General features: G+C 32.8%; 2 protein-coding genes and 3 long non-coding RNA genes across 8 annotated transcripts; 4 read left to right on the top strand and 1 right to left on the bottom strand.

The window, feature by feature from the left end:
* The first annotated feature begins 16,417 nt into the window (after nucleotides 1-16,417).
* On the top strand, nucleotides 16,418-24,412 carry LOC112737970 (3-deoxy-manno-octulosonate cytidylyltransferase, mitochondrial). Of its 4 annotated transcripts, none has more exons than XM_025788155.3 (9): nucleotides 16,418-16,758; nucleotides 18,064-18,369; nucleotides 19,285-19,330; nucleotides 20,812-20,898; nucleotides 21,026-21,150; nucleotides 21,597-21,736; nucleotides 21,846-21,897; nucleotides 22,012-22,122; nucleotides 24,026-24,412. In XM_025788155.3, exons 2-9 carry the CDS (start codon nucleotides 18,094-18,096, stop codon nucleotides 24,116-24,118), a joined length of 930 nt encoding a protein of 309 aa, XP_025643940.1. In that variant the 5' UTR covers nucleotides 16,418-16,758; nucleotides 18,064-18,093; the 3' UTR covers nucleotides 24,119-24,412. The 4 variants fall into 4 exon arrangements, with proteins under 4 accessions (XP_025643940.1, XP_072069284.1, XP_025643942.1 ...); XM_072213183.1 differs by having other exon boundaries at nucleotides 16,447-16,758; nucleotides 18,064-18,352; XM_025788157.3 differs by having other exon boundaries at nucleotides 16,450-16,758; nucleotides 18,032-18,352.
* A 3,182-nt stretch (nucleotides 24,413-27,594) lies between these two features.
* LOC112735865 (uncharacterized) lies at nucleotides 27,595-28,287 on the top strand. The gene is made up of 2 exons (XR_003168585.2): nucleotides 27,595-27,713; nucleotides 27,831-28,287. It is a non-coding gene; the product is annotated as an uncharacterized lncRNA (long non-coding RNA).
* Nucleotides 28,288-28,864: 577 nt separating this feature from the next.
* LOC112737969 (pentatricopeptide repeat-containing protein At4g21705, mitochondrial) lies at nucleotides 28,865-33,649 on the bottom strand. Its single transcript, XM_029291541.2, has 4 exons — nucleotides 33,249-33,649; nucleotides 31,171-32,311; nucleotides 29,563-29,787; nucleotides 28,865-29,475 (listed from the first exon to the last, which is right to left on the bottom strand). The coding sequence occupies exons 1-4, from the start codon at nucleotides 33,513-33,515 to the stop codon at nucleotides 29,432-29,434; spliced, it is 1,677 nt and encodes a 558-aa protein (XP_029147374.1). The 5' UTR covers nucleotides 33,516-33,649; the 3' UTR covers nucleotides 28,865-29,431.
* On the top strand, nucleotides 29,343-31,094 carry LOC140177915 (uncharacterized). Its single transcript, XR_011869556.1, has 2 exons — nucleotides 29,343-29,487; nucleotides 29,614-31,094. It is a non-coding gene; the product is annotated as an uncharacterized lncRNA (long non-coding RNA).
* A 14,143-nt stretch (nucleotides 33,650-47,792) lies between the features above and the next one.
* LOC112735862 (uncharacterized) lies at nucleotides 47,793-48,637 on the top strand. The gene is made up of 2 exons (XR_003168583.3): nucleotides 47,793-47,909; nucleotides 48,329-48,637. It is a non-coding gene; the product is annotated as an uncharacterized lncRNA (long non-coding RNA).
* Nucleotides 48,638-66,514: the final 17,877 nt, after the last annotated feature.

The raw sequence follows: 66,514 nt of genomic DNA, 5'->3' as shown, positions 1-66,514 counted from the left end.
ATTTAAGGTGTTGGAGCTTACCTAGGGAGATTAAATGTGTTGGCAATGTTATGTCGGATTATTGACATGGTGTGTACCCGAAAAAATTGGGTATGATCCTTTTAGATACATTAGTTGAGTCATGTTAAAGGATTATACTGGTGTGTAGTAGATGGTGGACTTTGGTATGTAGTTAGAGTTATGGTCTGTAGAGAAATAATGGTAGGAGTTTCTTAGTTAGTCAGCAAATAAATGTAATTTTCTTAATTATTTACAATTATTTTTTTTTTTATAAACTTAATTGAAGAGTTAGTTTATTTGTTTATTCAGCACATAACCTTTTATTAATTGCTAGGCTGAGAAGGTTAAGAATAGCTGCATGTGATTTTAATGGCATCAAGTTATTTACTATCCATCCGGTCACCACTTTAAAAGAGAAAGTGTTAGTTTTTTTCTCTCTAAATTTCAATTCCAATTGGTTGGTTAATGTGCTTTATCGGTCTTCTGGTCTATTTGTTAATGGAAAATAGAATTGTCTTGTTTTACATTTGTTATGGATTTGGCTACATCTCTATTTCTGAAGCCTTCATGCCAGTCTAGTTTTTTAAACTTACAAGATATTTTGGTTTCACAATCACTATCAGTGAAGTTGAAGCACTTTTTGACCTATTTAAGTGCATAAGCGATTGGGTTGTTCATAAAGGACTAATAAGCAATGAGAATATAGCAAATTTGTTTTCCTCCTAGTGTCAAACGTAGTTGTATTTATGACATTTATTTTGTCATCTTCATTTTATTAAGATATATTAGGTGTGCTTTTTTATTTGTTGATATGAATGATCAAGGTGGGGTAGATGTTTGTATAGGGTGGGTTTTCCCGATGATGATGTAGTGAGGGTAAATTATTCCTGGAAGCATTGAAATTGGAGTAAAAGCTCACCGTTTCCTATGTTAACATGTTACAATAAGTTGCTTTGTTAACAATGTTGCATCAATTGGGCAAGTTGTGACGGCGAGACTGGATATTATTGTTGGCTATGCAATTGTTGAACTTCTGAGGAACCACAAGTGAGGGGATCCTCTAGAAGAAGCAGCTACTGCCTATTAGGAAACAGATGAACAACATAAATCACACGCCGATATCGACATCAACCAATCATGAATCGACGATGCCAGACCCAGAAGACGGGCTTTTGAATGAGGTATATGATAGGGGAGAAATTGCAGATTCTGATTATATTAATTTTTTGTCATTCTGAAGATGAATAGTATAAGTTAATGTAAAAGTGGGTGATCGTACCATTGTTAATTGCTGCAGGAGACACTTTTTGACATGAGCATCTTAGGGGACGAACCAGGATTTCCGAATATGACGCAGACAGACATAGAGCCTCAAGCTGCTCAGGTACCAAGTCATGTTAGCGTTGAAGATGTGCTGAAGATGGAGTTCTTCACCCCTAGGGAAGCAAGAGAATTCTACACGAGTTATAGTAGGCTAAAAGGTTTTGCAATAAGGAGTAAGAGGGTAAAAAATGCCAAAGGAGAGATTGTTAGTTACACTTTTGTTTGCAACAGACAAGGGTTTAGGCACAAGAAGTGGTTAGATAAGCTGGATAGGAAAAGAGAGCACAAGCCTATAACGCGATGCGGGTGTGTAGCAGAGATGAGGATAAAAAAGAATCATAGTAATGGAAAATGGTTTGTTTCACAGTTTGTGGATGATCATAACCGCACCCTACTCTCTGAAAGGTTTATTGGATATCTGCCTTCACACAGGAATATGTCTGATGTAGAAATTGCTCAAATGAATAGCATGAGGGAAGTTGGGATAAGCATTCCAAAGATATACCAGTCATTTGCGATGCAGGTTGGCGGCTTTAACTTAGTAAGATTTACTAAGCAAGATATGCACAAGGAGGTTCAAAAGCAACGTGCTTTGCAGAACGGAGATATAAATGCCGCACTGCGTTTTTTTGAAGGTGCTGCCAGAAACGATGAGAAACTGTTTTAGAGGTATGAGGTAGCGGCTGGTTCTCGTTTGTGTGACATTATATGGAGTGATGGTCGAAGCCAGGAAGATTATGAGGCGTTCGGTGATGTCCTTGCCTTTGATACGACCTATGGGAGGAACAAGTATAACCTTCCTATCATTGTTTTGTCCGGGGTTAATCACCATAATCAAACATGCGTGTTTGCAGCAGCAATGGTTTAATGTGAGTCACAAGATTCGTACAAATGGGTGTTGAGACAGTTTTTGGAATGCATGCAGGGAAAGGCCCCGAAGGCAGTCATAACTGATGGGATCCTTCTATGAGGCTAGCTATTATGCATGTATTTCCAGATGCTCATCACAGACTTTGCACGTGGCATCTACTAAGAAATGCCACTGCTCATGTCTCACAACCACGTTTCCCCTAATTATTCAAACAGTGCATGCTGGCTGACATAGAGGTTGATGAATTTGAAATGTAGTGGGAGGCGATGGTTGATGAGTGTGGTGTTTGAGAGGTTGAATGGGTGATGGACCTCTATAGAAAGAAGTTGTCATGGGCCACCGCATACATACGGGGCAGATTCTTTGCAAGTTTAAGGACAACCTCTCTGTGCGAGTTGTTGCATGCTAAGTTGGGTGGGTTTGTGGAGAGTAGATATAGGATATTGGACTTTGTTACAAACTTTCAAAGATGTGTTGATTTCCTTAGAAACAAGGAGGAGGAGCTTGACTTTCGTTCCTTTTATGGTACCCCGATGCTTCAAACACAGTTCCCAGAGATTGAGAGGTCGGCGGCAACCCTGTATACTTGGGAACTTTTTTATAGGTTTTGAGAGTCCCTAAAGCGGGCCGTAAGATTTTACATTGCCGACCGCCAGGATTATGAAAATGGATGTTGCTATGTGATACAGAAGTATCGCCGACCGGAGTCAACCTGGGAAGTCTTGCACCAGCCGCAAAATGGAACCTTTCAATGTAATTGCCGCAGGATGGAGTCATATGGGATCCCTTGTGTTCATATAATTGTAGTTCTGGTTGGTAATGATATCAGTTCTTTGCTAGAGACTCTGGTCTTGAAGAGGTGGTGCAAAAATGCCAAGAACCATGTGACTTCCGTTAGACAAGTTACTAAAACGGGTGATGCTGCATCCCGGTACCGTAGCAGACTTGGTGCATTTCTTGACCAATGTAAGCATTTTGCCAAGCTGGCTTGTCTAAGGGACGAGGACTACAAGGTCTTCAGTGAAAAAATGGCACGGGATGCTATCATGTTGGAGGTCAAGAATGGGTTGCGTGTGGCCCCAGATGTGAATCCACACCTTAACGGTGAAGGGGTGGTGGGATACATGATTCGGCCCGCGTCCGGACAAAAGGCACCGGCAGAGGAAACATTTCTCAGGTATCAAAGGGCCCAAAGAAGAGAAAATGCAGCGCCTGCAAGAAACTGGGTCATCGCAGAACTCGTTGCCCCAGTGCGCCTATATTTCCAAGCTAATAGTTTTCTGGGTACACTATATTTACAAAATTTCTGAAACCCCAAAACACTTAAGGGTCATTACCAACATACTAAAACATAATTTCCACTTGAGTCCTTCACACCTCTTCGTATGCATCACGTGGAGCAAATTTCTATCACACTGACTCCAGCCTACTGTTGCAGCAGCGCATTAAATGCTACGATTTGCCCCTTCAGGAGGGGCTTGGTGAATGTCATTCCTTCACCAAATGGAGTGATACAATGACGTGCTGAGGTTTTCTTTGGGAATTACTAACTGTCAACCATTCATCATTGCCACTGCCACGGGTGGTATACAGCTGACAAGTGAGTCTAGCCTACGACACGATGGTGACGGTAGTAATCCAAGTGCATTAATTAATTGTGCTCTCCCACTCAAGCTACTAACCAAGCTCTTTATGCATCAAACTTGGGCGAACTTGAAGAAACACTTCAGTTCCATACTAAAATCATGAGCATCTCACTAACCATCATTTAAATTACTCTGAAAGGGTCACCATTGATTAATGATTACTATATGGAACTTGCGGGCTTTTTGTTTATTTTTTATAATCTACTTTCACTTCATTTAGAGTTTAATATTTGTTAAAATTCGTGAATTGAAATTTAGATTATTTTGTATAAAATAAATGAGTTGATATGTAACATTGAGGAGCGAAATATTTCCTTTTTTTTAATTATTTATTATACTTGAATTGAATTTTTCCTACTTGACACTTTTAGAAATTAGTTTTAAAGGCATATAATTTAATTTCATAGTAAAATAAGATAATATGAAAAATATATGTACTTTTTACAAGTATTTTGAACAACACAAAATAAAGAAATAAAAGCCAGATAATCAACAAAATTAGTGGCATAGCAGTCAGAGATATGAAAATACCAATAAATGCATAATCAATCAAAGAAATAGACAAAATTTAAATATGATAAAACAAGTAACGCTATTTTTCTCGGGGCAAATAAGGAGAAATTTTTTCCTGAAAATAGACCTCATGCACGCTATATTACAAAAGTATGGAATAACATATTAAGTAAGTAGGTTTACAAATATTACGAATGATTTTTATTCTTTTATGTGTTAATCTTGTCTTGTTATGTAATTTAATTTTATAAAATAAAAATATTATTTTTTTCGTTCTACCCAACAAGATTTAGAAGTATTTTTTATATATACTTTTTTTAAAAAAAAATTACATATTAAATATCTTTTTATTATAGAAATCTAATAAATTAACACATTAAAATAGTATTTTCTAAAATGTCAATTCAAACTAAGTCTATAATAATTCTTATTAACAATAAATTCTGTGCGACATACCCATAATTTACATAAATGAGATGTGTCATTTATTTCAACTAATTGATTCGATTTAGTTATTTTTTTTTAACAACAAATTCATTTACATATATTATATCCAATTGTGTTATCCTATAGTATCTAAGCATGAAACTTAGTAGTTGACACAATTAGGACATCATAAATTATTTTAATTTTAGCAACTCCAACGTCTATAATGAATCAGGCATATTAGACATGCATTTGGATTATTACTTACAAATAAGACTATTTATTTAATTGATTTAACAGAACTCAAATTTGATAAAAAGTCAATTAGTGTTAAAGTTATTTATGTTTTATAAACGGTATAAAAATAAATTATAATGAAATGAATGTTGTTCGAATTACAATATTTACAATTATATTAAAATTTATTATTAAAAAAGGACATAAATTTATATCATTCAAAACTATGCTATTCTAACACTCTTTGATTACAAGTTCTTTTGAAAAGAATTTAAATTTATTTGTTGAAATTTAGTATTCTTTAAGTTATAATTTTTTAGTACTCTTTTTTAGTACTCTTTCTGTATTTAAATATATCTTTCGTAATAAATTTTAAATTAAAAAAATAACATTTTATAAAAACATAGATATTAATAATAGAAGATTAAAACATTTATATAAATAAGAAACATTAAAAAATATATCTAAATAAGTCCAGTAATACACGAGTGAATATTGAAAAAATAAAAACTCTAATTTATTATTTATGGTGAATGAGAGTTTAAATCTGACCCTAATCTACGCATTTAAAGAAAAATAGTCAACGAGACAAAAACAAAAAACTATGCCGTTCAAAAAAATTAACTGTGTTCTATATTCTTTTAACGCATTTGTCAAAAACGTCCTGATTCTACTTTTTCCAAACAATTTCACTCATCATTCAACTAACTTTTTTTAAAACCTCAACAAATAACTTTAAATTAAATAAAAATCTAAATTCACTCAACTCTAGAATCTTTCGTGTGAAAGTCTCTTCACATCATGGCGTGACCCTCAATAAACTTATCCTTCAGAAGCATCATCACATCTCTCACACACTCACCCAAACAACAACAAAGCACTCCATGCCCTTGTTCATTTAGACCAATCTCCTCCTAAACAACATCAGAACAACCAATCTGCTCGGGACCTAGACCGTAAATCACCTTGCCGAACCGCCAACAATCATGGAGGATGAATTGAGAAAATTCACCTACTTCGTCGTCACCAAAGGATGGAACACCGGACTCTTCACTTCCTTCGACAAGGCCAGTGCTCAGGTCGTGGACTATTCAAACAGCGAATACCAGGCCTTCAACTGTCAGGCCCTAGCCGTTGGTTCCTACAAGGCGCGATTAAAGGCAATCGAGAAAGAGAAGGAGGCGCTTGATGAGATGACGCAGCAAATGGGCCAACCGGATGAGTCGCCCCTAAAAAGCCCTCCGACCTTCGTCACGAAAAATAGCCGTTGGGCCCGTCTTTGTCGGTGTAAGTCTTTCTTCAACTCAATACATACCAGTCTGCTGAATTAACACCCTTTGCTAAGACATGCCTAACGGCTAAATTTTCAACTTTCACGTAGGGATTAACTGCATCCCATCTAACGAGGTTGCCTCCGGTGCCTATGCCGTCAACCTCAGCATGGAAGAATTGCTGCACAAGGTTTGCTACGGCGCCTCCTTGCCATCTCCTTCCTACTTCCGTACTGAGCTGGGTGTCCATGACACAGGCGTCGTGTATGCTTTCTCCGTCGTGTATGCTTTCTCCGTCGTTCTCCGTTGGAAGGTACAGCCCTCTCGAGACGGATGCTAAGGAAGATGCTGCTTACAACATGCTTCAAAAGGTCCTCCACACCACGGATCAAGAAATACGGGACTTCAACTACTTGAAAGCAAAGATGCTAGAGAGGGCCAACAATGCACTTTCTGCAGAGGTTCAACGCCTTGAGGAGAAGTGTCGTCTCCACTGCTACGACAGCAGTCTGGACAATGTATCGCCATATTACTCTTCCCCTCCTTTATCTAATTCAGCTGCATTGTACAGAACAATCGTGACATCATTAGGAAGCCTTTTAATTAGTTCTGTTACAGAAAATATATTTCTATATTGCATACTCATGTCACTAATTGTTATGCTAAGCTTCCATGATCAATCCAACTTGTGTAATCCACTTTATTATGAATAAATTCTATTATGATCCAAACACTAATTTGCTCAACACTCAAAATCAAGTTATAAAAATTTCACCCCATATGATACACCAATAATGACCCACGCCGAAGTTCATGTCTCAAAACGCCACACAACCACAAACTTTTATTTACAATTCCCACTTTCAATACCTTCTGTTTTCGGCTATCACCTGTAATTTCGACCACTAAATGTCGTGTTCTCTTTTACTATAATTTTACAACTATTTTTATTATGAAATTGGCACAACCCCACACCATGAATAAAAAACTGAGGTAAAAAATTAACACAAAAACGTCTATTCATTAATTTGAAAAATATTACTTTGCATTTTCTCAAAGTACCTTAAAGTTCAATTAACAACGAAAAAGTCACAACAGGAATTCAAAAAGAACCAATTTGTGTCAAACTTTTTCTTTTTTCGGAAACAATTACTAAAAAGACTGTTAACAAGATTTAATTATTAAAAAGGATGTTTTTTTTTTTTACCAAAGATATGAGACTCAAACCCGCAACCTCTTAATTGAATATGGGAAGACTATGCCATTTGAGCTATTACTCATTGGCATTAAAAAGGATGTTTAATACTAAAATTATTAACGAGTAAATCTTTTTATAATATCTATAATATTTAAGAAAAAGGGCCAGCTCTTTTTATGAAGAGACAAATATATCTATAATTATTTTTTTATTATCTCTATTTTCTTTATTTCTTGTAAAATTTTAATAATTTTGATTAATTATCTATGACTTATTTATTTTTAATTTCTGTGATCTTTTATCTTTTTTTTTTGTCAATGGATAAACATCACAGAAATAAAATAAAAAAAATAGAATTCAATAGATAATAACAAATTTACTAAAATTTTAGGAAAATTATAAATTATCAACATCAAAATTATAAAACATAATTAATGATATATTTATCTTTTTATAAAAAATTTGTTTTTTTTTAAATATTACAAAAAAAATTTGTGTTTATTAATAATTTTGATATTAATTAAATCTCCTTTTTAACAATTAAATCATTTTAATGGTCTTTTTGAAAAAAAAATTTGGTCATACATCAAACTTTATTTAAATATATTGACCCACAATAACGGAAATAACACTCTAGTTGAGTTTTTCTATATGTACTTACTCTTCTTTTAATTAGCGTTTTAAATAAATTGTCAGTTCACCTCATCAACTACACAAAATAAATTATAACCACCCAAGCCAAACTGAATCATTTAAAAGGCCATACACACTTTAATCCAAAACTTGGATGAACTAAATTTCATTCATGGACATAACTTTTGTTTTTCGTTTTCATTCAATCAAAAAAAATTCTTTTTCCCATACCCATGGACATAATTAATTAGTCAATTTCCCATGATTTCAACCCAAAACTATACACATGGCCCATTACATCGACTTGGCTTCCCCTCTCTTCATTCAACTCCGCTCAAAGTCATTGTGTTTGTGCTGTGTTCCCGTCTTTTTCCAATGTTACCTACAATGGGTATTTTCACATACTTTACTCCGCAACGTTCTAGCCGGTGAAAAGTGCAACATACATCTTCATACCTTAATATTCACAACAATCACCTTACCTAAGATCTAAACCATTCAAATATTTAACAATAAATCCGAATGCTGAAAAAAATTGGAGAACTAAAATGCCATTAAAGGTAACAAGCGTACCTGAAACGTTTATATCAAACTTCCTAATATAAATGACTGACTCAAGAAAAGTGTCCCATTAACACAATGTCTCATCAACAAGGTCATTAAAACAATATTGTTGTATAATTTTGCTAGGTACTCAATGGAAATTATAAACTATAAATTTTAAATAATTAATAAATAAATAATTAATAAATTAATTATTATTTAAAAAAAGTTAAAAATTAAATTTTATAATTTAAAAAAATAAAAATATTTAAAATATTAATTTTAATATTAATTTTTTTTTGCAATTGTCACCGGTTCCTTTTCTTTATATTTTTCTGAAACTCTCTTTATTTTTTTTGTTTTCGTTGCAGAGACTTTTCTCATTCACTATATCCCTTTTCTATTTCACACAGACTAGCATTCATCAACCTATTTTTTATTACTTCTTCAAAGCTTGGAGAGTACATAGGACCAAAAAAAGAATTAACTCAAATTAAACTCACAAATGGACTTGTATTAATAATTTGAAGATCTTTCAAGCAAATTTCAAAATTTTATAAGAAATTATTTTTTTCATGATTTTGAAATATAAATTACAATGAAATTTAATCTATTCAAAAAAGAGAGACTACAAACTTCTATTTTATTATGGTTCGGCATAATTTTTTTTATCTATATTTAAAATTTTTTCACCAAAGTAATAGAGATTTTTCATGATATATCAAGTTTTAGTAGGTGCTTGATAAACTCATACAACAATGAACACTCGATTGAATCTTTTAAATACCATATATCACCTTATGTAACAAGCCTCAATTTTAGAGACTCTAGTTCTACGAAAATTTTTAAGCAATTTTAATTTAACTTTAAAACGGTAAAAAAAAGTTATAATTTTTTTTACAAAATAATATATGAAGGACCATAATCTTAATTTCTAAAAAGAGTGTGATTATAAATAAAATTTTATGAATAAATGTAAATTTATCTCTCAAATTATGATCACCATTAAAACTCTCAAGAATTGGAATCAAATTTGATAGAATAAATTTATGTCAATCAATCAATATATCTCTTTGAATCAAGACTTTAAATACTTTAGTTTCTAGAGTCCTAAATTCTTATAGATGTTAGGAATGATTGAGGTATGATTTAAGAAGTCAGAAAAGGTAATTCACATAATTAAACCAACATTCATCTAATATTACGCATATCACTCAAAATAAAAATATAACATAAATTACCTTAATTAGATCTCTATGCAAATCGAAACGGATAGAGTAGATTTAGGTCTCTACACAAATCAAAATAGAGTTGTTCGATTTATATGTGATCCTAGTAAATCTAATGAAACTGTTTCGATTTATATATGCATGCAACGTATCCTAGTAAATTTAATTAGACCGTTTCGATTTATTCTTCGCAATATATCCTAGTAAATCTATGTCCACCATTTCGATTTACACCCGGTTTCGTACCCATTTTAATTCGAATGAGCCTAATTAGATTTACTATGAGGATCCTATACATAGAGTTCGAATTGGAGTCATTCGAGCCACGTTCCCTAACGCTGCCCCACCAAATCCTCAATCCAAATACTCCAATATTTAAAAAAAATAACGTGATGGGGGATAATCCGGACCGTTTATATCGTTTAGACGGAGTTGCCCATATTGCTGGTGTCATCAATGAAGAGGTTAGTGTATACGTTTTTTTTCAAAAATAGTATTAAATATTTTACGTTAATATTCTTTTGTTTATTTTAATGATTGTCGTTATTACAATTATTAAACTAGATAGAATGGTTAAATTAGTGACTTAATAATCTATAGAGGTTTAATCGAGCAAGTTCTAATTTGGATGATGGTTACAAATAAGTAAAAAATATGAGTAGTGAAGATAATGTGTACTAAAACTTAGTTCGAGTAAGTCTAATAATAGGAATCGATGTCGTGAATTGGACGGTAAGAAAAAATGTTTTATTATTATTAAAATTATTTTTATTAGGCTCAGTTTGATGAATATATAAATTTATTTTGTGTTCGTACTCGTTACATTATCTGGTTGCCTTTGTGGCATTATTTTAATTAAAATATGCATTAGTTGATATTGTTATGTAGATATATTTTAATGTAGTCGTAAGAGACAATTTGTTATGTTGTTTATGCAGCCCCACCGATCTATCGATAGCATGAGACGACAGCAGGGTATGCGACTAGATGAGAGGATCGTTCTGTACTTGCAGATGGTCGGTTTATACCATCTTGCGAGGCTGAACGAGGCTTGATTTAGGTTGGACGAGCCGTTGGTGAGTGCATTCATGGAAAGATGGCGTCCGAAGACGCACATGTTTCATATGCATTCGAAGAGTGTACCATTACACTGTAGGGTGTAGCGTACCAGTTAGGACTCCCATCGATGGACAGTACGTCAGTGGATGCCTGACGGAGTTTGAGCGATACATCCAGGGCAGTCGCCCAGCTTGGGTGTGGTTCCAGGAGCTGCTGGGTGTATTGCCTCCTGGCCTCCTGCGAACTGCATTGACAAGTTTACGATGAGATGCAGTTGGATGCAGGACACATTCGGAGAGATTCCTGATGGCGCCGATGACACCACTGTTAGAAGGTATGCTCGGGCCTATATCATAATGCTTTGGTGAAAATAGGCATGCAACTAATCCACTTGCCCACCCACTCGCACAGGACTCGTCCTTAGCACTGCAACAGTACCCGACATTGTCATCTGGACACCTAGTACCCATTGTGATAACTCGTTGTATGAATCATCCCAATTTCTATAAATCTGTGCCACAGCCTTCTGCTTAGCCAACGCACCCTTCTGTAAGTCGGTCTAAAACCGAAATGTGCCTCTGTCGCATTCAGGAGTACTTTGATACACACGGCAGCATCAGCTCTAACCATTGGCAGTGTGAATGCCGAGATCACATGATAATCAAGACTTCAGTGATCACTCAATATCGACGTGGCTAGACAAGTATGAGGTCCATTATACCGCTGCACCGCCTAAATACCTCTGCGCTAGCGGAGACTGATCCGAATCAACCATGCACACCCGTTGCTAAATTTCTTACACTTCCCATAGTACTTGCGATAATCAGACTCCACCACTTTGTACTAAACCCCACGTCGGATGCTATAGGTCTTCAAACTTAACATGACCTCCTCTTTATTCTGAAACTGCTGACCAACCTAAAACTCCGTTGGTCCTCCAGCATTCTGTGTGTCTCTGGCACCGAATCCAACACCTTCTCGAAGAACCTCCTGCTGTCTCTTGGCATCCAAGTCTAAATTTGAAAAGTGTGGTGGATACTGCTGAGTCCCTGAACTAGATGCTCTACTACCCCCAACTAGATTACTCCCTGCTATGTCATTACCACTGTCATCGATAATGATGTCCGGCTCCACATCCTCGTCCTCATCATCATCCTGTAGTACATGGTCTATACCATCCAGTGCTCTACCCTATAGTGAAACCGGTGCCGTATCAGTAATACCTACTACTCCGTCACCACTGCAGTTCAGATCAGTTGCGAAGGACGGGGAGGCAGCGTACATTGCTTCAGGCTCAATCATAGGCACGGATGAGGAGGTACCACTAGGCCTCAAACTAGAACAGGCTGCAATCGCTGGAGCTTGGGGATTCTGATTCGAACCGCCTGAGCAGGATACCACATCTACAAGCTTGGCCAACAGCTCAGGAGTCTTCACCTCGGGAAACTGCCGACGACAATGGAATAGAACTTCCAAATCTTTGTCACTACCTATGACAAACGAATCGTACTTCACGCCATCCCGAAAAACTGAGATCGGAATTCTATAGAATAATTTCTCAACCCATTTCACGCCTTGCAACCCCAATTTTTAGATTATAGAATTCAGGAACTCATTGAAACTCGTTGAAGGTTTCAAAGAAATACTAAGAGGATCCTTATCAGTAAACTTAATTCCAGAATGTGTTATTTTCTTAATCGACCCTTTATAGTGCACTAGTACTAGAAAACTATCCTCACTAGCCATTGTGTTTTACTCTCATACAAAATTAACGTTCATATCATATTTATATAGGTTGGCCTCACAGTAAATCTAATCAGCCCCATTCGAATTATGTAATGATGTAAATCGAAACAAGCTGTTTCAAATTACTTTGGGCTATCCATAGAATAAATCGAAACGGTCTAATTGTAATTAATTTACTAGGATACATTGCATGCATATATAAATCGAAACAACTTCATTAGATTTACTAGGATCGCATATGAATCGAACAACCCTGTTTCGATTTATGTAAAGACCTAAATCTACTCTATCTGTTTCGATCTGCATAGAGATCCGATTAGGGTGATTCGAGTTACGTTTTTCATTTTGGGTGATATACGTAATATTGGATGAATGTTGATTTAATTATGTGAATTACCCTAAAAAATATATATTTTTTAAATAAATTTAAAAAAAAGTTAATGGATAAAAACGTATAAAAAAATTTAGAATAGATAAAATTACACACTAAAAATTTGTAAATATTAAAATACATATCAAAGATTTTTTAATGGACAAAAATGTTATGCTGTTAGTAAAATTTTATTTACAAATTATTAGTTTGTGTTTTTGTTCATCGAAAGCAATGTATAAAGTGTACTTTAATATTTAAGAATCTTGGTTTGTATTTTTATTCATCTCAATTTTTTTTTATGTAAACTTGTGCTCATTTACTCTTAAAAGAAGTTAGTTTTTCGAAGTTTGACAAATTGAAATTCATTTAATTCAAACTTATCAATCTTAATCTTTAAAAAAACAAATCCAAAAACGTTATTTCAAATTCTAAATGAGTTTTATTTAAAATTTATAATTTAAATTTAAAATTTTAATTTCAGAGATAAAATTAATTTTATTCTTAATAGAATTCCAAAGTCCAAAAATTAATTTTATTAAATATTGGACTTTGATCCTATCATATTGATTGCTTGCATCATAAATTTTTTGACCAAATAAAATCTTTAATTTTTAATGTAATTCTTTCTATTATAATTTCTTCTTTTTTTTTACAAAATTTAATAATAATAAATATTAAAATTGATCATAAAAAAATTTAAATTGAATTTTTTAAAACAAATTTTTATTCTCTAAGTTTTTGAAAATTATTTTCTTTAAATAAGTTAGTCCTTTTATTGTTTTAAATGAAACTAATTTATCTTATAGTAATATTTTTGAGAATTTAATTATCTTATAACAAATTTGTTAAAAATTTATTTGTCCATATTAAAAATTTGATTAACAACAATATAAGGACCAACCTATTTGACTTGAGTAATTCTCAAAAACTTTTAAATATTTGTTAGGAATCAAAGTCTCTTTTCTAAATTATTTAGAGAACTAATTTGGGTCTTTAGCCATTTAATAATAGATTAAGCACGATTTTAATACGGTTCTTATGATTTAGGATAAAAATTAAAATTGTTCCTAAGGCTTAATTTTATTTTAAAATTATCCTTGACAATTATAATTTTTTCAAAGATAGATTACCTCTTTGGTATATGAAAACTTTTACAAAAAAGACAATAGATCCTTAACCTTTTGATCCGTAAACATTTAAAGTTTTGAAAATTTGAAAATACATTTAAGTTCTTGACATTTTCAAAACCTAGATATAGAAGACTTAACCTTAGTTTTTCTTCTCAAGTTCAAAAATGATAATGATATATTTTTGTGAGGAAACAAGATTATTATTTATATATATTTTAAAAAATTCATAACTAATACTAATAAATATAAAGATATTTTTGTCTAAAAAATAATTTTAAAACAAAATTGAACGCCGCTACAAATAATTTTAAATACAGGAAAGTTTTAGGAATAATTTTAATTTTCAGCTCAAATTACAAGACTAAAGTCGTAATTAAATTTTTAATAATTGTTCTGAATACGACTATATCGTCTCTTAGGTAGCGTTTGTTTTGAGGTATTGAGACAGAGACGGGAAGACTGAGACTCAGTATTATGTTTGTTGGTTCAGAGACTGGTACTAAAATTTCTGTCTCTGTTCTCAAAATTTTAGTATTTCAGTACCTCCAAAAAGTAAGGACACAGGGGACTAAAATTTTTAGAAATGGATTCTGAAACTTTAATAATATTTTATACCTAAAATACCTTCATTTTAATTAATTAATTCTAATTTTACTTTTTGTACAAATTAAATTAGAATTTCATTCTTGTTTCAATTTATGTCTCTCACTTTGCACCAAACAGAATACTGAAATTTATTTCAATCTCTGTCTCTTAATCTCAGTCTCTCAGTCTCAGTCTTTCTGTCTCTATCTCTCTACCAAACGCTTCCTTAAATTAGTCTGCGATTATGAATGTAATTATGTTTTTTGTAAATATAAATAAAGAGTAAAGTGACAAATAAACTTTTGATGATTTACATTTTGAAATAATCTAAGAAAAATACCAATAAAATTTTTTTAGATAACAAACATAGATAAGCTAATTTAAATTAAAATTTTTTATCCTAATCATATGGACTAATTTAAAGGTAGTGTATTCACATATGCTATTTTTATGAGTACTTTTTTTTAAGAGATTAATTTATTCGAAGTATAAATGCTCATGAATTTATTTGTCATCTTACTCAAATAAAAGAGAAATACTAGAAGGTCATCAAAATTTATTGTTTCTAACCATTATTTAGACATTAATATTTAAAAATATGTGATAAAATATATTGTTAGATTACTAAACTAAAAAAACATAAGTCACAAAAAAAAAACTAAAAAAACATAAACGGCAAAAATAGTACTCGAAAGTTCGCATTGCTAACAAAACGAACCCCAAAAGATGTTAATGAAAAAGATTTAAAAACACAACAAAAGAACTAGATATTAAATATATATTCTAAAAAATAATTTTAGAGATCAAATTTCAATGCAAATTTTTGCAATCATTATCAGAAAAATAAGATTTTTTCATCTTTAAAATTTGGTAATTTTTTCTCAAGTGAAATTTTTTAAAAACATTTTTTATTGTGAATGACCACATTTTTTAGAAAAATAGAGAGAAAAATTAAAAAAAAATTTTTTGTGCACTTTCTAAATATTTATTCAAATATTGTCACAAAAATTTAGATTTAATGATTAAGTTATTTGCTAAATATGAAAATTTTGTTATTACTTATGAAAAATATAATATTTATTGGTCCTTTTTATTATATTTTCAAATCATTTAGGAGTTATTTTGTCAATAACATCTTTTAGCGACTTTTTGTAAGTAACTAAATCTTTCAGATAACAAATTAGTAGTTAACCCAACTAAAAAATTGAGTTTATGATTCGTTGTATTATTTCTCTAATAAAATATAGAGAAAATGATAAATTGATCCCTGATTTTTCAGTGGATATTTAAGTTCTTGAGGATTTGAAAATACATTTAAATTTTTAGCTTTATTAAAATCTGGACATATCAATCTCTGTCTCTGCATCTAATTTGTATCATTTTAAAAACGTGTCCGTACCAAATTAAGACAATGGAGCCACATTTGATTTTTTTCGTTAAATTTAACGAATCAAATCATTATTATCAAACCCAACTCAAGTGGAAACCCGATCACCCGGTTATCTAGCCGGGCCGAGCCATTTGTCAGACCGTTCAAGTATTAGACCCGGTAAAAACCGGTTCAATCTGGGCGACTTTTAAGAAAATCGGTGACCCGGCCGATTTTTATAACGCGGACCGGGTCATGTTTAACCTTTTTTTTTTTAATTTGAAAAACGGGGACGTTGCCTTTCACTTTGCAACCCCACCTCCCCCAAAGTGCCATAACGCCTAATACAATACCCACCGCTCTCTTCTCTCTGATCTCGCCACTCTCCCTCAAGTTCATTGAGTCTCACCTCTCTCACGGCTGGTGTCGCCGTCGCCCTCTCTGTCTCCGGTATCTCGAATCTCTCGCGATCGTTTCGGACTCAAGCTCGCCGCGCTCTGTCTCCATCGCAAGATCTGTCGCGCTCTGTCACCATCGCAAGCTCTGTCGCGCTCTGTCACCGTCGCAAGCTCGTCTTCTTGCTTCGGCCGTCAACGCTCCTTGCAGGTGAGATTCAGCTTCCTTCGGCCCTGTTATTTCTTTTTCAATTTCATTGCTCTAAATCATCAGTATATCTTGAATTTGTTGCTGAAATAATGATTTAGCTAATTTTGTTTTGCTGTAAATCATATTTGGAGAATTGGAGTTTAAGTTTTTATTGCTGAAAGTTATCATAGTTGAATTTGTTGTTGAAAATTATCAATGAGCTGAATTTCTTGCTAGAACTAGAATTTGTTGCTGGCTGTAAATTGAATTTGATGCTGAACATATCACTGAGTAAATTTTTTGTTGCTGGAAGTAGAATTTGTTGCTGTCTGTAAGTTGAATTTGATGCTGAACATATCACTGAGTAAAATTTTTTGTTGCTGGAAGTAGAATTTATTGCGGCCTGTAAGTTGAATTTGGTGCTGAACATATCACTGAGTAAATTTTTTTGTGACTGGAAGTAGAATTTGTTGCTGTCTGTAAGTTGAATTTGATGCTGCATAGATCACCGAGTAAATTTTTTTGTTGCTAGAAGTAGAATTTGTTGCTGTAAGTCTTTTGTTTTTTCTTTTGTTAGAATCTCAAAAATGTCTTTATCACAAACGCCATTCGAAATGCCACCATCTCAAGAACAAGTATTGTCAACTCCTCAGGTTACAACTAAAAGAGTTTATAAGAATAGAGGGAAGCCTGATCCTGCTTAGGAGCATTGTAAACAAATTGTTGAAAAATCAAGGAAAATTACTATGATGTGCATATATTGTGAGAAACTTGTTAGGGGAGGTGGGCAGGGGTTAATCGATATAAGTATCACTTAGATTTGATTTATCGATTATGTTATCTTTTGCTTGTTCTTATCCATTTAAATTGAGAAAATATTTTGTACCAATGACTAGTTTATTGACTTTTTTTTACATTATTAGTTATGTCTAAAAATTGATATTTGGTTATTATTATGTTTATGAAGACATGTATTTTAACTTTTGATTTTAATTTTATATTTATAATTTTATATTTTATTTAATTATGACCGAGTTAACCAGGTGAATAAGCGACCCACCGGTTGAATTAGTACCCGATGACCCGGTGGTATGACCGGATTAAATACTGGTTCGGTTCTGATAACTATGACATCAAATGAATAAAAAGATTGATGTCTCCAAATTTTGAGAAAATAAAAAATTTAAATATATTTTCAAATCTTTTTACACTTAAATATATTTATCATTTTCTCTAAAATATAATAAAATTAGTCGTTGAGCCGGATTCCATTAATCCTAGCCGGTGGCCGTAGGTACCCACTGACGATAGAACCTTCTAACGCAGATCGATCTCCTCCTCATTCTTCACTTTGCCATGGCCTTTTGCCCATTGCCTTCGTCTTCTTCTTCTTCCTCTGATTCTTCATCCTCGTCTTCCTCGCCGTTTGAGTCTTTCAACAGCGCAAAGTTCTGGATCCTCCATGGCATTATGGCCGGAGTTGCAGTTGCTGCTGCGGTCGGTGCTCGCGCCTACTGGACTCGGGTCAAGAAATTCCGGAACCAGGTCGTCGGCATCATACCCGCCCGATTTGCTTCTACCCGGTTTCAGGGAAAGCCTCTCGTTGAGATTCTTGGTAAACCTATGATCCAGGTCTAATCCTCTTCTTTCAATTTTTTTTTTCCATTTAAACTATAGATGGTTACTTCTCTTCTATGTTAATGCTGATTTGATTTTTTGTTGACATTTTGTGCGTTTCGTGGAATAGTTTTAGCTCAGGGTTCATATCCAATGCTGGGAAATGAATGAACATGGTATAGAAATAAAATTGTGACAATTTTTGCACACTATTTTCAGATAATAATCTTCAAAGAGCATGACAGTTTTCCCAACTTGAAATAAAATTGTGACTATAGCTTTTGTTTTTCACGTTAATAAAACTGAACAACTTGAAGTAATGGAATAAAGAGAAAGGAAATTGTGCATCCTAGTACACTATGGTCTAGATTTGTTTACAGTTAAAAGTTAAACTGGAAATACTAAAGAACTTCAAATGATAATTTTCTTTATAATTTGTGTACAGTAAGGAAGGATGCTGGTCAATCATTATTGCCACATTGTTATTCTGAACTAACTTGACAAATTAGTGTAACAATAAGAAACAGGAGAAGTGTTGCTTGTTACAATGTACCAAACATGACATGAGAAAATAGAGCATAGTATGCTTGTTTGAAGTTGGATTTTGGAAGTTAAATAAGTGTTGGAGAAATGGGTACATGTGTAGGCAGTGCAAAATTGTACAAGCTGCACTAACATGGGGGGGAACTCTACTCAAGGTGCATTTTGGCTGTTCTTCAGGTTGTGTTATATGCTTAACTATTTGTTTATTTATTTATTGTTATCTCTCTCAATTTTTGCACTTATTACTTCTATTTTTTTTTATTGTCAACTAGAAACTTCAGTACCTTTGATTTCTTTTACTATTTTCTCAGCAAATTTTTCTTAGTTTATTGTTTCTAATGTTCCAATTTTAATGTATACTGCTTATGTATGGCCGGTTTTTTACAGAGGACATGGGAAAGGGCAAAGCTGGCAGCCACGTTGGATCAAGTTGGTACGTCTATGTACATGATCTTCATTTAATCTAGGCTTGAATGTAACTATATTATATAACTACCTATTATAAATTGTTGGAAGTTGTGTTATAAAATAAAGGCCTCTAAGTATATATTATTTGTTTCACCTTAGCTGTAGTCTAAATTCTATTCTCGTATTCAAGCAAGTCTTGTTTGTTAAAATTAGATTAGGTATTTTACCTCGATTTGGTGCCTTAAAGGAATTTACCTCTTAATATTATCGTAATCCATTTTTCTTAAAAGCTAGTGTTATCTTCTACTTCCTATCCTTTGTGTCAACAATTAATCGGCAATGGTTTCCCGGATAATGATGTTACAATCTTTTTTGGTTTTGATACATGAGTGATGTGGTGAATACTAGTATAGTCAGGGAGCTTCCAGCCTTCAACATGTTGTTGACCATTCTGATCTTATTCTCCTTCCATCTGTGTAATTCTATCTCATATTTTATGGGTGCTCATCATCCACAGCTCCTACATTGGAGTTTGATATCTAAACACCAAAAGCATAAGCAAGTTTTAAGAATAGTTGCTTCAAATGACCTTCTCAGGCCTGTCACCCCTTCCTCTTTTTTTTTTTTTTCTTTTTTTTTTTTTTCTTTTTAAATTTAAAATTTTTATTTTTTGGGACTGGGGTTCCTCTTTAGAGGACTCAGAACATGGCAAATGATCACCTTGAGATATTTCAGATTTCAGAATCCATTGCCCCCCTAATTTTGAAGGACTGTGACATTAAGATCCATAAGTGTGTTAAAATGTTTAACCAGCTTTGCACCAAGTATGTATGTCTCTTTTGAGATATCCATGGAATACTTTCACCACAAGAGGACTATACCAGTATCCGTCTTTAACTTTTGCTACTTCAATGCCCAACAAGTGACGGGCATGCAAGGTCTTCTGTCTAAATATGATGCCATAGATGTTGTTTGACCTAAGTTATTCCATCATTGTCTTTGCTAGCATTGTCAACGTCATCAACTTACAGAATCAAATATATGTTGCCTTGTAGAGTTTGATGATAAAACACAGAATGATCAGCTTCACTTAGCATCTACCAAATTGTTGAACCACAATGGAGAATCTACCAATCTACCAAACTAATCTCTAGCAGACTACTCTAGGCCAGAATGAGACTTATTCTGAGCATGTTCTTTTGCAATTGGGCGGCCCTTGACAATAGCACCCTTTGTACAAACCTTCAGATTATAAAATCATTAAACAAACCAACCATCAATCTTCCAAGAGGAAGAGAGACCTTTTCCCTGTATCATTATTTTGGGCTTCGGGTTAACTTGCCATTAATATTTGGGTGATAATTATCAATGTAATGTTATACTGTTTAGTGTTACATTTCTTCTCTATTGTGAAACCTCTTGGGATTTTGATTCTAGAAATTGTCAGTGTTCCCTACATTTAATCTGGTTTACTTTTTTGATGTTTGATTGCTAATCTGATTATAGTTGTGGCAACTGATGATGAAAAGATTGCTGAGTGCTGTCGAAAGTTTGGAGCTGATGTTGTAATGACATCTGAGTCTTGTCGAAATGGTAACAAAAATTAGTTGCATATTGGAACTGTTAAGTTACAATTATTAATAAGATATTGTCTTTATTTGATTCTTTCTTTCTTCTTCTCGGTCTTACAATGATTCATAACTTTTTTTATGCTTGATAGGTACTGAGCGCTGCAGTGAAGCCCTAGAGAAGCTTGGTAAAAACTATGATATTGTTGTCAACATTCAGGGTGATGAACCTCTTATTGAACCTGAAATAATTGATGGCATTGTCAAAGCTTTGCAGGTAAGAATTTACTTTTTGCTTTTATTGTAGCTGATACCATTAAAGATGGAGACATTTTTACGTGGCAACAATGAATGATTATTTTGCTTTAGGCTCTGGTTATATGCATAGTTTTCTTAGCAAAATCGGGAATCAATGATACTGAATGCATCCTTTAATATCAGTAGGTTACAAGATTCACACGCATGACAATATATTAACCAACGAGTTATTATGCTAGCTCCCAACTTTTTCTCTCAAGTGATGTTGTAAAGTGTGATCTCTCACGATACACTCTTTAAGTGGAACCAAGAAAAAACATGAGAAGATGTTATATGGTAGAAGATCACATTTCACAACATCACTCGAGAGAAAAAATTGAGAGGATCTATTCTCCATTACTGGATCTATATTTTTTTCAATCATAGTATCATACCATGATCTGTCATGTTGTCTACACTCTACAGGCAACTCCAGATGCGGTGTTCAGTACTGCAGTCACATCTTTAAAGCCAGAAGATGCACTTGATCCGAATAGAGTGAAATGTGTCGTAGATAATCGTGGTTATGCTATCTATTTTTCACGAGGATTGATCCCATTCAACAAGTAAGTTAGGAACACTTAGAAGGTTGATTTTTCATCATCATCATCATCATCATATATATATATATATATGAAGGCACTCTAAAACTTAATAAATTCATGCACGGTACAGGTCGGGAAAGGTCAATCAACAGTTTCCTTATTTGCTTCATCTGGGGATACAGGTACTGGTGTTCAATTCTTTGGGCATGATAATAATAATTCCTCTTCATTCATGGGTCTATTACCAGTATTTGCTTCATTGGGATGTAATGTTTGTGTTTCTACACATCTTGCAGAGCTATGATACAAAGTTTCTGAAGATATATCCAGATCTTCAGCCTACTCCATTGCAACTGGAGGAAGATTTGGAACAGCTTAAAGTCCTCGAGAACGGCTATAAGATGAAGGTTCCTGAATGTTTTCATACAAGTCATTAATTCATCAATGTCTTACTGGCTTGCATTTATTTAAATTTTATGTGGTTAGCATTGGCCTTAAATAGTCTTAGTGGTATTATGATGGAACTGGATCAGAAAATTAGGGTATGGAAAAGTATTGAGAACTGTGTTTAGTGAAAGAGAGTCTTGCTCAAAATTACTTGAAATCTACATGGGTTGGAGGATATGTTCAATAGCTCATCTCCTCACCTACCTAAACTCCACAGTCTCTTCCTGACTCCTGTCTTTCCCTTATGCTTATCTACAATTGTTAAACTCTCAAGTAAACTCCTATGACTTAGGAGTCTAGTCCCTAGATACTTGCTTGAAAGCTTGGACCTAAATGAACATGAGAGAACTTGTACATATGTGGGATAAACTCGTAAATTTATTGTTCTTGTTAGAATTTGATCTCAAGCACTAGAACACTGCATTATACATGAAGCACTTTAACTTAGTGCTTCCAAAGTTGATGATCTTGATGTCTGGTACTTTTTTATGATTTCATTTGTGTTTCCGTAGTATTTCGTTCATTATGGTAAAACCAAAATCTTGTCGTTATACTTTTATTATGAATGTTTATTATAATTAGATATCTAATTAGTTTGTAATATTATTTTCAAAATAAGTAAACTCTTGCAAGTTTTATTGGTCGAATTTTGTATTTGAGTTTACACATCCATCATGAGTGTAGGATAAATTCAAGAGTTTGACATCCGATCTGGGGCAAACTTCTTAGAAACTTTCTCATGGAGCCCACAGCTGTTTTCTTTTTCTTATTATTTTCTTTTTTTTTTCCTTGGTCTGAACTCTCAACCTAGCATACAGCTGTAGCAAGCTATATTTGCAGTTAATTGAGCTGCTTATTATTGAGCCCAATTGCTCTGTTCTCTCCCCTTACATAAACCTACTTAAGAAAAGGTGTCTATCTTAGTCAAATACTCATACAATATAGTCCAAGGTTCGGATCCCATTTACATACATGAACAGTCCAAGCTTTCAAGAAAGAATGTTCCTGCCATATTATTTGTTAAAATCCGTGATTAACCAATAAAATAATAGAGTAAATAGTAATCAGGAGATGAGAGAAAATTACGTGATGTGACTTACATGAGAGGAATACTAGCATCTATTTATAACAATAGTGGAATCCTAATAGTAATAAGGAAATACTGATAAATATCAATGCTAATTTTCTGCATAAGGTTGGTACGTTGTTTACTTTTCAACTTTAGATGTATTTTGCATAGGTGGGTGTATTAACATTTTAAGATATATAATCATTGATTGACCAATATCATATTTATTTAAGCTTTCGGGAGATGATTGATAAAATTGTATTATCTAGAAAAGCTGCATATATTCCGTAAATACCTTATAGTTTTAGCAGCCAATGATAGCAAACATTGAACTGAATACCTGGTGAGTGCTTGTAGCATAAGATGTTTTGCTGTTATTTTCATGTAATAAATCTTTTAATTCTCAATTTGAATAAAACTGATTGTGAGTCAAAATCCGGTTCTGACTTATTAGACTCAAATGTGATAGTTACAGATCCTCTTGAAGTTTGTAATAGGATTTTGCATTTAAAAAAAGAAAAAAGAAAAAAAAAAGGGGCTGGGGGGGATAAAATTATCCCAAAGTGTTAATCAAACTCACTATTGCCTTTGAACAAGAAGAAAGTGCCTACAGTTTTAAAGACATTTCACGTTTTGAAATGGATGTAAAATGTCTCTAATGACTTCTTCGTTTATCAACTTTGTCATTGTGGATTGTTTTGATTTAAATCTTTCGTTGAGTTAGTCATTCATACCATTATTGTGCATGTTACCTTGAAAAGATGAAAATTAACTTTTGCAATCTATTATTGTAGGTAATAAAAGTTAACCACGAGGCCCATGGTGTTGACATTCCAGAAGATGTTCAAAAGATAGAATCTCTAATGCGTGAGAGGAACTTGTCTTGAACTCTTGGTTATGACTATGAAACCTGCTGAAAACTAACCACTAAAATCATCAAGTTTGGAATTAAATTTTGTTCTTATTCGTTTTCCTAATAGTCATGCTTGTTTCTATCCACACAAACTGTGTTTTGTAATGTATGTTCACTTGCGAAGTTTGTTCTGTTTTAATCCAGTAGTATTTATAACATGGAAAGTTGAGTTATACACAGATTGTGGTGCACAGATACCACTTCAGGAAAAAAAGTTGTACGTGGATTACTTGGTTGATGCATCAATTTTTGTTGTTGGTTTGATTCATTTTATTTCCCCAAAAATGTTGAACTAATTTTTATATAGAAACTGGTTGTCTGTGCATAGCTCTCCTGGTAAGGAGTATATTTATCTCGCGTTTCAAATTAGACTCAAATTTTAATTGATAATTAGGATCCCAAATTATGATTAGTGACTCGTGACTGTTCTTTATATTGTTCTCCATTGATGGCGTGGTGATTTGACATGTTAAATTGACATATTCTGCCCAATGTAGCTAAACACTAGTCATATCAGAAGGGCAAATGGTGATGATCAACATTGTTTTTGGATTCGGATATCTCAATTATGTCTTGTTCTTCCTCACCATCTGTCCAAACAAAAGACTACACCATCTTCCTAATTTCTGTCACATCAAAAACAAAAATTAAAATTAAAATAGTTACCAAAAGAAGAATCCTAACCCTCCTTCAGCTTTGTTATTGCTTATCTTCAACTTTTTCAGTGTACTCCTTTTTCTTTGCAGCTAAAGTCCACCAGAATTTTGCTGTTTGAATTGCCAAAAACCTTTTGGAAACATCACCAGATTTATTGCATAAGCTGGGATTTCCAAATGTTATTCCTGACTACTCAAGATTATCCTTATGCTTGTGTGTATTGATGAAGAATGAGAAATATTTAATACAACTCTTTCTCTTTAGCCTTTGCAAAGTTTATGTAGTCATCTGCGAAAAGGAGGTGTGAGATAACTTGAGCTGAGGGGGCAATGTGAAACCCTGTTATCCTTTCATCACTTAGCGCTTCCTCCACCGGAATAATTAGAACCTCCGACCCTACAATGAAACAATACGGTCACAACTTCTTTGCAAAATGATAACCTTGTATAGATTCCCAACTGTTCTGAAAGCCAAAGGCCATTATGATAAGACTCTTTTATTCTCTTTTCCCTTTTTGTGTTAAACTGTGAAAGGCTTCCTGTACTATGATGTATTGTGTTGGATTTGTCTACCTCTTTCAAAGGCACTTTGAATAAGAGATATGATTTTATCTTGAATACCTTTTAGCCAATTCACTAAAATCTTTGATAACCTTGGCTCTTTGTCCACACAATTTTTCTTCTCTTTTTCATTGTTGCGCAATTTCTCTTTTTAGCTCTTGTATTCTCCTCTGCCACAGTGCTACTCCTCTGTGAAGTCCTAGCTTTGTAGCTTATTTAGCTCCTCCTTAAGCCTTACATTTCCTTGTCTGTATATGGAAAGGTACTTTTTAATTTATTATAAAAATCATCCTTTTTACCGAATGATCGAAATTTAATATGTCTAGATGCATTGATCCCATACATTGATAGCTCATGTATGCTTAATTAGTTACCAATTTTTTTCGTATCAATTAGTTTGTCATATCTGCGTTTATTTCACGTATTAAGAACTAATTAATCTCTACCAATTAAATTAAAAAAGAGTTTTGATAATTGAATATAGTGCAATAGTAAAATGTAAAACACGAATTAATAATCTATTGGCTCTATTCGTAACCAATTATGTTACGTGAATAAAAGAATCAGTTACTAATAAGCTATTATATACATAAATACTAATTTGACATCTTATAAAAAATTATTATACTATTATGAATAAATTAAATTATTTTATATGATAAATTTAATGTTGATTTGATGATTGATTTTTAACGTATTTGGAACACTTTTTATTTGTAATATATTGGAGTTGCAAAATTTAACCAATAATTTGTAAGAGAGTAAAAGAAAAAAGAAAGAATAGACAAATATACATATAAAAAATTACACAAAAAGCATAATTATTACGTACGAATTATTTAATGAGTCAAATAATAACATAAAATCTAAGCTTTGTTGGTCACATCTTATTCCGTCAGTGAACCTCTATTAATAAAAGTCCTCAAATAATAACATTAGTTTGACAAAAATTACTAAATATAAACGTATGCTCTTAGAAGAACTTCAGAAATTGAATTTCTGACATAATTTCTTATAAATTTATTTTAAAAAATAAGATTTTTTTTATCTTTAAATTTGATATTTTACGCTGAGTAGATTTAGTCTCTTTTGTACTTTTATTTCTACTGGTTGAATGATTGAAACTAAAAACAAAAGTTTAAATATCAACTTTTGCACTAATTCTCTATATGCCACTTTTAAATAATTCTTTAAATATTTAAAAAATTAGAATAAATACTTAAGTCTTTTGCTACTTGTAATAATATTATTATTTTCATATTTTTAAAATTATTTTTGTCATTTTAATTTTTATGGTCAGTTTTTACTTTTTATTAAACGACAGGTCAAAGACTAATTTGTCACGGATCTGAGCTCTATTTGCATAAAACGGGATTCGAACCCCCAACACTTATTTAAGTAGACGAATAAATTGACCACTCGATCAACCTAAGTTAGTTTACTCTTTAATTATTTTACTCATCTACTTTCCTTCGGTAACTTGCCAATATTATTGAAGTTGATTGAAGGTAACTTATAAGGAATGGCTTGAAGGGAAAAAAAATTAATTTACATTTATTTATTAGGTAAAAAATTATTTATGAAAATATTTTATTATCAAATGTTGGGATTTTTTATTAATAAATAAAATAAACATAAAATTATGAATTTAGATAAAAAAAAAAGTTACATTTTGCACTTTTTATTACTTATTTCGTTGGTAGTGAAAACGAGATAATTATAAACTTTTCGTTTGCACTGCTGACGAAATAAGCATAAATTTTTTTTGCACATATTTCTTTGTGCATGACTTAAGATTGTAATTTTTTTTTAAAACATATCAACATGAAGGAGATATATTCGTAATTATTTTGTTTACAATATCAAAAAGATAAGATTGTATTTTCTTGTATGGTTTGATCGATTTAAAAAGTAAAATATCGATATAATTTACTACAATTTGAATCATATTAATTTAATTTTTATTATAGAATTTAATTTCATTAAAAAAATTGCAATTTGTATTGATTAAGAATAGGGTAATAAATGTTAGGTCAACTATTTATTAAATGAAATAATTCAATATTAATTTTATATACAATACTTAGTTAATATATCATCGTTCAGACGTTTTACAATAGGGCGAAAAATAAATTTAGTCCAACTGTCCAAATACAAAATAATATTTAACAATTATTTCATGGTTATTTTATTATTATTATTATTATTATTATTATTATTATAACATAAGAAATTATTATCTTTCTTGCTTATATAACCTATTTGTGAAATGGAACTCGGGTACACATTGTTCAAAGATGAAAGTCATCTTTTCAATTTCATTCATTTTCCTTGTTCTCTCAGCCGGTATTGGTATGTTTTGCCTAGCTAGAAGTTTAATCTTTTCTGCTCGTGATTTTGTTGCCATAAAAAATATCTGTGTTGAAGTAGTACTGAGAATTAATATATTTTTCTTTTTGTGGGTTACAGAAAATGGAGGGTTATTAAAAGTTGGGGAATTAAAATGGTGTTATGAGCAACTGTCCTTCTGCCCAGGCACTAACAAGTGCGACAGCGATTGCAAGAACAAACTTGGAAGGCTAGCAACCGGGACATGCAATTTTATTCTACTTTGTGTGTGTAGTTACCGATGTTGAAGTTGCAGTAGTCCTTTGCCTGCAATGTTTATGTTCTCTCTTGAATAGTTTTAAATAATGGGCAGCGGCAAATTCAAGATATACAGATGCATTTGTTAACTTTGCTTTCTTATTTGTTGGTGTTATTGATTAGAATTGAAGGTTACCCCTATGCTGTCAAATTCATAGTAGTTTAACTTGGTTGGGCAACTCATTTTTAGGTTCGAAGTAACCCATTTTAAGTTATCTTATTTTACTTTTAGTTTCGAATACTGTTTTGTACATATAATAAACTATTGGCCAACATCAAATACTTGAATGAAATTTTGATACAGGACAGATTAATTTTAGTGCAGGATACTGTGAAAAGAAAAAAAATTTAGTAGTTTTGTCCGATTGTGATGTCAATACAAGAGATTAAGTATAAACTAAAACTATACTTCTAATCAATGAATAATATAAATGTGTACGAATTCTAATAAGATGGACACAGCGTGATTTGTGCATACGCATCCGGAGATGTACACACATGATTTGTGTGTATCATCCTAGGATGCGTCATCCCTAACACGTGATTCATTTAAAACTGCATATAGAATCGTAATTTGGATCCCAAAAAAAATCCCCAAACACCAGATTTTTAAAATATTTATGTAACATAGAACAACTTTAAAAAATATCATTACTGTATGTCAAATTAAGAACTTTGATAGGGAGCGTTTAAAAGAGAGATAGAGATAGAAAAATTGAGATTGAGAGACAGAGACTGAAATAAGTCTCAATATTGTGTTTGGTGTGAAGTGGGAGACAGATATTGAAATAAAAATGAAACTCTAATTTAATTTGCAAAAAGAATAAAGTTAGAATTAATTAATTGAAATAGGGGTATTTTAAGTGTAAATTGTTATTAAAATTTCAGTTTCCGTTCCCAAAAATTTTAGTCCCTTGTGTCCCTATTTTTTGGAAGTACTAAAATACTAAAATTTTAAAAACAGAGACTAGACCAACAAACATGATATTGAGTTTTAGTCTCCCCGTCTCTTATCTTTTATTCTAAAGCATCTCTCAAGGGCATTTGTTTGCTATTTAGCCATAGCACATAGATATTTCTCCCTAAGGTATATGTAAAACTTGGTGGCAACCAAATCTTAATACAAAGGAAAAATATATGGAACCAACTCCTAATCAGCCAAGAATGGAACTTAATTAATTATAATTATATTAATAATTAATTTTAAATTTTTTAAATTTAAAATTTTAAAAATTTAAAATTAATTAAATAAATATAATTAAAACCTATAAAAACCTTTCTCTTCCTTTTCATATTAACCTACCCACCTCCAACAACCATACACAGACTCTCTCTCTCTCTCCGCAGAAACCAAACCGGAATGGATCATTCTCTTCATTGAAGAAAGAAAAGGTTCAAACTTCTATGATGACAGAATCTGCTTCTCAAAAATCCGATGCGGGAACACCTTCAATTGCTTTCCCTGCAACTAAAATGAAAGGTGAATTGGGATTAATTGTTTATCCTTTTTTCCCTCTAGGTATTCGATTAATATTTAATAGTTAATCTGACATACTATTGACCATGCTGTCTGACTTTGGTCTTTCTCTACAAAATACACATACAGCAGGAATTCTGGCTTCCCCCGTTGAACTCAAACAGGGTTCAGAGTAGGCATTTAAATGGGCTGGTAGCCTCCAAGCACCCACACAAATTTCAGAGTCCAAACCTTGTGTTTTACAAAATATCACTTCAGCAGTTCCCTCTTGGCCTGTATCACAATCGCCAGCTGCAATGATGCCTGGTAGTTACACAGAAACCAAAAATGTTGCTTCCGAAAAAATTACAGAAATATAAAAAAAAACATTTATTTAATAAAAAAAAAACATCTTAATGTTTAACAAAAGAAATATTCAGTTATATTTTGGCAAAAATAATTAGATATTTATAAAATTTAAAAAAAAATTATGAAATTCTTAAAGAAATAGAGACATTCACATTTACAATATTAAAAAATTCAAAAAATATATAAAAGAACATTCATTCAGTATGAAAAAGAAACATTCCAATACTTAACAGAAAAAACATCTATGTATATTAACTCATTTTTATTAAGATGAGTTTCGAGGTCAGCCCATTAAAAAATTGGCAGGAGTTGCTGACCCCCTCTTGGTTCCCTAGCAGAATTATAATACAAAACAACCTAACGTTGCAGAATGAGGGTTTTGTCTCATAATAGCTCCACCCACAAATTATGGCAAGGTTTCCGAAAGCACAGTTGTAAACCCAAGAGGTTGTTACAACTATAAGACTTTCAGATAGAGATCCTCAATTGAGACACTTGCAATCAAAATAAGAGTAACGATCAATTTGGAACCATTCGGTGCACACCATAATTAACTCATGGCCTAGTTCTTATGTTTATGCATAAATGGATATTCCCATGAAGACATCTTCACGTGAAGATAACATTGCGAATCATTAGATAGTTTGACATGTTTAATAGTTCGTAATGTCATTTTCATGTGAAGATGTCTTAATGGAAATATCTACATTATGCATATTAAAGCAAATTAGGAATAATCTTATAAAAACTGTACATTGTTTCTTGAATGTTTATCGATTAGTGGCAAAATCAACAAATATTTTGAAATTCATTCGCAAAATCAACTAACACACAGGATAAAGGATAGAGACTCACAAAAAATCACCAACAATGAATACGCAGCAAGCGGCGATGGTGACCAGATGAGAGGTGCAAGGTCATGGAGGGGAGAATACGAGCTCTTGTAGATGGGATTTAGGAAGAGACAACAATGCAAGGGTTTCAAGGGCTGTGTCAAAATAACGGGGTTCAACAATAATGAAGGTCTGCTGTTTGGTGCCTGAACTTGAAATGCTACTTCATGAGTAAAATGAACAAAGTTCATGCATTGGCAGAAGAAGAGGGAAGAGCACTTTGAAAGAGTGAAGTGTGGTCAAAATTTCAGAAAGAAATATCTTTTAGTTTTTCTCTCCTCAGATTTCATAGTTCAAATTTAATTTGCAAATAATTTTATATTTAGTTGCTTTTGAAAGAAATAAAAATTTTGTTACAATCTTGAGCCAAGGATGTTCAATATTTCTTCATCCAGCTCTATCTTATCAGTTTTCATATTCTCTAAAATTCCATCAACTTTCTTACCACATCTAACGGATACCATGATCAATGATAGATACATGTCCCTGTTCATTGGAATCACATTCTTAAAGGAATTGACAAAACCTTCTATTTCTTCAGCATCTCTGTTGCTAGAAGCCCAACTCAATATGCTGGAAATGATATTAGGTTTTGGTCTCCAACCTTTGTTCTCGGCTCGTACAGCCACAGCTTCCTTCATGCACTGAAACGCCTTCTCCATGTTCTTGTTCGCTACATAACCAGACGCGATGATCGCCCAGCTGTTAGGAGTAGGAGTTTTCCCTTTCTCAACCATGCTTCGGAGAATTGTTTCCGCCTTTTCAATCAATCCATTCTGAGAATACGCAATCAGGAGAATGTTTGGCACTCTGAAATCATAGCAGTTGCCCGACGATTCCCACTCGCGAAGCAACTCTTCAGCTTGACCAAGCTCCTTGAGTTTCACCAGAGAACCCAGCATGGTTATATATTCCCTGTTGAGCTGCTTCTTGCAGTTGGATTTCTGGAGTTCCCAAAGTCTCATCATAGCTTTCTTGTTCCGCAGAGTTGCATAATGTGAAATCAGATGGTTGTAGGCAAGAGTATCGCATTTATCTGCCTTATCCTCACATTTCTTTAGGTAGGCCAGAGCTTTCTCTTCGAGACCCGCCTTTATGTAGATGTTAGCAACCATAGAATACGTCACCCAATCTGTGCCGATACAGCTGTTATTTTCCATTTCCTCCAGTAGTCTCTCCACATTAGCGAGGTCAGATCTTGCACCATAAGAGTTTATGCAGACCTTGTAGCTGAAAATGTCTGGAGACACACCGTCCTCTTTCATTTGTGTCAGAACACTAGGGACTTTGTCGTGTTGATCTGTTCGCATGTAGAGGCACATTATATTATTGTAATTGAGAGAAGAAGCGAAACCCATCTCCTTCATCTTCTGCATCTGGGAGAGTGACTTATCAACTAAGCCTTCCCTGACATAACAACTTAGCAGGGCACCATGAAGCTTCTCAGTTTTCTCTTGATCACTCAGATTATGGAAATAGCTCTCTGCATAGTCCAGTCCACGGACTCTACCAATAAGTTCTAGCTGAATGGCTTGGTCACCTGCTGATATTGGGCATAGTGCTTTGCTACTCATCCATTCAGAAACCTGAGCATGATGTAAACTTTCAGATTTTTGGTTTGGTAACTAAAACTGGTTCTACTAGCACACCAAAATTGTTTACATCATTGACAATATGTGCATGGGTGAAGCTAGGAATTTACCAAGAAAAAACATGGATGAGAACTGCAGAAACAAAATGATAAGTTGATAACTATCATATAGAAACATACTCTATTAAACAACCAAAACAATATAAATTACAAACACGTATCTATGGTCGGTATATAAGCTATACATCATATCAAATATATATACACATATAATCTGTACATGCAAGATTAAAAGTGTATCAGCATTTATGTTTTAAATTTAGTAGTAAATTACTTGTACCACAAAACATGACAACATTTACAATTTAGCTCAGGCAGAAAATAATATTGTAAAAACAAAGAAAGAAAAGTTAAGAGGGGATTGTGGATGTCAATGACTCCCCAGTCAAGTGGCAAAGCCAAACCTAAGAAAGAGGCATCCACGAGGCCCAAGAGCCCATGTTCAAGCCCGGGGGCCTTGCCTACCAGTCCCTTAGTATCAAGCTATGTTAAGTGGCTGGAGGAATTAGTCTAGCTACACAGATAAAGGTAAATAACTTCTACCCTTGATTGTATACACCGGTTATTGTACAGGTTGAAGTTAAATGTTCTAAAGTAGTTCTTTTTTCTTCTTTAACAAATGCACTACAAAAGCGTTGAAACTTCAAATTTTTGGATTTTCAATAAAATCGTTCTATAGTAAACACATTAGCAAAAGAAATGGTTAACAAAACGGATTTATTATTGATATGCAGACAGAGTGTTAAATATTCTGACAGTTAAGTCAATCTATACTAGTTAGTTGAGGCATGAACACTTTACATGATACTTATACTGGTGTTGATGAAATCTCAATCAATGATTTTCAAGGAAGAAGGGAGAAAATGCGTTACCTCAAGTGCTTGATTGAAGCGCTTGTGAGAGCGGAGATCTTTTACAATGTTGTGGAGCTCAGGGGCCTTGACGGCGTGGCCTTCAAGGAGCCAGTGGTCGAGGATGGGGACGACGCTGACGGAAGGGTCTCCGAGAGGACTGATGCGAGAGTACAGGTTCTTTCGGTTGGTCGTCTTCACTTGATTCTTGCTCGAGAACCATATCCTCGAACGTTGAAGAAAGGTGCACGTGGAGTTGCGAGACTTGTGAAGGATTGCAGAGAACATTGTCGACGGCGTTCACCAAATGCACACCAAGTGTTTGCTAAAATATTTGTTAGTTGAGCGCAAGAGGAACCAAGGGCATTGGAGTTTCACACTTTCAGACTGCCCAAATGAACTCATAAATCCAAGACCTAAGCCCAAAAATAAATAAATAAAAGAGAAAATTGAATATATTAGAATAAAATTTGATACGGCCCGGTATATTTGCTAATAGTTTGTAATTTGTAAAATTCACATCAAAATTTTGGATCTATTTGTATTTTTAGTGTTTTTCCTTCATGATTTTATTTAATTAGCTAAGAATTTTTGTTGGATAAGCAATGATTTCATTTTTAAATGAACATTACTTTGAGTTAGTTGAATTCATTGATTACAAGAGAATTTGGGAGAAATTGACAAAGAACAAAGAAAAAAAAGAGGTTAGGAGTCATCAAACACAATAAATACATAAAAATAAAACAAACAGAGAGTTCTCGGACTAAATAGAAAGCTCCTTGAAAATAACCCACAATGGCCGTGCAACGTGGTATGCCTTATCTCCTATGTTGCACGGCTATTTTGGGTATTTTCAGAGAGCCTTCTATTTAGTTTAGAGATCTCTCTATTTGTTCTATTTCCATGTGCTTTTTGTGTTCGATGACTCCTAGCCTCTTTTTCCTCTTTGTTCCTTACTAAATTTCTCCTAAATTCTCCTATAATCAATGAATTCAACTAACTCAAAGTAATACTTATTTAAGCATGAAATCATTGCTTATCCAACAAGAATTCTTAACTAATTAAATGAAATCATGAGGGAAAAATACTAAAGATGCGAATGCATCAAGACCGTGTGGTTAGGTTCTCACCCGCTACAAACTTTTCTTTTCAAGACAGACGAAGTAGCTTATGAAGTTTTCTTCTGTGCATCTAGTTGTACATATAGTTATAGTTTTTTCCTCACCTTTATTCTTCTATTTTTATAAGAGAGATAGGAGTCGTGATTGTAATAATGTGTATATATAGTTACTTATATAAAAAATCATATATATATATATATAAGGTGCTGAGATTTGTATGTATGTATGTTTGTAAAAAGAAAAAATATTTTCTGTTTTTCAAAAAAAAAACAGCAATACGATTTCGAGTTAAAGGCTCCTATTTTATTATTAAGTGTATGAAAGTCATTGTAATATCTTTGCTATTAGAGTGACACAGTCAAAAACGTGACATTTTAGTAGAAAAGGTATTACATATACAATACTGGTGATTCATTAGAAAAATTCAAGTTGTTGATAAAATTAGAAAATATTTCAATTGTAGATGCATTTTCAGCATGCAATGTAATATGATGACATTTATTTGACTATAGTAAAATGGCGAGAATCGAATCAGTCAAAAAACCGATTAAGTAATTGGTTCAATAATTCAATAGTTTAACTGGAGTCGAACCGTAATTAAACTGTTTTAATTAAATATAAGTTAAAATTATTAAAAATTAACAATATATAATTTCACTTATTTAAATTCAATAATTTTTTAGCCTAATAAAATTCAAAGTATCACAATTTCACATAATATCTTGTTTATAACTTATTATTAAAAATTCTCAAATAAATTCAAACATCAAAAGTTTATGACAAAAAAAAAATTAAAACACATATAATTTTAAGATCTCATATTCCTAATATATCTACTTTACAGTAATAAAAATTTATGGTCAATAGAATTATCAATTAATAATTATTTTTGAAATATTCATAATTTACTCAATAATTTTAAAATTTTAATTCCTAATATATCTAATTTAATACAAATTAAAAGCTATCTTCAAAACTTTATAAAATCATCTAACCTTAAAAAAATTAAAGCATAATCTCTTTAACATTTCATATTAATAAATTTTAAAATTTTATATTCATAATATATGTAATTTAATACCAATTTATACCTATATTTAAAATTCTATTAATATTTTTTATTCTGAAAAAAGTTACAAATCATAACCCCCCCTCTCTCTTTCTTTCTCTCTCTCTCTCACACACAGGGGTGGCAAACGGGTCTAAATTCGCCGGGCCGGCTCGCGTAACCCGCGAAAAAAGACAGATCGGACTGAAAAATTTGAGTCACCAAATAGCAAAAGCCCGTCTAACCCGCACCGCTTAAACCGCGAACTTTAGCGGGGCAGGGTGGGCTCCCCCGCGCGGGTTTATTGTTTTTTAGTGAGGGGGTATTTTTACAATTTTTTTGCCAAAACCTAACTTCCCCCAACTTAACTTACAAGAGTATGAAGATAAAAATTGAGTGGTTTGGATTATGTTTATGTTACTTTGAAGACAATATTTATAATTATGTTTTAAATTATGTTTATTTTGCTTTGGAGAGAATATTTAAACTTATGTTTTGGATGAAAACTTGGTTTATAATTATGTTTATTGGATATTTATAATTACAAAATTTTAATGTTTATGAATATAAAAAATATAATTTTTTATGTCTTTAGAAATTATAAATTTATTAATATGATTGTGAAATTATATATATTATTTAGTAGTTAATACTTAATAGTAAAAAAAAAGAGCTTTGGCAGGCTTAGCCCACCAGCCCATTAGCCCGCAGTTAGGCAGGGCGGGATAGAATTCTAGAACCGTCTCACTAGGCGGGGCGGGGTAGACTAGCCCACCAAAGAACGGGCCAGCCCACACACTTTAGTCGGCATCCCTCTTTCTCTAATCGCTCATTCACTCTCCTTCCTCTTCTCCCACTTTCTTTAGTCACCCTCACATTATTCTCTTCCTTCTCTATTTACTCCTCATATAGAGCTCAAATATTCTATCTTCACCACCATACTTCTCTATCTCCACCATGAAGTTGTGCCATTGAAAACATTCCGATGCAACCTCATCTTTGTTTTCGTGCTTTGATCTACTATAACCATTGTTGATGTGAACCACCAGAGGGCAATGAAGTACTAGTGGTGATGGTGAACCAGATCTATATGGAAATAGACATACATGCCAGAGGCAACCAAGAGACGTGGGTTGAAAAATGAGTAAGGGCGTAGTGGAGAAGTGAGTGGGAACGCATTAGGCGAACCACTAGATCTACCGACGAAGAAGCTAGATGATCTATGTTAGATTTAAGAGTAAAATTCTTTTTCGGTCTTAAATTTAGATAACTCGCATCTTAACGATTGAAAAATGACAATATGTCTCTTATCCTTTCTTTTTATTAGACAAATGAACCCTTATCCTTCATTTTCATTAGACGCACGAGTCTTTTTGTAAGGATTTTTGACAAAAGATCACAAAAAATTCTTATATGTAACGTAAATTGTATGACCTAGTCTTTATTAGTCCGATGTGAATGATAACCATTCAATTGAGATTATTTGACTCCTAAATAATCATAAAAATAGTGTCCAAATCAAATGGTTATCATCTCTTTGCAGCGTTATTTTGGTGACTGTATAGGCAATAAACAGACTCAATCAAATGATTATTATCCATGTAGTACAGTTGAAGGCTAGATCATACAAGATAACGTCATACGAAATATTTTTTGCCACTTTTTACTAGAGAGACTCATGTGTCTAACGCAATGGAAGGATATAAGGAGTGGATTATTGTTTTTCAACCGTTAAAATGCAAGTTGTCTAAATTAAAAAAGAATAAAGCTAAAAAAATTTTACTCTAGGCTTAATTGTAATTTAATAGTGATATTAGCATTTCAATGTTTTGAAATTAGAATTTTTGATACATAATTTTTTTTTAGATTTGAGAACCGAAAATATCGTACCAGTTCGCTAGTCTATCACTGGTTTGACCAATTTTTATACCGCTTTTTTGCAAGTTGATTTTATGTATGAACCGAAGTGAATAGAAGGTCAATTTCTGGTTAATTCGGTCAGATGCTCTGTTCGATTCTTCGAACATTGGGCTATAGCATCTAAAATAAACACTTGTAACTAGACCTTCATTCCGTATAGAGAATGGCCATTCATAGTTTATATTACAAAAAAATTTCTTATATATATATGATATGGATCCCGCTAGGGAGACAATGGACTATTTGTACAATATGTACAATGGGTTATTGAGTTACAAAATAAACATTCCCCATACTATTTAGAATAACTATCCGAGTACTAGGGATAATAAACATCTTTTCAAAAGATTAAATTAATTTTGGAGTTCACCAAAGATCAAACTCTTGATCTTTCGGATCTAGCATTCTAACATCATATCATAATACCACTCATCCTAAAAGCTTCAATTGATAAGAAAAGGTAACATTAATGGTTATATCTCTAATACTCCATAAACCTCTATTGTACACATTGTATAAGTATTCCATTGACTCCTCCTCATACTTTCCCATATGATATTGTTGAAAAGATAAAATATCACAAATCTATGTTTTTCGGCCAAATATAAAGTCATATCTTCATACCTAAAATTTGACTTATATCATGCTTGTTTGGAAATAAGATATTTTATAATTAAAAGCTAAGTTTGTGCTTACAAATAATACTTAAAATTTGACTTATGTCAAACTTGTTGGAAATAAGATATTTTACAATTAAAAGCTAAGTTTGACCAATGTGCTTGCAAATAATGATGCGTTTATATTTAAAATTATTTTCATATATTTAATAATTTAAATTTGACGTCTTAACAATATGTAATTTACATCCATTTTATTTGGTTTTTTGTGTTAGGAATAAGACATCATTCTCCCTTGAAAAAACACCTTTGACAGAGAAATAAAATAAACACAATCACAACACAAGAATTTAACGTGGAAACTCCAATTACCGAAGAAAAAACCACGGCCGTTGTCAAATGACAACCAGAGAATATCACTATGTGAAAATTGTTACAACACATAGAATTCTTTCTCTCTAACACCGGCATCCCAATACACCTACACTCTCTCAAAGCAAATATCTAACTACACCTCACAACACTCTCTAATCAAAGAGTAGAGAGAAAAAGAAAAATCAGATACAAGCTTAAAGTGTTTCTGACTGGTGCAAAAACAAATGGAGAACTTAGCTTCATATTTATAGCCTAGGCCACCCACTCCATTTGCTATCCTAAGCAATGTGGGACTAATTCAACCAAATCCTAACAATCTCCACCTTGATTGAAATAGTCACACATTTTCAGCTTCCATTGTCAACACCGACAATTCTTTGCTGCCATTGTCTATACCGACAATCATAGTTCAGAGAACTATCATACTCCACCATAAAAGTATACTCACTTGGAATTAGACCACTCCAAGCATTTCTCCTTAGTACAGATCGAAACCTTGCTGAAAATTCATGGTGCAACTTCCAAATTGGCTTTTCCTGGAAGTTCTTCAGCCATCGACCTAACTCCGCCACACACCTTGCATCTCAACGCCAACCAATGCTCGTGTGCAATTGTGGACCCGATTGCCACAACTTATCCTTATCCATGGCAGTGCGGTAATACCATGAGGATACTTCTTGTCTTCAACGCCTTGTGCAAACCTGATTGTATCAACACATCCTTGACTTGTATTTGCCACAAGCCAAAATTGATTCTTCCATCAAATTTCTCTATTTCAAGCTTCACAGCACTTGGATATCCTGACATTGTTGCAACCGTATACTGGAATAGTATAACTCAACTGTAGACCGTGCACTAGGAAGGGTCCCCAGGAAAGAGATGTGGGTCACAATGGACACACTTAAATACCAGGTCTTTCCTTAGCCAGAACCTTTCCAAACAGCACTCTCACAGTGTCACACTGCCTTCCAGCAATAACAACAGCAACCAAAGATCAACCTCAAGCCACAGGACAAAATTCTTTTCTGATGTGGAAGGTCAGACTAGGCTGCAACCACAGAGCATACTAAGAATAAATCCCACCGAACCGAAGCTCTGATACCACTTGTTGGGAATAAGACACCATTCCCCCTTGAGAAAACACTTTTGACAGAGAAATAAAATAGACACAATCACAACACAAGAATTTAACGTGGAAACTCCAATTACCGGAGAAAAAAACCACGGCCATTGTCAAATGACAACCAGAGAATATCACTATGTGAAAATTGTTACAACACATAGACTTCTTTCTCTCTAACACCGGCACCCCAGTACACCCACACTCTCTCAAAGCAAATATCTAACTACACCTCACAACACTCTCTAATCAAAGAGTAGAGAGGAAAAGAAAAATCAGATGCAAGCTTAAAGTGTTTCTGACTGGTGCAAAAGCAAATGGGGAACTTAGCTTCATATTTATAGCCTAGGCCACCCACTCCATTTGCTATCCTAAGTAATGTGGGACTAATACAACCAAATCCTAACATTTTGATACAAAAAAATATTTAATTATTTTTAGCTACTATATTTTAATGTTATACAAATTATAAAATTTTGTCATTATCGTCCACTTTATCAAAAAAATAATTTGCTAAGCATATGTAACTATTCATAATGCCTTGAAATTGAGATTCTAATGTTTTTTTTTTTAAGAAATGATAAAGATAATTACAACTGTTTTTTTTAAATAGTCAAAGAAAATGTATGAATATTAGAGTAGTCATAAAGACAACAAGAGTGATTATGCATGTGACGGATTTAAAAAATTTTGATAGTGGGGGCAAAATATATATAATATATTAAAAATTTTTATAATAAAAATATTATGTGTACATAAAAATTAATTACCAAATTATTCATTAATCATTATATATTTATATATAAATATATGTATTTTTAATTTATATTTTTTATTTCAATATGTATATATGTGATTATTTTTTATGTAAATATAATATGATTAGTCTTTAAAATATATAATTTACAAATTAAAACACTAAATTAGTAATTTAAATGATAACATATAATTTAAAATTTTATTATTTAGGTTTTATATTTTAAAAAAATTAAGTAATCTTTTTCTTAATAATATAATCGAAATATCTCTCTTTTTATATAGAATAATGCTACATATTCAAATTTTTTTGTTAACTAATTCCAACCAAATTAGTCTAAGATAACAAAAATTAGTTATGGCTAGCATTATTTAAAATCTTATTGTTTAACTTGATTAGACTTAGTTTATAAAAAGACTTGAATGTGTAGTATTACTCTTACATATATATATATATTTAGAAATTTACTTCTCATACAATTAGAAGCCAATTTTTATTGAAATTCATAGTTAAAAAAGCTCTTTCAATTAATGCAGTTGTTACAGAAAAAAATTAAAATTAATATAAAAAAAGATAAATAATACTCTTTCGAGTTAATTTCTAAGAAAAAACACAAATTTCATTTAAATTGAAAATTGATCATTCTAACGATATCTAATATAAAATTCTTAAATTGACTATGAAGTACCAAAAATTGAGTAAAAAATTATTGTAGGGTCAAATTCAATAATTTAGTGGGGGCAAATAAATTTTATTATCATATACTACTCAAAAAAATTTCAAATTGTAGTGGGACGCCACACTTATACATGTGTATCCGTCCCTGCTGAGTGCATGTTATATTTATAAGGATGCATGTTTCACTTTTGAATTGTTATAAGATAATAGAAAATTCATAGATGCTATTAATGAAAGAGGCTCATAAGGCCTCAAGATCACATATCAAAAAGTTGATATTCTACTAACTTTTAATAATATCTCAATCAAAATACATTTGGAATAGCTATTGGCATGAGTTCTCAAATAATATTTTGTATTAGTGAAAAATAATATTAAACATGAAAGATGAGTTATTAATTGCTAATAATAATTTTTTTAATTATTGATATTTTAAATTGATTGAATTTTAACACTATTTTATATACAGAGTTAACTATGTCGGATGATGAGATTAAATAATTGTATTTATTTGATATAGACAAAATGTTACAATTCTATAGTAAAATACTAAAAGACTATCCTCTTATATCCTTAGCAATTGAAGTTGATAGTTATTTGTTAGTTAAAAGAATTGTTACAGAAAAATTAAACTTTGAGAGTGATGAGTTAAAATAAATAGTCCCAAACACGTTAGTTTTTGCAATATATCTAAGTAGAAAAATATGCACTTGGCAAAGTTATTACAATTTTGTATCATGGATAAGAGATTTTGTCTTTGTTTATGATGATGAGATATGACAATAATATTTCAAATGACATTGCGTATTTACTCCTTTTTAATAGAAAAATGAGGTACATTAAGATTTAAAATACCACTAAATGTAATTAATGATTCTACTATTTAAGATATAACCCAATTTTCCTCAAATAATGTTGTTAGGAGAACTAAGCTTATAATTTGAGAAGATATTCATATGGTTAGTAGGTATTGCTAGAAAACATGTGATAAAATGTTTTAGCGGTATCATGACATTTTTATGTTATACAATAAATATTTTTATTTTAGGAGAAAAAGTAGTTGTACTTTGCGAAAACTTTAGACTTATGAAATATGGACACCGACATAGACATGAGACATGTGAATTTACAAATTTTAATTTTTTATAAGACACAGGGATACAACATATTTCAATTTTTATGCATTGTTAAAATAAACCAATTTTACATATGCATTCAATTACGAAATGTCATTTCAGCAAAAATAACTAATTTTTACATTGACCGCTTGAATAGATAACCAAAAGAACAAATGTGATTAGACAATTATGTAAAGTATTTTATACTGTTAGTGCATTAAAATTAAATTCATATATAAAATATAAAATATTTTTTAAATAAATGATAATAATATTTTAATATTCTGTTTATATTAAAATATAAATTATATATTTTAACCATCTTTAATGTTTTTAATTATAAAAATATTTAATAATAATATATACTTTTTCTAAACTCCTTTTAAGAATATAGGTTAAGAATAGAATTAGACACGGTTGACACGTGATGGTATTTAGATGTGTCCAAGTGTGTCTAGAAAAGCATTTTGTATATTTTATTAAGACACGATTGAATCCCAAAGACATGTGTATCGGATGAGTGTTGAATGAGTAGTGTCGTGTCATATTCAAAATGTGTCTGTGCTTCATAGCTTTAGACAAATCCTTTAATTTCTATCATTCCACAGGGGTCAAGACAAGATCTTGTATTTAATTGTGTGGTCAGCAATTATACAGATTGGTGTGAAAAATAAGGAGCTTTTGAGGGTGTTTAGAGAAGGTTTGCAGTTGATGGTTAGGGATGGAAATAGGACTAGTTTCTGGAATAGTGTGTGGATAAAAAGTGGAGCTCTTAAGGATAAGTTTCCTAAGCTTTTTGTTGTAGCTTTTGACAAAGATTGTCACATTAGCTATTGTGGTTTTTGAGATGGGCTGTCTTGGGTGTGATAATTTCAATTTTAATACAATTTTCAATATTAGTATATTTTACTATGACAATAAAAAAAATTTAAAAAAAAAAATTATCTCATATTAGATTATACTTGCTCAAATTGGTTTTAACTTTTAACATAAAAACTAAGGAGAAAGATTTGAAAGGTTTATTCATAAATTATTAGAAAATGTCTACAAATTCAACTATCAATATTATTTAAAAAATATTTAAAAAATAGGATTTCAATATAAATATTTTAATTTAATTGTAAACTACGTATTATTATCGATAAATAATTGTTCTACTTCAAAAATAAGATTTCGACCTTAAAAACAATTAAATTTAGATTTAATTAACTGTAAAATTTGTATGACACTAATTATTATTGGGTATTTTTACTGGAAAAATTTAAAAAATATTTTATATATTTTTTTATACAAGGCACTTGTATACACATACTAGTTCTTTTATTAATTGTAGCCAAAATCATAACTTATTCTATTTAAGATTTTAAATAAAATAAATTTAGAAACATTTAGTAATATTTAAAAAAAATATTCTCAAAATTAAAATAAACTCTATTAAAGAGATTAATATATTTACCTCTTCTTCTGAGTCAATGTATTTAATCATAATGCATTTAATGCATTAAAACAACAACGTAATTATAGTTAAGACAAATCCCTTTAAATTTAATTTTGTGATAGACTTGGTATCTATAAAGCTCGGATACTTTTTTAATTTGTTGTCTTTGTATATCAGATACATTTTAAATATTATAATTATCCATACTCGTTCGATACGCATGTTTTTTGTGTCTAACTGTGTTTTAATAAAAAAAAAAATTTTAAACATGTTTGGACACACCTAAATAATCACGTGTCAATCTGTCCAATCTTATTCTTAACATGTACTTTTAAAATAAATTTAAAAATAGTATATATTATTAATTATTAAAATAAAAATATTTTAAATATTTTATATAATTAAAAACAGATATTAAAAATAATTAAAAAATTAATTTATATTTTAATAACAATAAAATATTAAAATATCATTATAATTTATCTAAAAAAATTTATATTTTATATACATTCATGCCCCTCTGTATCTTATAAAAAATTTAAATTTGTGTGTTTACATATTTCGTGTCATATCATATCTCATATCTGTATGTCTGTGTCACTATCCATGCGATATATATCTTGGCATTATAACAACAATAAAATTGTTTAATCAACCTAATATTTATTTTAACGAATTTAATTTTAATACATTAATAGATAAAAGGTATATAAAAATTATATGACAAACTATTGTATTAGCAACATTTTTAACTCAATTACTTAGATTATTCTAAGTTATACTAATAAAACAAACTTATACACAGTAAAGAAAATTGAATATTAACAATTTTAAAAATTATATATCTAAATTGAATAGAGATAACCAATAATCATCGAATTTATATTTTATTAAAGTGAAATATAAGAGGGTAATATTATTTAATAGTATTAGTCAATATTTTAATATTTTTTAGATAAATAATGACAATATTTTAATATTTTTTTGAATTATAAAAAAATTTAATAATAATATATACTATTTTTAAATTTATTTTAAAAATATAGGTTAAAAATAAAATTAGATATGATTGACACGTCACAAGTGATGGTATTTAAGTTGTTCAAGCATGTCTGGAAAAGTATTTTGTATTTTTATTAAGACACGGTTGAATATAAAAGACAGACATATCAGACAAGTGTTAAATAAATATCGTGTCATATTTAAAATATGTTTGACACATGGACACTATAATTCAAAAAAGTGTCTGTGTTTTGTAGCTTTAAATAAATCCTTCCTATCATTCTACAAGGGTCAAGACATGATCTTATATTCAATTGTGTATTCATTTTATCTTAAAATAGTTTTATTTGCTAGGTGTTCAAACTAACAAAAAAAAAATATGAAATTATCTCTAAGTATAAATACAACTACTTCAATTTAAGAAGAGACAAAATAAGTTGGTAAGTTTCAATAGGTAATAACACTGTACTACTTTGATTCCAAAATAAATATAATACAAACGAATAAAACAATCCTAAATAGATTTTAACAAAGATAATTCTCAATATTAGTATTTTTTACTATGATAATAAATAAGATTCAAGAAAATTTTTTTATCTCATATTACATTATACTTGTTCATATAAGTTTTAACATAAAAAAAAATTAAAAAATTTATCTATAAATTATTAAAAAATATCTACAAATTTAACTATCAATGTTATTTAAAAAAATATTAAAAAAGATAAGATCTTGATATAAATATTTTAATTTAATCGCAAATATGTATTATCATTGATAAATAATTGTTCTACTTCAAAAACAAGATTTTGACAGTAAGAATAATTGAATTTAGATTTAATTAATTTTGTAAAATTTGTATATATGACAATAATTATTGTGTATTTATATTTGAAAAATTTTAAAAAATATTTTATATATTTTTATATATTTTTTTTGTAAGACATAAGTACATATACTAGTTCTTTTATTAATTGTAGCCAAAATCATAACCTTTTCTATTTAAAAATTTTAAATAAAATAAATTTAGAAATATTTAATAATATTTAAAATATTTTTTATTCTCAAAATTAAAATAAACTTTATTTAAGAGAATCACATACTTACCTCTTCTTCTACGTAAATGTATTTAATCATAATGCATTTAATGCATTTAATGCATATAAAACAACTACGCAATTATAGTTAAAAAGTCCCTTTAAATTTAATTTTACACAAAAAAAAATCAGCAAAAAAATAGTCATAATTTACTTTATTTAGTATTTATTAATTATTACAACAATTAATTAATATTAAATAAGACAAATTCTGACTATTTTTTTTGTCTACCTAACATTACCCTAATTTTAATATAGGCTTGGTATCTATGAAGTGCGAACATTTTTTTTTATTTGTCATATTCGTATGTCAAGCATAGTTTAAACATGACATTCATTGATATTAAATTGCATGTATCTTAATAAAAAATAAAATTTTTTTTTACACACGTTTAGACATATCTAAATATTATTACGTGTCAGCATGTTTAATCTTATTCTTAACATATATTTTTAAAATAAGTTTAAAAATAATATATATTATTAATTATTAAAATAAAATATTTTAAATACTTATATAATTAAAAAAATATTAAAAATAATTAAAAAATTAATTTATATTTTAATATCAATAAAATACCAATATCATTATAATTTATCTTAAAAAATTTATATATTTTATATATATATTATGTCTCTGTGTCTTACAAAAATTTTAAATTCGTATGCCCGTGTGTTCCGTATCATATCATGTCCTATATATCTATATGTTTGTATCACTGTCCGTGCATTATTATAGTTTGGCATTATTAGCAATAATAAAATTGTTTAATCAACCTAATATTTATTTAACGGATTTAATTTTTACATTAATAGTTAAAAAGTATATAAAATTTATATGACAAACTATTGCATTAGCAACATTTTTAACTCAATTACTTATATTATTTTAAGTTATACTAATAAAACAAAGTTATAAACAGTAAAGAAAATAATTGAATATTAAAATTTTTAAAAATTATATATCTAAATTGAATAGAGGTAACCAATAATCATCGAATTTATATTTTATTAAAATGAAATATAAGAGGGTAATATTATTTAATAGTATTAGTCAATATTTTTTAATGAGTATCTTATTTTATACTATTAAAATTTATAATTTAATATTTAAAATTTAAAATTTAATTTTTATTAAATATTAATAAAAAGAGAAAATTCCACTCCCCTCCCTTGCAAGATGCTAAAATGACACTCCCCTTCCCTCTATTTTATAAATGTACATTTTCCTCCCTTCTAACTTTTAAAAAATTTTCTCTTTAATCCATTTTAAGTATTTTGTGTTAACTAATATTAACTTTATAGATTTTTTAAGAAAAAATAATTTTTTTTTTGAAAAAATACCCATTAGCAAAAATTTTAATTTTTATCATTAAATTTTGCTTACCAAAATACTCTTTTAATAAATTATTTTTTTATTGATTAAATTATATTTTTATTAAAATACTTTTAAAAAAATTAATAATTAAATTATTTTTTTCTAAAATACCTACCCTCCAATAATTTTTTAATTCTTAAATTGTGTTTTTACCAAAATTTTTGTTAAGAATTATTTTATATTTTACTATTAATTTTTTTATATCAATATATATTATTTTAACATTAAATAAAAAAATCTTACCACTGTTAATATATATAACAATTAATATATATTGATATTGAAAAATAAATTTACTAAAATTTTTTATTTAATGTTAAAATAATATATATAGATATCAAAAAATTAATAGTAAAATATAAAAAAATTGTTAATGAAAATTTTGGTAAAATTATAATTTAATAATTAAAAAATTATTGAAGGGTATTTTAGAAAAAGAATATATAATTATTAATTTTTTTGAAAAATATAATTTAATCAATAAAAGAATAATTTATTAAAAGATATTTTGGTAAGTAAAATTTAATGATAAAAAATAAAATTTTTATTAATGGATATTTTTTTAAAAAATAATTTATTTTTTCTTAAAAAATAGATAAAGTTAACATTAGTTAACACAAAAAGTTTAAAATGGATTAAAGATGGGACTTTTTAAAAGTTAGAAGAGAGGAGAATGTACATTTATAAAATAGAAAGAATGGGAGTGTTATTTTAGCATCTCGCAGGAAAGGGGAGTGTAATTTTCTCTAATAAGATGATGACTAAGATATAATCATCAAACATTATTTTTTAATTAAATTTATCAAATAATTTAGTGGTGAAGACTGAGCACACAATTTAGAGTTACACTTTGAATACATCTATAAATATACGCACCATTCGATATATACCGCTTCACAGTTATATATATATATATATATATCAAGGCTGAGTTTATTGATCCTCTCTGCTTGCGGGAAAGATGGTCAAGTTAACTTTCACAAACATGTTCTTAGTTGCCCTTCTGCTTTTAGGTATATATTGCTTCAGACTTGATATTTAATTAATTTATATGTTTTGTTCGAGTAAACTTCAAATTTCTTTTATCTTTTAACAATTTTTATGTCTGACAATATTGTCTCTAATCATTTTTTTTTATTTCACTTGAATTCTATATTATGGCAATGTTCTAGTTTATCAAAATTTAAACTGACAAATTTACATTTTTTATTTAAATATATCTTTCGGTATATACAAGATGATGACTAAGATATTCATTTTGTCTAATAGTCAGGGAAGATCTTGTTCAGTAAGAAAAAAAATTGTGTGAATTTTTCATTTAAAATTCCTATGGTAATATTGTACCAAACAGAGAAAAAAATGAAAAATAGTAAAAGATGAACTAGTCCTATGCAATGATTATTAACGGTTGGGTTGTTTTGATGTTTGGCAGCTTTGACATCAGAAACAGTAGTAAGCCAGAGAGAAGAAAAAGGGAAGTGGTGTCTTTATTCATGGATGGAAATAGGTTGCAAAGACGATGTATGTGACACAAAATGTAAGAACGCACACGGCCAAACAGCTAAAGGACACTGCTCCAGTACCCATTGTGTATGCTCATACCTCTGTGATACTTGAATTCAATATCATCAGATTTTTACTATATATGCATATGCATATATATTTAAATAAAGTTCTGTATCAAGATTGAATGAATATCTCCGGCGTTCATATATAAAATTGTCCGAAGAATTAATTATTATTATTCTTATTATTATTTTTATTTATTTATTTATTTATTTATTTATTATTATTATTATTATTATCTCAAAAAAATAAAAAATAAAAAATCAGAAGAATATTTTATTTTATTATTTTATTACATTATAAAAAGAAATCGCAAGTAACAAGTTCGTAGTAGATCAAAATCAAACAAAATTCTTGACAGTATGAAGATGTACGATCAATTCATCCATAACCTGGTATTGAAGATATATGCTCGTCAAAATAAGTGCCAATGTTAAAATTTTTTTCTTCAATTTGTATTAATGGGAAAATATTTTTTCTTATAAATATTATAAACACACCAGTGCAAAAGAGAAGAGATTTTAGGGGGAAAAAAAATTAAAGAAAAGAATCTAAAGAGAAGAAATAAAAAAAAAAAATAAAGAAAACAGAAAAATTTAAAGAAGAGAGTTCAAACCGTGTCACTATTCGAATAATTTAAAAAAAAAATCACTCAAATAAAGATGTTTAAAATGTCTTTTTTAAAAATATTTTTTATTAATTAGAATTTAATACATATAATCAATTAAACTGTGTTATTTTTAGAGGAAAAAGGACGCGGGGGTGGATGTGTGTAGGGGGAGAGGAGCGGGGGGAAGGGGAGAGGGGGAGGAGAACGGCGAGCCACGGCCGTGGCCGTCGCGCCGCCTCGCCACTAGCCGCTTCATCTGCACCTCGCCCCCGTCGTGTTTCCATAGCTAAATTTGTAGCTTGAGTTGCTCTTGCAGGGTTGCCTTCAACTTTTGCATTCTTGTTGAAAGGTATCAGTTCCAGTGTTGAATGAAAAGCAAGAGAGAGCAAAGATCGAAGAAGAAGAAGAGAAATTGAAGAGAGAAAGAGAGAGAAGCTTTCTATTCAGATTTGGTAAAGTGGAACTGGGGTTCTGAACTTCTAATTACAACAACACAACAACTAACACCCATACAGCTAGCTATATAAGCTGAGCCTAATAACAGCTTGCACTTGTAACTAATTCTACTGAGTCAGCTTGGCTTAACTAACTTAGCAACTGATTCAGTTTCAGCTCAATCACTACTCTATCATGCACCCTGCTATCTAATTTCATTGTGTTGCTCAACACTTGCTCTGCCATACACTCTGCTACGGAGGTCTTTTGGTTTGCTGCCATTCTGCAAAACTCCTTCATCACTAGTAGCACTGCACAACAAATTTTGCTCAACATTCAACCTTGCTCTAGCACTTTCAAACATTCCAGAGGCAATTGCCTTTGTTAAAATATCTGCCAACTGAACAGATCCTGGAATATGGCTAACCTGTACTACTTTCTTTGTTACATAGTCCCTCACAAAGTGAAGATCAGTTTCAAAGTGTTTAGACTTTGAATGCAGGATGGGGTTGGCTGCCAAAAGTACAGCACTCAGGTTATCGCAGTATATGGTGGGAGTAGAAGCTATGACCCTTAGCTCACTCAGCAGGCTCTTGATCCATATAAGTTCTGCAACCAGATCCGCCATAGCTCTGTATTCAGCCTCTGTGCTTGACCTGGCCACCACAGATTGCTTCTTAGAGGACCAGGATACCAGGTTTCTTCCTAAGAAGACACACATACCACCAGTTGATTTCCTGTCATCAGGATCTCCTCCCCAATCCGAATCACAGTAAGCTGTGATGTTCAACACGTCATTCTTATGGAGATGTAGCCCATATTTGATTGTTCCACTTGCATACCTGAGGATTCTTTTAACCAATTTCCAATGCGATTCTAACGGGTCTTGCATGAACTGTGAGAGTTTGTTTACAGCATAGGCGAGCTCTGGTCTTGTAACGATGAGATACTGAAGACTTCCGACCACTGAACGATAAAGTGCTGGTTCATCAAACCTGTCACCACCAAACTGAGATATTTTCAGTGATGATGGGAGAGGTGTTTTGCAGGGCTTGCAGCTTGTCATACCTGCCTTCTCTAGTAAATCATTAACGTATTTTTCTTGGCTGAGTAGTAATCCACCACCCTTAGTCTTGCTAACTTGAATGCCTAGAAAATAATGAAGATCCCCCATATCCTTGAGTGCAAACTTGCAATTCAACTGGTTCACTACAGCCGTTATAGCACTTGTTGAGCTTCCAGTGATGATCACATCATCTACATACACAAGCACAAAGGTGGTAGCATTGGTATCAAATTTTGTGAAGACTGAAACATCAGAGGCTGTGGCAGTGAATCCAAGCTGATGCAGAGCTGTAGACAGCTTATGATACCAGGCCCTCGGAGCCTGTTTTAGGCCATACAATGCCTTGGTAAGTTTGCATACCAGCTTCCATCACCCTGCACATAGCCCTGTGGCTGTCGCATATACACATCTTCAAGTAACTCTCCATGCAAAAATGCATTATTGACATCCAATTGTCTAATTGACCAATTGTTTGCCAATGCAAGTGTCAAGACTACCCTGATCGAGGTTGCTTTGACTACCGGACTATAAGTCTCTGTGAAATCGAACCCAGGCCTTTGAGAGAAGCCTTGAGCGACCAGCCTGGCCTTGTACTTCTGTAGTGTGCCATCAGAGTTGTACTTAACTCTAAAGACCCACTTGCTGCCAATAGCTTCTCGGTTCTCTGGTAAAGGTACAAGCTGCCATGTCTTGTTCTTAAGCAGGGCTTGATACTCATCATCCATGGCTTCTTTTCATTTCGGATCAAACATTGCCTCTCGCACTGACCGTGGCTCTACTGCAGCATGATAAACCTTGGGTCGAAGACTACCAGTCTTGCTTCGAGTGATCATAGGATGTATGTTTTGAGTACTAGGCACAGGTTCACAACTTGGAAGAACAGTTTCTAGATCTGAGATTGGGACTGGGATAGGTATGGCTGAGGGCGCTCTCGGAGGGATGAGGAGTGAGGATGCAGTGGGAGGAATTGGGGCTGGGGATGAAGCTGAAGGTGAGTGGCAGGTGATAGAATCTTGAGAGCAGGGTTGAGAAGAGTGTTGAAAGGCTTCCGAGTGACTTGTGACATGTGATGGAGGCAGGGGTCTTGGTGAGGAGTGAGTGGTTTGAGTTTGTGGAGGTAAGTGAGGGTTGGGAATCAACGGAATGGCTGGCATTGGTGTAATTGTCTCAGATTTGTTCTGCTCATCAGTGTCATTCACGAGGTGTTTTCCAATTTTGAAGGGAAACTGCACTTCATTGAACACCACATTTCGTGTGATCACCACCTTTCCTTCTGATGTAAGGCATTTGTACCCTTTGTGAGCAGTACCATATCCCAAGAACACACAGGGTGCTGATCGAAATTCAAGCTTGTGACGATTGAACGGTCGCAAGTGAGGGAAGCAGAGGCAGCCAAATACCCGTAGACAGCTGTAGTCTGGTTTCTTACCAAGAAGCTTCTCTGTTGGAGATATGTTTCCTAAGGTTGGTGTTGGTAGAACATTGATGAGTTGAGCTGCAGTGAGAAAGGCATCACCCCAGTATTTCATTGGCACTCCAGAACAGGCCATGAGTGTCATTCCCATCTCTACTACATGCCTGTGTTTGCGCTCTGCAGTTCTATTTTGTTGATGGATGTGAGGGCATGAAAATCTGTGTCTGATCCCTTGTGATTGAAGCTCCTTTGATAAGCTAACATACTCAGCAGCATTGTCAGATTGAAACAATTTAATTTTTGTGCCAAATTGTAATTCAACCATCTTTTGGAAATTAAAGAAAACTGATTTGAGTTGTGACCGTGCTCTAATTAGATAAAGCCAAGTGAATTTAGAAAAGGCATCGATAAAATTGACAAAATAGAAATTTCCATTCAAATCTGGCATAGGAGCAGGGCCCCATATGTCTGAATACACCAATTCTAAAGGAGATTGATACACTGTACTTGAACTTGGAAATGGTAATCGGTGTGACTTGCCTATGCTACAGGCTGTACAAGGCTCTTTATTCTCAACAAATGACAAATTATAATTTTTCAAGACTGTACTAACTACTTTGTTTGCTGCATGCCCCAACCTTGCATGCCACAAGAGAAATTGCTCAGTTGTGGACATGGTGGAGTTGTAAGCAGCTGGACTTATTGAAGGAAAGAACTTGACAAATTTATACATCCCTTTATCAACTTCACCCTGTAGAATCAACTCTTTGGTTTCCTGTGATTTGACACAACAACCATGAGCATCAAACTCAAAAAGCACATTGTTATCACAACAGAATTGATACACACTCAAAAGATTTTTGGTTATTTCAGGCACATGTAACAATTTTTGCAACAAGAACTTCCTAGAACTCAAATCAGTTTTAAAAATGGAATTTCCAATAGAGGTGATTTGCAAACCTGTTCCGTTTCCCACAATTACTTGTTCTGATCCCTCATAGCTTTTACTACTCATCACATTTTGAGGGTCTGGTGTCATATGGTGTGTTGCACCACTGTCCGGATACAAATTTTGATCATAGCTGGTGGATGGTGTTTCTAGAGCACTCAAGTGAGCTTGTGGCTGTGGCCTGACTTCTGTACGCTCATAACCCTCTCTTGAACTCTGGCTTTCATTCCCATAGGACGAATCATACCTGAACCAGCATCTGCGAGCTGTATGTCCAACCTTATCACATAGCTGACAAACTGGTCTATTACCTCCACCATCATATCGTCTGCCATCATATCCTCCATCAGACCTTCCATAAGTTCTTCTTTCATTGCCAGGAAAATTGCCTCTCATCGTCCTTCCACCTCGTCCTCTAAAATCACCTCTGAGATGCCCTCGACCTCCATAATTGTTTGAGTACTCAGCTACATTTGCTTGAATTGACAGATCTGTCCTCCAGAATCTTTCTATCATACTTTCATGTGCAAGAAGCAAAGACTCTAACTCTCCTACAGAGACACTAGATGATCTTGAGACTACAGCTGTAATCAACGGTCCATATTCCTCTGTTAAGCCATTGAGTATGGCACTAACATGATCACTTTTCCTTACTGGTTCTCCAACTGAGGCTAATGTATCTATTGTTTCTTTAATTTCTAACACATAGCTACTGGCAGAACTTCCAATTTTAATGCTACTCAATTTGTTCTTTAATTGCAGAATTCTTGCTCGAATTTGTGATGCAAAATGATCTTCTAACCTACTCCATACCTGGTATGTGTACAAGCAGCCAACCATATGAGTAGTGAAAGGCTTGGTCATCGACGCCAACAGCCAAGATTTGAGCAGAGCATCTTGTCGCTTCCACCTTGCAAATTCTGGATTCTTCTCTCCTGAAGCTGTGAACTGAGCTGGAATACCTTCTCCTGTGATGTGAACTAACAGATCGTGACCTTCGATTGTCGATTCCGCTTGATCTTTCCATTGGAGAAAGTTGTCGTCATCAAGCTTCATCGAGATCGGTGAGGACGTGAAATTAGGTTGACGCTGAACCTGAGCTTCAGCTGTTTCTGTGTTTGTCTCCATGGTACCGAGCTCTGATACCATGAAAGGTATCAGTTCCAGTGTTGAATGAAAAGCAAGAGAGAGCAAAGATCGAAGAAGAAGAAGAGAAATTGAAGAGAGAAAGAGAGAGAAGCTTTCTATTCAGATTTGGTAAAGTGGAACTGGGGTTCTGAACTTCTAATTACAACAACACAACAACTAACACCCATACAGCTAGCTATATAAGCTGAGCCTAATAACAGCTTGCACTTGTAACTAATTCTGCTGAGTCAGCTTGGCTTAACTAACTTAGCAACTGATTCAGTTTCAGCTCAATCACTACTCTATCACTTGTCTACCTTTTTCAAGTGGCGGTGGAGTTCTTTCATAGTCAGCTTAGGAGCCACAATAATGAATGATAACGAACGGGGTTACTAAAAGGGAACTCACCGCCATGTGAAGGTAAACTGGAATTAATGGGTTGGGCATGCACAATCTTTTTTTCTTTGCGCAACTCTTGCAGTTTCTTAGAACCTACATTTTGTTGCCCAAGACCTTCCGTTTGTTCTACATTGCTAGTGTGGTCTTGACCTTTAGATGGAGTAGTGAATGATTATTGAAGTACCGAATGGAAATGTCAAATATAATGTCAAATATAGCGACGGCCACGACAACAGCCACGGCGGCTCCAAAATTCGCTGCCGCCATCCCCCTCCCCCGCGCCCCTGCACCTTTCCTTTCTCCCCCCTTCCCCGCGCCCCCTCACGCGTTCTTGTTCTTTTGTTTTATTTTTTTATAATTTTTTTATTAAAGTAAAGGTAGTTTATGAATTTTATTAAAAAAGACGATTTTAATATGAAAAAAAAACGATTTTAATATGAAAAAAAAAACGTTAAGCACTTGAATCACTCAAAGCTCATCAAACTCTATACCGGTGACATTCTTTGCCGCCATCGAAACATGGCCATCCTCCTCAGACATAGTCGGTGACGAAAAAAACACGGCGGAGCTATGACCAAATATTCCTCCGATTGGAGCATATGCTCTGGTTCGTCAATCGTCAACAATTGAGAAAACAAGGGAAGCAGATTAATGAAGGCCACATAATAAGTTCAAACAATGCAGATTAATGAAGGCCACATATTTCTAAATTTTCTTGTCAAGTTTAATCGTAATCTATGATTAAAATTGATTTCATAAAAAGATACAAAATATATACTCCTTCACAAAAAGTATTGAAACATAATACATTAAAAAATAAAAAGGAATATATATATTAAAAAAAACTAATTGAATCAAATTCACAAATAATAATAGAATAAAAGGTAACTGTTCAAAGAAACGGATGACATAGGGTATTAATATCTTTCTTATTAGTAATTGACTCGCGAATCTATTTATTTTTATGAAAAATTTATTTTGGCCTCCAAGTCTCATAGCACAATTTCCTTAAATAAGATGATGAGGATTCTTCTCCTCTTTTGGTCGTCTCCGAGTTGTATCGTTGATAGAACTCAATTTATTAAGTAGAAAATACAAACATTTACTTGGGTTTTAATCAAATTTTTTCACATTTCATGTAATTTTAATTTGTTTTGAATTCACTCTTCCAATTTTGATAATTGATAACTTGAATGGATGTTGCCTTTTTTATTTGTGCATAATTGGTTCATCCAACTGGTGTCCCTGACACAGTTTTTTTTGAGTTTTTGTTTTAAAATATAGCGCATTGTTTAAGGAAAAGGCATCACAAAGAGCTATAGTAATTGGATTCCAGCAAATTTAAAATTGTTGGAAAGAGAAACTCAAGTTGTATAACTTTTATGTTGAATACTTTTTCCAATCCTCAATGATTCTAAGTGTAATTCACAACCAAAGATTAGTGTCGAGAATGTTTCGGATGCTGTCAATTCTTACCTCTTCGTATTAATTTGATCATAACTTGAGTTATAAATTGTGAAAAAATAGTAAAGCTAATTTTAGAAAATATATAAATAAATAATAACTAAATAAAATAAAAGGTAATAAACAATCTTAGTTTATAACCTTAGAATTTTAATGGTTGAAAAAGAGAAGAATTATATACCTCTAATTAACGGATGGTTCATATTGAAGAGACTCACCTATAAATTGAGTTTTTCTTTAATTCATTTCAATCAAGTCATCCAGATAGAATAACATAATATTTCTTTGAGTAGTTTTCTTCTATATATATAGAGAAGTGTGTTCTCCTTTTGTCAAGAGAGAGTGTTATTGTAGTCTCCTTGTGATAGAGAGAAGTTGTAATTCTCAAAGAAAGTTATTCAATTGTTTCCATATTTTATACAAATTTCTAATTTTTTATCTCTATATTTTGCTGTGTCATTTGTCTGGTACCTAACAGTGGTATTAGAGCCAAAGGTTGTTGATTAATATATTTTTTTTCGCTGCGAGTTATTACCGTCTAAAAAAAATGGCAGCAAAGTATGAAATTCCAAAATTCAGTGGGAGTAATTTTTCCATATGAAAATTGAAAATAAAAGCCATTATGAGAAAAGACAATTGCGTGACAAGAATTGAAAGTAGACCCACTGGAATTACAGATGAAAAATGAAAGGAGATGGACAACAATGCTGTTGCAAACTTACACTTGGTACTAGCTGATTCAGTTTTATCAAGTGTAGCAGAGAAAAAGACAGCAAAGAAAATTTGGGATGCTCTCACCAAATTATATGAAGTCAAGTCACTTCACAACAAGATATTCTTAAAGAGAAGACTTTATACTCTTCGAATGAGTGAATCCACATCGGCAACGGATCATATCAACAATCTAAATATGCTATTTTCCCAACTCTCATAGTTGGAATATACCATAGCAAAAAACGAACGTGCAGAGCTCTTACTTCAAAGTCTACCAGATTCATATGATCAGCTTATCATTAACTTAACTAATAATGTTTTGACTGATTATCTTTCTTTTGATGACATGGCTGCTGCGGTTCTTGAAGAAAAATCTAGGCGCAAGAATAAGGAAGATAGATTAGAAAGCTCAAAACAAGCAGAGGCTTTGTTGATGACAAGAGGGAGATCAATGGAGCGTGGTTCCAGTGGGAGTCAAAGTAGACCAAAGTCACAAAGTAAGAAGCAGGTCAAATGCTACAATTGTGGTAAGAGAGGGCACTTCAAGAAAGATTGTTGGAATAAGAAGAGTATAGAGAAGGTTCCAGAAGGATCAAGTTCTCAAGGATGTGTTGCGAGCACCTCTGATGATGGAGAAATCCTGTATGGCGAAGCAACAATTGGTTCTAAAGGTAGCAAATAGCTCACTGATGTTTAGATTGTTGATTCAGGAGCAACATGGCACATGACTCCTCATCGTGATTGGTTTTGTACATATGAACCTGTCTTAGAAGGATCAGTGTTTATGGGAAACGATCATGCTTTAGAAATTGTTGGAATGGGTACTGTCAAAATAAAAATGTTTGATGGTTCTATTTGTTCACTTCAAGGGGTAAGACACGTGAAAGGCTTGAAGAAGAATTTGTTGTCGATTGGGCAATTGGATGAACTTGGCTGCAAGACCCATATTGAAGGTGAAATCTTGAAATTTGTTAAAGGAGCTCTTGTGGTAATAAAAGCAGAAAAGATTGCAGCAAATCTATACATGCTTGTGGGAGATACTTTGCAAGAGGCAGAGGCATCAGTTGCTTTAACAAGCCAAGAAGAAATGACGATGATATGGCATTGCAAACTAGGCCACATGTTAGAACGAGGCTTGAAGATTTTTGTAGAACGTAATCTCATTCCCGGGCTCAAATCGGTAAACTTACCGTTTTGTAAGCACTGCGTTACAAGCAAACAACATAGATTGACGTTTGGTAGATCAACTGCTCGGAGCAAGCACATATTGGAGTTGATTCATTCTGATGTGTGGGAATCACCAGAGATGTCCCTAGGAGGAGCAAAATATCTTGTATCAATGTATCATTTATTGATGATTACTCTAGGAGGCTATGGGTGTACCTGATCAAGAAGAAGTCAGACGTATTTGCGATGTTCAAAGAGTTCAAAGCAAAGTTAGAACTTGAATCTGGAAAGAAGATCAAGTGTTTAAGGACAGATAATGGAGGAGAATATGTCGATGGTGATTTTCTAACATTTTGCAAGCAAGCAGGTATTCAACGGCAATTCACAGTTGCATACACGCCTCAGCAAAATGGTGTAGCAGAGCGAATGAATAGAACTCTCCTAGAAAGAGCACGAGCTATGTTACAAACTGCAGGTTTAGCTAAGTCTTTTTGGGCAGAAGCTGTTAAAACCGTCTGTTATGTGATAAATCGGTCACCATCAACTGCAATTGGGTTGAAGACACCAATAGAGATGTGGCAAGGTAAGCCACCTAATTATTCTTCTTTACATATATTTGGTTGTCCTGTGTACGTAATGTACAATTCCCAGGAAAGAACAAAGCTGGACCCAAAGTCTAGAAAATGTATATTCTTGGGTTATGCTGACGGAGTTAAGGGGTATCGCCTGTGGGATCCCACTGCCCGCAAGGTAGTTGTCAGTAGAGATGTGATATTTGCAGAAGATGAATTGCAAAAAGAACAAGAAAATGACAGCACTATTAAAGAGATAACCACTGTTCAAATATATGAAAAATGCAGAGAAGGTGATCTTTCTGAAGCAGAACACAACACGAAGAACAAGAAGCAGAGGCTAATGACATAGAAGTTCGTTGATCCACTCAACAAAGAAGAACACCATCATGGCACTCAAATTATGTTTTGACAAACCATGATGCATATTGTCTTTTGACAGAAGATGGAGAGCCAACAACTTTTATGGAGGCTATGCGCAATCCAGACGCTTCTATGTGGATGACAGCAATGCAAGAAGAAATTGAGGCATTACATAGGAACCATACCTAGAAACTTGTTGAACTTCCAGCAGGTCGGAAAGCCATTGGTAACAAATGGGTTTATAAGATCAAAAGAGATAGTAATGATCAGGTGGAACGATATCATGCAATATTGGTTGTCAAGGGATATGCTCAGAAAGAAGGTGTTGACTTCAATGAAATATTTTCTCCAGTGGTGAGACTAACTACTATTAGAGTAGTTTTGGCTATGTGTGCTGCATTTGATTTATATCTAGAGCAATTAGATGTAAAGACTGCTTTTCTTCATGGAGAACTTGAAGAAGAGATATATATGCTCCAACCAGAAGGTTTTGAAGAACAAGGAAAAGAAAACTTGGTTTGCAGGTTAACTAAATCTCTATACGGTCTAAAGCAGGCGCCAAGGTGTTGGTACAAGAGATTTGATTCTTTCATTATTAGCCTTGGATACAACAGACTTAGTTCAGATCATTGTACTTATTACAAGAGGTCTGGTGATAATGATTTCATCATTTTGCTGTTGTATGTGGATGACATGTTGGTAGTAGGTCCCAACAAAGATCAAATCCAAGAATTAAAGGCACAGTTGGCTAGGGAGTTTGATATGAAAGACTTGGGACCAGCAAACAAGATTTTAGGGATGCAAATTCACCGAGACAAAAAGGATAGGAAGATTTGGCTATCACAAAAGAATTATTTAAAGAAGATCTTGCAACGCTTTAACATGCAAGAATGTAAGCCAATTTCAATCCCACTTTCTATGAATTTCAAATTATCCTCAAGTATGTGCCCTAGTAGTGAAGTAGAGAGGATGGAAATGTCTCGAGTACCGTATGCATCAGCGGTGGGAAGCCTTATGTATGCCATGATCTGTACAAGGCCAGATATTGCTCAAGTAGTTGCGGTGGTAAGTCGATTTATGGCAGATCCGGGTAAAGAGCATTGGAATGTTGTTAAGAGGATCTTGAGATACATCAAAGGGACCTCGAATGTTGCATTATATTTTGGAGGATCGGAATTCATTGTCAATGGATATGTCAACTCAGATTTTGCAGGTGATCTTGATAAACGAAAATATACTACGGGATATGTGTTCATGCTTGCAGGAGGAGCTGTGAGTTGGCTATCTAAATTACAAACTGTTGTAGCTTTATCTACTACAGAAACTGAATATATGGCAGCTACACAAGCATGCAAGGAAGCTATTTGGATCCAAAGGTTGATAGAAGAACTCGGGCACAAACAACAGAAGATTTCTGTGTATTGTGACAGTCAGAGTGCCTTGCACATTGCAAGGAATCCTGCCTTTCATTCAAGAACAAAACACATTGGAGTACAATATCACTTTGTTCGGGAAGTAGTTGAAGAAGGAAGTGTTGATATGCAAAAGATTCACACTAAAGATAACCTAGCAGATGCCATGACAAAACCAATCAGCACAGAAAAGTTTGAATGGTGTAGATCCTCATACGGTCTATGGAATACATGAACAACATGAATTTTGAAAATTTATCAAAATTAGCTTTAAGTGGGAGATTGTAAAAAAATAGTAAAGCTAATTTTAGAAAATATATAAATAAATAATAACTAAATAAAATGAAAGGTAATAAACAATCTTAGTTTATAACCTTAGAATTTTAATGGTTGAAAAAAAGAAGAATTATATACCTCTAATTAACGGATGGTTCATATTGAAGAGACTCACCTATAAATTGAGTTTTTCTTTAATTCATTTCAATCAAATCATCCAGATAGAATAACATAATATTTCTTTGAGTAGTTTTCTTCTATATATAGAGAGAGAAGTGTGTTCTCCTTTTGTCAAGAGAGAGTGTTATTGTAGTCTCCTTGTGATAGAGAGAAGTTGTAATTCTCAAAGAAAGTTATTCAATTGTTTTCATATTTTATACAAATTTCTAATTTTTCATCTCTATATTTTACTATATCATTTGTCTGGTACCTAACACAAATATCCAAATGAGACGATTCCAGCGGCAATAGAAAACTAAATCTGAGACTTTAAAATGATTTACTTGTGCCTATAGTGGACAATAAGAATGAGCCGTGCACGCCACTATTTTTTGTGCCGCGAATCAAGTCTCATGTGACACCATTAATAAAGCACGTGGCTCACAGTTTGGGCCTCTAAAAGCCCTCAAAAGTTCGATTTTTTTAGTATTTAAAGAGAAAATATGAAGGAGAAAAATGGAGGAGATCAGAGTTTAGGATTAATTTTAGTATGATATTTTTAGGTTTCTATATAGAGAAGCTCTCCTCTCTCTCTAAAATTATAGTAGATTTAGTTAATTTCTTGTCATTTTTTTTTCTAGTTTTAGTTTCTAATCTTGTTTTAGTTTCATTTTATTTATATTTTTTTGTTCAACTATCTTAGTTCATTAGCACTTTTTTTGTTAGTTTCTTGGTATATTATTTAGTTTATGAATTCTTATTGGATTTATGTATTTGATTTATGAGTTTGATGTTTGATGTTTTATTATTGCTCAATTGAGTTATTATCATTGAATTCTTGTAATGAGTAGTCATAGTTTTTACTAGTCTTGTAATTATGAAGCTTTGTGTTTATGCCTTCCAAGTATTTGATGAAATGTCTCACTTAATTTTAGAGTAGATTTTACATTCTTGGTTTAGGTTAGTAACTTGGGTGATTTTAAGTTACTAATGTCCAAATTGATTGATAATTTAGATATGTTAATTAATCTTATTTTCATCAACATTAATCTTCTACTAATTTTAATTAGCAAGTTGGTTAGAACTTGTGATTAGGATTAACTAAACCTAATTGACTTTTCTCAATTTGTAGAGGTTGACGAATTGAATTTATTCTTTGTAATTATCATGTTGTGGTTAGTGACAAGGATAATGATCCTTAACCCTCAACACTTACCAAGAATAGTTATTGCTTGCTACTTTAATTTCTTACTATTTCAATTTCTATTAATTGTAAACCAAACTCTCGATTTTCCCAAAGCTAATAATTAAGTACTACACTGTGATTCCAATGGTGATATTCTTTGTGGGTCAAATCTTATATTAATTTTTTTTGTTATTAATTTCACTGGTCACTTTTTTCTTTGAATATTTTGTATGTTAATTCATGTTTATATTATTTGTCCATACACTACAAAAAAAATATTGAGAACCGTTAAAATTACTGTCGAAAAAATACATAAAATCTAAAGGTATAGAGATTACTGTCAAATTTTTTGTCGAAATTTATCCAACAGAATAAACCTCACTGATAACATGATACCGGCAGATTTTTTGTGTCCGGCGGTAATTTTCGTCGGACTTAGTGACGGAATATGGGTAGTAAGAAAATTAAATCTGTTGATGAATGTTACTGAAGGTTGTGGTAGGCTTAGAGAAGGGGGGGTTGAATCTATGCCTTCCTTTTAGTTGCTGTTGTTACCCTTTTTAAACAGATTTGCAATTCTGATTCTGTTTTAACTTAGCAGCGGAAATTTATGAGACAATTTATTTTTGTCTCATGAATATCAGAAAATAGAACACAGCAGAGAAGAGAAAAGCTAACACCAGCATGTATCCTGGTTCGGTTGCCTTGTGCTATGCAACCTACATCCAGTCTCCTCCACAACTATGGAAGAATTTCACTATAGTTAACAGTATTACATACACCAATAACTCAGGATTGACCCAATCCTTTCACACTCAAGTTCTAACCTAACTTGACATTGGCTATGCTAATACCTAACTATTCACTCTTAGTGCTAACCCAACTAAGAAAGGGATACCTCACAGGTACAAGATACAAGACATAAACACACCTAAAGAAATCTGAAAATTACTCTAGGTTTTTCTCTCAAGTGTTTCTCTCAGCCTTTTTCCACTCATGGCTTTTACTTGAGTTTTCTCATAATGCCTTTTCTCACTAGAAATTACAGAAAGATAAACATAGAAAAGTATATTACAATCTGTAAAACATGAAGGAGATTGACTTCATTAACAGCCTCAGTGCTATGCGAAAAACCAGATTAGCAAGCCTCTGATTCAGTTCTTCATACTGGCGGAATGCACCTTTGATTAGGTTACACTGTTCAGTTAGTTGAACTTCTTCAAAGAGCTCTCTCAGAACAAAACCTCTATTCACTGGTTTTCTCTCCTTGCTTTCTGAATGAACAGCAAGCTTCTTTTATCTCCTTGCATGTGGTTGAGTTCTTCTTCCAAGGTCAACACCTTGAGCCTTGAGCTTCACCAACCCACAAGTTCACTTTTTTTCCTTAATCCTCAGAGTAGAAACTTTCCTTCTGACTTCCTCACCTTGACCGAAAGCCATACAGCAGCAACCATAGAAATCTTCTAATGGTCAACTTGATCTGAGCCATAGAGATGCAACTTGGTCCCCAAGAATCTCTTGTGACCGTGGATTTGTAGCAGTGAAGAATGGAGATCAACTTTACCTTGAATGCCATTTTCGGATAGTGCAGAGAGTTGGGAAGAAGGGATGAAGATCTTATGCATGCAAGATGAGATGGATTACCTTTAACCTAAGCTTGATTTGGATTAGATTCTCTGCTTTAGCTTCTGTGCTTCAAGCTTAGATTTTCTCTTTCTTGCTTCTTTGGTTACTGGCTTATGGAGGAAGCTTTTCTTCTCTTTCTTACTTTTTGTGAAGTTGATTTGACTTGGTCAGAAAGTAGAAGAACATTGCACTTCAAGAGGGAGAAGACTTCAATCTTACAAAAGAAGCCTCCGAGATGGATACGGGTTTGGATTGAATTTCCATAAAGCAACCCGGTTGGCCCATAAGATCCTTTGGCTTTGTTTCCTTTGGGCTGAGCTTGATTATTTACCCATCAGCCTTGCTAAATTTTATTATACCATTTGGGCTGCTTAAAAATGAATTTGGCCTGCAATATGAAATAAATAATTAGCAGCATATACTTATTAACACTTAACTCTAATTATTTATTTTGCCCAAAAATAATGTTTGTCATCATTAATTGATTTAGTTAATTTCTTAAGTCAACAATCTCCCCCTTGATGACAAACATGTTTTAAGCAATAATCAAAAGGAATTGAGTTTGAGTAAGGTTTGGAAACTCCCTTTGATATTTGTCATTTGCTTTTATGTTGCTCCCCCTTTCCTTTTCAATATTTGCTCCCCCTGGATTTATGCTTTCCTCTTTGTTCTTGTTTCACATTGTACTTAAAGAGAGCATAATGAAGAGTTATGCACAATTTATCTTGTACAAGGAATATCAAATGAGCAACATCACATAATCAGCCCAACATCAAGCTAATATCATCAGCATCAGTCATGTAGAATCAAATTTTAGTGCAGTAATTTCAAAAGAAAAACTGATAGCTGCATCAATGCCAAAATAAGCTTATCCTACTATTAAAATATGCTTATCCTACTATTACTCCCCCTTTTGTCATCAAGGGTGGACGACTGGCAAGATCAACAAAAACATCACTATAAACCCTGCAAGAAAGGTTAGTGCCCAGTCCAAAATACTAACTAAACTACCAAAGGTGCAGTAATATCCAGAGTTATTACAGCCATCCAAAAGGAAACAGTTCAAAAGTATTAAAGAAGCAGAATTCATGAGACAAAAAGAGAGCAGCAACAACAGTTTTTGAGACAAATCCTAGGCATCAGAACCATTCCCCTCCGAAGCAGCTTCCTCTTCAACATCCGTGGCAATGTCTTCATCATTTTGAAGGTTGTCAATGAAAGTCATCAGTACAGCCACCCTATCCCTTGATTTCTTCAGGAAGTTCTCATGCTTGCTAGCCAGCTTCCTTTTCTCTTTGCTCAATTCAATCAAGTGATTCGATTGGGAGACAAACTCTTGAGCAACATTGATGAGCGGATAATTTATACGCTTTTTGACATTGTTTTTAGTATGTTTTTAGTAGGATCTAGTTACTTTTAGGGATGTTTTTAATAGATTTTGTGTTAAATTCACATTTCTGGACTTTACTATGAGTTTGTGTGTTTTTCTGTGATTTCAGGTATTTTCTGGCTGAAATTGAGGGACTTGAGCAGAAATCAGATTCAGAGGTTGAAAAAGGACTGCTGATGCTGTTGGATTCTGACCTCCCTGCACTCAAAGTGGATTTTCTGGAGCTACAGAACTCGAAATGGCGCGCTTCTAATTGCGTTGGAAAGTAGACATCCAGGGCTTTCCAGCAATATATAATAGTCCATACTTTGGCCAAGAATTGACGACATAAACTGGCGTTCAACGCCAGCTTTCTACCCAAATCTGGCGTCCAGCGCCAGAAAAGGATCCAAAACCAGAGTTGAACGCCCAAACTGGCACAAAAACTGGCGTTCAACTCCACAAATGACCTCTGCACGTGCAACACTTAAGCTCAGCCCAAACACACACCAAGTGGGCCCCGGAAGTGGATTTATACATCAAATACTTACTCATGTAAACCCTAGTAGCTAGTTTATTATAAATAGGACCTCTTACTATTGTATTAGGCATCTTTGGACGTCTGGTTCTTAGACCATAGGGGCTGGCCACACGGCCATGCCTGGACCTTTCACTTATGTATTTTCAACGGTAGAGTTTCTACACTCCATAGATTAAGGTGTGGAGCTCTGCTGTTCCTCAAAGATTAATGCAAAGTACTACTGTTTTCTATTCAATTCTTCTTATTTCGCTTCTAAGATATCCATTCGCACCCAAGAACGTGATGAAGGTGATGATTATGTGTGACGCTCATCATCCTTCCCCCTTATGAACGCGTGCCTGACAAACACTTCTGTTCTACATGAATTAAGCTAGAATGAGTATCTCTTAGATCTCCTAACCGGAATCTTCGTGGCGTAAGCTAGAATGATGGCGGCATTCAAGAGAATCCGGAAGGTCTAAACCTTGTCTGTGGTATTCTGAGTAGGATTCAATGATTGAATGACTGTGACGAGCTTCAAACTCGCGAGTGCTGGGCGTTAGTGACAGACGCAAAAGGAGGGTGAATCCTATTCCAGCATGATCGAGAACCGACAGATGAATAGTCGTGCCGTGACAGGGTGCGTGAGCATATGATTCACTGAGAGGAGGGGATGTAGCCACTGACAACGGTGATGCCCTTGCATACAGCCAGCCATGGAAAGGAGTAAGACTGATTGGATGAAGATAGCAGGAAAGCAGAGGTTCAGAGGAACGAAAAGCATCTCCATTCGCTTATCTGAAATCCCTGCCAATGAATCTACATAAGTATCTCTATCCCTTTTATTGTTTATTTTAATCTAATAAAGTATCATGTTTAAATCCGCCTGACTGAGATTTACAAGGTGACCATAGCTTGCTTCATACCAACAATCTCCGTGGGATTCGACCCTTACTCACGTAAGGTATTACTTGGACGACCCAGTGCACTTGCTGGTTAGTTGTATCGAAGTTGTGACAATTATGAATTAAGATCAAAGCACCAAGCTTTGGAGCCATTACCAGGATTTGTTCGAGCCTGGAGATCACAATTTCGTGCACCAAGTTTTTGGCGCCGTTGCCGGGGATTGTTTTGAGTTTTCGGCAAGCTTTTGGTCCGGTAACATCAGTGCCAGATTCCCTTTTGATCCGGCAACAGCACCAAGTTTTTGGCGCCGTTGCCGG

The sequence above is a fragment of the Arachis hypogaea genome, chromosome 13, assembly GCF_003086295.3.
Source record: "Arachis hypogaea cultivar Tifrunner chromosome 13, arahy.Tifrunner.gnm2.J5K5, whole genome shotgun sequence".
Lineage (NCBI taxonomy): Eukaryota > Viridiplantae > Streptophyta > Magnoliopsida > Fabales > Fabaceae > Arachis > Arachis hypogaea.
The sequence above is the reverse complement of the archived record's forward strand: the minus strand, read 5'-3'. Positions and strand labels throughout refer to the sequence as shown.

What these genes read in the sequence shown, in the direction of transcription:
- LOC112737970 (XM_025788155.3), top strand. Translation starts at nt 18,094, where the DNA reads ATGGCCTTTTGCCCATTGCCTTCGTCTTCTTCTTCTTCCTCTGATTCT. An exon ending in ATCTGAGTCTTGTCGAAATG is followed by an intron (nt 20,899 to 21,025) that starts GTAACAAAAATT and finishes TATGCTTGATAG; the next exon opens with GTACTGAGCGCTGCAGTGAA. An exon ending in TGCTTCATCTGGGGATACAG is followed by an intron (nt 21,898 to 22,011) that starts GTACTGGTGTTC and finishes CACATCTTGCAG; the next exon opens with AGCTATGATACAAAGTTTCT.
- LOC112737969 (XM_029291541.2), bottom strand. Translation starts at nt 33,515, where the DNA reads ATGTTCTCTGCAATCCTTCACAAGTCTCGCAACTCCACGTGCACCTTT. An exon ending in GCTTCAATCAAGCACTTGAG is followed by an intron (nt 32,312 to 33,248) that starts GTAACGCATTTT and finishes CATCATGCTCAG; the next exon opens with GTTTCTGAATGGATGAGTAG. An exon ending in CATGGTATCCGTTAGATGTG is followed by an intron (nt 29,788 to 31,170) that starts GTAAGAAAGTTG and finishes TGTAACTACCAG; the next exon opens with GCATCATTGCAGCTGGCGAT.